Source organism: Coffea arabica, chromosome 6e, assembly GCF_036785885.1.
Source record: "Coffea arabica cultivar ET-39 chromosome 6e, Coffea Arabica ET-39 HiFi, whole genome shotgun sequence".
Taxonomy (NCBI): domain Eukaryota; kingdom Viridiplantae; phylum Streptophyta; class Magnoliopsida; order Gentianales; family Rubiaceae; genus Coffea; species Coffea arabica.
In genome coordinates, this window is record NC_092321.1 from 51,576,107 (window position 1) to 51,648,195 (window position 72,089).

Genomic DNA, 72,089 nt, shown 5'->3' on the forward strand with positions numbered 1-72,089 from the left:
TCAATTCTTGTGTTTGGATACTATCTTTTCTGTAGAATTAGAATCGAATTGCAATTCCAAATCGATCGAATTCCATGGTTCCAATTCTTTGGCTGGACCAAAGAATTCCAATTCTAATTCCACGACTGAACTCCTCAATCGGGTCAACACGCGGGTCTTGTACGGGCAAAATCTCAAAAATGGGTCAACTATAAAAGTGATGGAAAAAACTCAAACCTCTCTTCTCTTTCCATTATCAATCGCCATATCTAATGCTCTGTTGGAGCATTCCTGCCGCCGCCTCCTTCACTTGTGCTGCCTTCACCCATCACTAAAGGCTTGAACTGAGGCGATGAAGAAGAGAGAAGAGAGGAGTGGCGCAGGCCAACGTAAGACAGGACCTGAGTCAGCGACGACGTGCCTCTGATGATCTGAACGAAGATCTGGAAGAAGAAAGCCAGCCAGTTTAATAGTGCTCTCCAAACTTGTATAGTCTTCGGCGCGTAGACGTCGGCGGATTGAGCCAGCTCCGCCATCATACAAGGCTTTTGAGTTTTGGCTCACTGATTTTTGTTCTTTTATAGTTAGTATCTTAATTTTCCAGTTAAGTAGGAGTTTATGTATGGGTCTTATAAGAAGTGTGGTGAGGAGTTTTGGGAATTCAGTCCATAATTTTCAGTGGTGGCGTAGGTGCCGACGGAGTTGTGGTCAAGGTGGTGCCTCGACGAAGTGGTTGTGGTGTTGATTGAGAGAGAGAAAAGGACACAAAGAAAGGGAAAATGGGAGAGTTAATGACACGCGTTTGGGGAGGGTGTCTTGGGGGGATGAAAAAGGAAAAGGAACTTGGACGTTTCAGTTCTATACTAGTAGTAGTTGATTCATTTTACCACTACTTTTCTTGATTCTTTTAAAATTTTCTTTCTTTTCCGTTCTTCAACTGTAAATTTCGGGGCTTTGGCTGATATTTTGCCAAAAAAGAAAGTAATTTGCATTTTTCCTTTAAATTTTTAGTAAAAATTAGCTAAATGTAAGAAAAAAAAGAAATTATTATATAAAAAAAAAGAAAAAAAGAAAAATTTTATGTAAGCAAATGTTTTATGAAAACAATTCTAATTCCTAATGAATTCTTCTCTCATCCAAACAAAAAATTTGGAATTCCAAATAAATTCCGTATCAATTCTATGTATTTTCCAAACGAAAGAATTGCAAGGATTTGGATTTCTAATTCATAGAATTCAAATTCTATAGAATTTTAATTCTAATTCAATTTCAATTCTGTAGAACCAAACGTACCCTTAGTTCTGACAAAATTGTGGTTGGTTTCAGGGATGCCTTTTGTGCAGAATCAGATTAAAAAATGCAAGTAAAACTGTGCACTTGAAATGTAAACCTTATCGAAATAATTGAAAAGCATTATGTTTATCAATATTTTTCACAATATATTATTTGATAATGCAATTCAACACTTAAATTTAATATATTCAGACGCATTTGATAACAAAAAATTAAACATCTGATTTAATTAAGTACTACTGAATTTACTAGACAAAACTCGCTCCCAAAAATAAGCGATAAACTGTTCACTTACCACTGAATGTGATATACAGTAAAATGTATTTAATTTAATGCTTAACAATTCAATAACTTAATGAATTCAGACTTCCGACTTCAATTCCAAACTTTTATCAAATGCACCCTTAGTTTTTGTCGAAATCTTGCTGTTCCATATGACTTCCAATATGTATTCTAACACAAAACAATTGCACTTTCAAGACTACTGAAATACACAGCTGCTCTCCCTAGAGTCAGAAGCAAACATACTTCCACTTCCAGATCCAATATGGCAAACATAAGTAGCATCAGCTTAGCTCGTTGTGGAGAGGCCATTTTGATCATAACAGGATAAGTCCATTGAACGTGTGCTTGTAATCTTAGCGAACAAAGACGCTATAAAGGAAGAAATACATCAAGAGTCCTCCTAAGAATTCAATTTGTTCAACTTTCCACAATATTTACATCCTTTGGTACAGCAACCTAAACGACTAATTCATGAATTCGACACTAATTTACAGACAACAAACATGGTCGATAAACATTGAATTCCTTCACTCGTGCTACAATATTGAGTATACCCGTATGCATTTCTTTTCTTCGGTTTCTGGCTTCTTCTGGCTTCTGTTCGTCCCCTTCTTCAGGAACGTAACCGACATGCTGACACTATATTATTTTAAAGAATACAACAAAAATGTTTCAGATATCTGAAACATACAATTCTTTCTTTTATACAATGCAGGAACTCAGTTTCCCTGCAATTCATGGTTTAAAGCTTGAGCTTTAAAATCATGGACCAAAATAAACATTTTCTCAGCTTTTCTGAGATTCTTCCATTTCAATTCGGGACATATAGGATGACACTATGCCAGCAACCCTGCCGAACTTTGGTAAATTTGATCAACATGGGCAACAGGCACATAAACTGCATCCCGCAGTGTGCTGTGCATACGGCCGTAGAAAAGATATACAACCATTCCAATGAACAGCCATACTGATACTCGGATCCAAGTTGCAGAACTGCACGTGCAAGCATAAGCATGAGCAGCAGGATGAAAATAATACAAACAGCAGTCATTAGCTATGAAGCTGTTGACACATTTTGCTATAAAAATCAATCCCTTTTATATCTTGGTGACCAACAAATGAAGGACCAGAGACAAATTCCAAATGCTGAACTTGAGATTCCAAAGACAATAATTTCATCGAAGTAAACATATAGAGAGTCCAGTAACTGGGGAGTTATTAACGTCAGTATTGAAGATCATAAATATAAGAAAACCTGAGTAAAACTCCACTAAAAAGATATCAAGTGCTTCTTGATGGAGAATCGTGACTAGTGAAGAGCCAAAAGAATAAGAACTAGCTAAGTACTCACCCAAGATTAATCAACAAGTACGCGTTGATGAGAATGCAGGCAATTGGTAGCAGCGGGACAAATGGGCAAATGAAACCTGAGCAAGGGAAAGAAGGAGAGACTTTAGGACACTTTAACTCCCACAGACAGCTTAAGTAAGATATCAAAATCACTACAGGTCAATATTTTTGAAGAACCGAACACAAACAGAACCATGAGTTCTATTTTATGTTCAGCTCTTCAAAAACTTCTATTTTCGTTTACACAACATCACCACTAAATCATGTCCATAAATGAGCTTATTCATTTTTGGCAAATATTCAGAGAAGAACCAAGCCATACTATGGCAATAATGAAAGCATTAGATACGCAAATCATCTCTAAGTGTTGGATCCAGCTAACATATAACCAGAGCATACCTCCTGAGTGCCCGAAATTGTGTCTAGCTTCATCTTGGTCTATGAAAGTCAGAACTACCAGACCAGATAAAAGAAGAACGCCACCAATTCCACAGGTTGTATACCGAAGATAACTGGCAAAATATCAGTGGGTTATGAATTACACAATTGTATGATAAAAGCCCCTGTGCACTCAACCTTCTCCAGTATTTTTAACATTCCAATCATACTTTTCTGGCCTTTCATTGAGTAATTACATAATCAACCTTTGGATATTACAGTATCACAAAATTACCCACCTTGGGAGGCCCAAATTTGAAGCAGCATATGTAAGCACAAGCACACCAACACAAGTAAACATAATGGTCCAGCCAGCAATTTTCCTTCTGTTCTCCTCATTTACAACAACTGTGAAAAGCAGAAAACAATAATCAATATATGGAAAGTCAAATAGAAGTACAGGAATGACTTCTCTATATATCAAAGAAATAGTCTCATAAACCAAGCTTGTTAACCCAAAGGCGAGAAAATTTTGGATCTTCAGATCACTTTGTAATCTCAGTAAACTCTCTGACTAGAATTTGGAAAAAAAAAATTACATTTCTGACAAGAATGCTGAAAACTTACAGCAACATTTTGCATCTGATTTCTCTAATAGAGGATGTTCAGCGGCTCCCTGCTTGCAAACTAAAAGTGGAGTGCTTTCACAAGAGGATATGTGAACTTTAGGATTCTCCACTTCAATTATCCCATTATTACTGCTACAACCATATTGCACAGCTACTGAATCTATTGCATCCTGAAAAGATGGAGGAAATGGAACCACATCCGGTGGAACGTATCTGAGTATCAGCACAGAAATCGCCACCATTGTAAATGCAAGAAGTGTGCCAACACTGACCTGCAAGAAACTAAATCCATCAAGAAATGCAACTCCACTATACAAATTAACTCCAAAGTCTTATGAATTCAGCAAGGACTCTGTCCAGAAGAATTAGGTAAATTGGGTCTTGTGGTTCTTGTTCCGGACATTTGGCTAACCATGAGGTAATAGTAAGTTCTTGCATGAAGAAATGAGTTCAGAACAGTGACACAAGCACATTGATTCTGCATAACACACCCACCTGATCGTGCACACGAATAGAGCAATCCTGGAAAATTATTATTTCAGAGCAATAATAAGCATACCATTCCTGCCAACTGATCGACATCCATGAAGAACGCTAAAGTTCCAGAAAGCAAGCCAGTCACAACAGTGCTTTTGACAGGAACTTGCGTCCGTTTGCTAACATCAGAAAAAAATGAAGGAAGCAATCCATCACGAGCCATTGCCATAAGGATTCGAGGCTGAGAAATAAGACAAAATATTATTATGTTTTCGTGTGCAAATGGGCCTTTTTTTTATATACAGAGATAGAGAGGCATAGATAGTAGCTATACCAACGAGGCAACCAGTAAAAGATAATAATCTTCTTAACAATTTGTATCGACCGAACTAAAATGTGAACATCATAAAGGTGCAACTTTAAGAGTTGGCAAGTCAAAAATCATAGTTATACCTGAGGCAACATAGAACCCATCAATGTTGAGCAAAGAGCAGTACAAGCTCCAACAGTTATTATATATCTTAATAGAAACAAAACAGAGAAGTATTAGGTAAACTTCAACATGCAAGATTTACCTCACATGCCTAATATCTAAAAAAAAAAAAAACTGATGCTCATTGAAAATGTTACAAAATAAATTTACATACGCTGCCCAGTTGATTCCATGAGTAGCAAATGCTGAAGAGATAGGAGTGTCAGGATCCATTGAGTAATAAGGAACCAAGCCAACAATTACTGCAGAGACCAACATATACAGCATGCAACATATAGACAGTGCGAAGCCAATCCCCATTGGCAAATCTCTTTGAGGATTTTTAACCTGTTAGAAAGTTAAGAGCTCAAAATAGAATGACATGACTCAATAAATCTTGCTGAAAAAAAATACCAAGCCAAATCAAAAGTACCTCTTCAGCTGTACTAGCAACTGAATCAAATCCAATGTACGAAAAGAAGACAGTGGAAGCTCCAGCAAGCATTCCATCAACCCCAAAAGGGAAATACCTAACAATCCATAAAAGATGATGACAAAATTGATTACAGATACTTTAATGAAACTGTAACTATAAAATTTCTTACCCAAGAGGAAGTTCATAACCCGGCCATCCAGTCTTGAAACCCAAATATCCACCAACTACAATGACAAATATCATTGCACATATGTTTGCACAAGTAACAATTCCTTGTACCAGTGTACTCTGCCAAAGTATTTTGTGTAAACAAGATGAATAAAATCAATTCGAAAGAATAATCCAGGAACTACTCAGAAGATATACCTCCCTGATTCCAACACATAACAGTCCAGTGGCAACAAAAACTAGAATTGTTGCACTTGGGTCAACTACAATATTAAGCCCAGGGATGGTTTGACGGGCAAGAAAAACAGGGAGCCTATCTGCACCTCCAAAGAGCAATGCCTGTCAAGTGAAAGAATAATTAATCAACTTCCAGAAAAGAAGACAGGACCAGCATACTTCTGAATCCCCAATCATCTAAACACATGATCAATAAAGGCGATGAGACGAGTAGTGGAAGTCTATTCAAGCAATAAGGATTTCATTTTGTTACTCATTATTCAGGCCATAGGCTTTGTCCCTATAACACTAGTCCAAAGAGTCACTAAAATGATTATAAATGGAGAAGAGTAATAAGACACACCACCAGAGTATTATCCTACTGAAGGAAAGGTCAAACTGATATATGCAAGCAATTCATACTTATTTAATTATGATGTGGTTGCAAAAATGAGAAGTGAGCAGCTGACACCAAAATTAATAAAATTGATATTACTAGACTGGCTCAAAAAACCAAAATAAACCAACTAAAGCATGAAGTTTGATGAGAAAGCATAATACCAAATTAGGGGATATGCCACGAGCAACTGCAGAGCCTCCAATGGTGTATTCCAATATCAATGCCCAACCGATGAGCCAAGCAACCCTGTCAAATATTTGGTTTTGAAAATCAACAACTAAATGATCACAAACCTCAAGAGGAATGACCAGATTGATGCCATTGACATTCTGATTTTCTAAGCACCATTCCGATATGCCATTGACATTCTGATTTTCAAGAGAATATTTTGCAATTTCATAATCTAATTATGCTTATTAAAAACTTAATTGAAAAAAAAGTTACGTCCAAACTACTTTATTTGCAAAATAATGCATAATTAAACACCTACAAGCATGAAGAAATTACCCTTCCCCAACACAAATGTATGAATAATGATAGGCACTTCCAGCTGACGGACAGCGACTAGCAAGCTCAGCATAGCAGAAGGCAGAAAGGGCAGCTGCTATACCAGCTATTAAGAAGGAAAAAGTGAGGGCCGGCCCAGAATGCTCCCTGGCAACTGTACCAACAAGAATGTATACCCCAGCTCCAATGGTTGAACCAACTCCTGAAAATTGAAGAACCAAGCAACATGAACAAGTTCTAAATCATTAAAATCAATCACTTCATCAACACGTGTAACCCAATAACTAGCTGCAAAATTTAACGTTGTTTGAGTATATTACGGTAAAAATTCAATTTTGAGCATCCATGTTTGTCAATATGGTCCTTGGTAAGTATGAATCAATATAAGTCAGTACAAAAAGCTAAAACAGGATTAAATCAGCCAACAAATAAGCTCTGAACAATATGTGATCTAGAAAAGAAAAAAAAGTACAGGAAAAAAGATTCAAAACAAATTTAAACTAAAGAAAAGACGTTCAGAAGATTTTTATCAAAAACAGTTACCTATGGCAATGAGATGAGGAACGGTCAAAGCCTTGGCTAACTGATGATGATGGTGATGATGATAAGAAGGTTCACCAGAAGCAGAAGATGAAGACTTTGACTCAGCAGAATCAACCAGTTTCCTCCTTATTAGACCTTTCAACAATCCTCCTCCTCCTCCACCACTACCACCATATCCATTCTTTTGCGAATCAGAAGCAACAAAGGCCATCACTATTTGCCCAATTGGGTACCCAAAAATTCAATCTTTTCCTTTCTTTTCAACCTTCAGCCCTACAAAACATTCAATTCCCCAAATGGGTTTTCAAATTTATGGTCCTTTTCCCAAGTTCCAACCTTCAGCTCGGGGATTGCAAAATGAAAATTCAATCTTTTAACCAAAATTTTCCCCTTATGCTGCAAGAAGAAAAGGGTTGCTGGTACACGGTTAGAGAAGGAGAATTCTGCAAATCCCAGCGGCCCAGAAGAGAGATTCGGCAGAGATTCTCTGTGTGTTAGGCCCCGGGAAGCAGACGTGAAGGGGGGTGGGGGGAGGGGTTGCGGATAGATTCAGCAATGCTTACATAGAAGAATCCAGCAAAGAATCTACTTTAAGCAATGATGTATTGAATTGAATTTACAGGGGAACTAGTCATGCTATGTGGGCACGGCAATTGGGTTGTTTCTCTGTGGGAAGAGATCAATTATTAATTTACTTAGTCATGCTATGTGGGGTCTCTCTGACACGAGTTAGTTGGCAAACGTCAGCATGTTTGTGACAAAAAGGAAACCTATGGAATTATTATTAGGGTCGTCAAACATTCAATGGTTTTAGATTCAAATGGGACTGAGAGAAAAGGTCAAGAGAGATTCAAATGGGACTAAGTAAGATGTTCACCACATTGTTCAAACAAAGCAAATTCACGTGTGGTGGGCATAAACGGGTGCTTTCCTAGCAAGGGGAGCGAGGGTGAGCTTGGATTGGATGAGAGTTTTGGATTCTCGAAACGGATACTCATAAATAAGAGATGGCAAGAGTTCCTTCCCCACTCTAATTTGGTTTTGGGTGGTTTTGTTGTTGTTGTGTTGGGGAGTTGGGGGGATTTTTTCTTTTTTCGTTATAATAAAGTTTTAAAAAAATAAATACTTAGATATAATTTTAAAGATATAGACATTATAAATACACATCAATAATATGTGCACATATATATATATTATGATTTATGAATTAAAGGTATCATAATTTGTATGATAAAAAGATGATTAGACTATTTTAAGTTTATTTGAATTTTTTCATATATTGTAAGTTGTTTATAAAAAATAAAAATAAAAATAAAATGATGCTTATAAGTTCATATTTGTTACTGTATTAAATATGGAGAAATGAATTCAAAATATCAAAATAAAGTTTATACTGATTTCACGTTAAATATTTAGCTTAAAATTTAAAAGAATGATTTACAAAATTATTATTGATATTACATATGTAGATAAATAATGTCAAAATAAAAAAATAAAATTATAATTAGCCAATAGTAGCGGTAAAGGCACTAGTGGGAATGGGGGGCAAGGAGAGAGAGGGAGAGATGGGGGTAAGGGAAGTAGGGGACGAGGCGCGGGTCAAGGAGAACTTTACAACATGGGCGTTCTATTACCATTCCTACTAATAAAACCTGTTGGTAGAACCAAACAAAAAACCAATAATTCCAATTGGTCGCCCTCTTCCTACACTCTCGGGCTCAAGATTCCATTCTTTTCCATTGGCAAATTTTTACATGATTTGCTTTCAGTGCAAAAAAGATTTAGTTTAAAATTTGTGCAAATTCTGTTTATTTCTTTAGGCGTATAAATATGTGAAAATTCTTGTTGTCTTGTAAAAATATAGGATCTAATCTTATTAAAATTTTGTGAATCTTTGCAAGATTTTGGTGTTCGCATACGTTTATTAAAACATGGAATTTGTAATTTTAAAGTGACTGTAGAAATGCACAAACTAGAAATAAAATTGACAAATAAATTACTTTTTTCTATGAACTGCTCTTTGTTTTAATTTGCTTGACTTGTGTGCGAGTAGAACTGTAAACGAATTGAGTTAAGTTAGATATCTCATGTTTGAACTCTATTCATTAAACTACTCGAACAAGGTTTGTGTTCGCTCGATAATTTTCGAATTTGAAATCTCTATTTGTGTTCGCCTCATTAATTAAAATACTAGTTTGAGTTAGAGCTCGGGTTCGCTTCGTTTAACATAAATGAGCCAATCTCAAATAGGCTCAAGAAGTTCAAATTCAAGTTCTTTCTCTCAAATAATCAATAGATTCAATGCTAAACGAACCATCTAATCCTAAATTTTATGAAATGATAATTAGGCCTAAATTCGTGAACGATCGTTTAAATTCGCAAACAAGACTAGTGTTCATTCGATTACTTATCAAGCCAATATTTTTTTAAACTCGACTCATATAAAAGTTTCAACAAGTCGTTATCGAACACAAACAGCTTAAATAAGTTGAGCAATCGAACAGTTTGACTAGCATAATAGCGCTATGTGCGAGAGAGCGAGGATGGCAGTCCAATCGCATAATAGCACTGTGTACGTTTGTATGTATCATACAGATAAAAAACTGACCTAGTCTAGGCTTAATTCTGGACTAAAATATACTACAAATGGCATAAACGTACAAAACAACAAAAACTTGGATGAGCATGAATTCACAGCCTCTTCAGTTTGGTATGGAAAATTAGAGAATTAATTAATAGGATTGGAACACAAGTTAAGTTGTGCCGTGAAGAAAAATTGTGCACTGGTGTGCTGGCTAGGATCAATATTAGCTTGCAGTTTGAATTTATATGTTTGTTCTTCGATCCTCAAGATTCCTTGAAAATTTTGTTAAAAAAAATACGAATCTTATGGGTGCATTCTATATTGGAGATATAGCTTAGTATTCTTTTTCCAAAATGCCACAAACAGTTGTCCTCATTTTAACTCGGAATGCAGCATCATTTTCCCCTCTATTACTGAGAAAAAAAATATCATAGAGATGCATGACTGCGTAAGCTTAGTTATGGACTAGGCTTATTCTGCAAATGGCAAATACGTTTGAGAGCATCAAATAGCTTGTCTGAGCTTTTCTGTGTAGCTTGAGTATATCGACTGTTGCAACATTAAAGTAAAATTGGCAGATAATGAATAGGTTATCGCTGCAATCTCCTCGTGTCAATCACCAAAGTACCCGCATGAGAATTCATTCTTCGAAATTATAATTTTTTTTTCACTTTATAAGCTAAACTTTTATTCTCTACTTGTTGCACCATTGAACTCCAGAAGTTCAGGTCACAAGGTCCATACGTAATCTTCCCTGCAATTACCTAATAATGGCTTCGGAAGTATGATTGCTAGGATCTTTTAGATATTCCCAAGTTTGATTATGGACTAGAATTAGTGGAAATGTGTACATGGAAATCATGTCCAAGAATTTCACAGAAATAATTGAACAAGATTTTATGTTGTTTCCTTTTCTTTTTAATAAAAGGCATATCACAGGGCATATGGGGATGTATAATCCGGCCATCAACCATATTTGTACAATTTGAAACTAAAATTTTTGCACTCTTGGAGCCTGTATTCTAGTTCTTTTAACAGCTACAACGTCTAGAATAAGCAATTCTTGTCAGCAAATTGCTGGGTGAAAATTGGTTTCCAGACACATTTTGATGCCATCTAGAACATGGTTCAAAGACTCGACCGAGACAGAGATGACTCGACCGGGTTGTCACTGGAATGGGGCTTTTCGTTCCGATATCGAGACGAGATAACTCCGAAATAATGAATCGCCGCGAACTCGGCTGAATCACCCAGAAATCAGCCGAAACGATTTCGAGATGGATAGAAATGGTCGAATCGCCCCGAGTCATCTCGAGTCAACTCGAATTTTTATTATTTTTACTAATTTTTTAATTATTTTTGTTTATCTTTTTTTTTTTTTACAATTTTTATTATTTTTACTAATTTTTTAATTATTTTTGTTTATCATATTTTTTTACAATTTTTAGAATATTAAATGTTTCAAAAATTTGCATCTAGCTGAGACCGTGACTAATATGTCGAAACTGATGTAAAACGGTTCGGACCACAACCGCAACTTTGAACCATGATCTAGAAGGGAAATCCAAAAAGAAAATGAGCACACTGGAGGATGTTTCTGTGCAAGGGTTTAGCTGTAGACGATCTTAAGTTCTTTCTCTCAACCTAATGATTTGTTGAAAGGAATTTGAAGGAAACAACTATGAGTGGCATTTATCAAGATTGCATTCTTGAGGTCTAGGCTTATTTTTATATTTCTATTTCACTAATGTCGATACATAAGATTAATTTCATTGCTTGATTGTTTTTGGGCTGCAAACCACTACCGACTGCAAAGTCTATTGTTACCAGATTTAAAAGTTTCATTATGATTGGAAAGTTGGTACATTATTTGTATATTGTTATAGGAATCCCATCCACCTTTCTGCTACGAAATAGAACTATAGGTTTACTGGTTGATTTCCGGATTAATATCTGCCAATTCACCAGTGAAATCATCGTCTGCTGGTTCAACCTTATTCTTGGGAGCTAAGAATCCGGGTGCGTTTTTCTGTTTAAGCTGCTTTTCAAATAATTGATCTTTGCCTCGCATGACATCTCTCCATGGTACAGGTTCACTGGCCGGGTGGTCCAAGTCTGCCGATCCTCGAGAAGCATAGCCCCATGATTCACTGGCCTGCTTTTTGAACAGTTCATCGGTTCGGTGATCCAAGTCCCATGGTTCACTACCTGGCTTTTCGAATAAATCATCTCCGGCTCGAGTGACATACCCCCATGATTCAGGTTCACTGGCTGGGTGCTCCAAGTCTGCTGGTCCTGGAGGAACATAGCCCGATGATTCACTGGCCTGATCTTTGAACAATTCATCAGTTTGGTGATCCGAGTCCCATGGTTCACTAACTGGCTTTTCCACTAAATCATCTCCGTCTCGCGTGACATATCCCCATGGTTCAGGTTCACGGGCTGGCTTCTCAAGTAGTTCACTGGCTTGGTCATCATCATGTTTCCAGTCATCAACTGGTTGAATGCGGTTTTCAGTGGGGAGTGCTGATGGTGATATTCCTTCACTGGGATCTAAAAGGAGTCTACTATGAGCAGAACCAACAGATAAAAATATCAGAAGCAGCATTCCCATGCTAGCAAGATCTCGTGAAGCCATAGCGAGATCTTGCAGTTATTGCCAAACTGAATTGCAATGACATATCTGTGAATCTTTAGGCTTTATATAAAGGGCACAATCAGAGAGTTGTTCAGTGGTTAGAGGGAACTGATTGCGTGACTCGATAAAAGCACGGGCTGAAAACTGCACCAGTAGTCCTGGTATTACGGAGTCATGCAATTTGTGTGGAAAGTTATCTACAAGTACAATGGCTGATATTACTGCCCACAAGATTTGAGATTAATGCCTTCCAATGAAATTATTTCCATTGCAACAGCATCAGGAGTGTGACACTAAGAATCTAAAGAGGGAACCCTCTTGCAAGGAACCAAATTCTTGTGTCTCACAAGACATTAATTTGTTTACTCACGGGTGTTTGCATGAAAAACTACAAGTACCATCCAGCTAGTTAGTCGTTGTGGGAGAGAACATACTGGCTTACACAAGTAAGTGAAGCATGCCTTAGAGAACGCTATCCAGGACAAAAGCAATGACACTTTGTGGTCTGAGACTTCTGTACATCAACCGCATCAGATAATTTTACAAACAAGCCTTCTTCCTAAACACTAAAATAAGAATGACCCTATGTCACTACAATTTGAAGACACAAAACAAAGTAATGAATCCGAACTAGGGCAGCAACAGAACAGAGCTCATCTTTCAGAACAAGAGCTTGAATATTTCTTTCAATGTTAGCTCTATTCTAACATAAGACAATTAAGGACAGGCCAATACACATTTAGAAAGATACTCTCTGCAGTCCCCTAAACACTGAATAATTTTGTTGTATACTAAATGTTTAACACGTTTTGTAAAGCTTACAGAAATTGGTTGAAATTGACCATAAAGCACCAACCTCTACGACCCAGTCACAGTTATGTTATGCGCATGATTCAAGCATGCCAAAGCAACCAAACATCTAAAGTCTAAACCCACTATATTACTCCAAAAGAACAAGTAAATCATTTATTAAAACTAACCAATGGAAACATCCTGAAGTGCTCTTAAGCTTACAATAAAATCACGGAGAATTTGAAAAACTACAATTAGATTTCTTGACCCTTGTCTGCACCTGACCCTGCACCGCCCAAAGCTTCAGCCATCATTTTCGCCCTGTTCTGTGCTTGCCTTTCTACGGCTACCATATAGAGGCCTATACAATTGAATAATCAAGAAACACGGATGACCAGTTCAAAAGGATGGAAGCAAAAACACAATTGATAATTCGCAATAAGCAAATTTTTTTTGAGGTTCCGCACATAGCATGTGGTATATTCTTTATTGTCCAAGTACTCCCTCATGCTCATACCAATTTAATTCAAGTCTGACCTTCAAAACCAGGCTTAACCCATCAACTACAAATTTAAAAGAAGTTCTGGTATACTTCTATCATGCATACACTAACACCTTGTACTGCCAACTTCAAGACTTAAACTCATTTTTTGGCTTAACAATTATCTGTGAAACTATAACATTTAATAAGCAGTAATGCATATGGTACTATTTTGTTTTACTCTTCTGCAACCTCTAGTCCTGAGATCAGCTTACTTACAGCTCATATTCATCTCCAAAGACTACACATATGATCTTGAAAGATGATACATCAGTGCATTTCTAAAACACGTACAACTGTAAGCCATCTAACCTATAACAACTGGTTATCACATTTATATCAAATCTTAGGGATCATACATATAGTATATCATCTACTATACCACCTTAAGTAAATTGTTAGATGCAGTAGATCTTTGTTCAGAACTTCTCAAGCAAACACAATAGGATAACAGGACCAGCATACCGATTGCACTTCCAATTGCACAGACCCAAAGAATCCTTGAAGACCATTTATCACCAACAACCCCTCTATTTCCGAATCCCATGTCTCCCTGCCGAAACTCTGTGTTTTTGAAATTAACCAGCAGAAGTGACCACTGAAAAAACAGAATACAAGGGAAATGGTAAAATTATGCATGAATTAACTTGTTAGCACTCAAAAACTTTAACATTCAAAATCTACAACCCAAAGAGGTGTTATTTGAAATTGCAAGTTATCAGTAACAGCAACATTGATGAAACTAAACACAATCAAAATCAGAGAGAAATAATAGGTTCAAAGACCTCAAGAGTTATCTTTAGCAACACTTAACCCAGAAGTGTAACAATTAAAGACAGATATCTTTGCCAGGTTATATACAAATAGTAACTATTGACTATTGCATGTACTAGTTTATTATGAACTATGTTGACTAAAAACATGTATATTTTCCATCTTCTCCATCTTAGGTTGGTAGAATCACGTATACATTCCACCCTTGAAATTTGCTACGTATACAAAAGAAATTATGAGAAACTGCCACCTTGCAACATCATGTAAACTTGGAACTGCAAAAGGAAATTCGCACAAGGAGATGAATAACATCAGCAGAATCAGCAAGGTGCTAAATATAGCACATACAATATAAACACCAAGCAAAAAAGACCACATGCGGCAAACACCAGATTTGCTGAACACAGACACGGAAAGAATGAAAACCAAAAACTTAAGCAAATCAAGAGGCCTGTCAAGAAAAAAACAAGGCAATTATTCAGCATTTTCAGCCAAACTGCTGCATATGAATGCTCTCAATAAAGATCACAGAAGCCAAAAAGAAACCATTTTCCTTAAATAAAAGTCCACAATAAACAAATTAGTTTAGCATTCCTCAATTGAATCTATAATTGATCTACCAACATCTACAACCCTTGTAATAAAGCTGCTGCCATGGCAGTTAAAATAAAGTAAATTAAATATTCTTGAAAGCTATCATATCCCATTTTTCATCTATAGTAATCAAAATTGAAACTTACTTCAAGAAAGAACCAAAATAAAGTTTTAAAAAATGAGTAAGACGTTGAGTAATTCTGAGTTCTCCGGCTCATCTGCAGTCTATCCTATGCACCAACAAATGAAAAAAAAAAACCAGTTTCACAAAAAACAGAACTCTGCAGATCGTAATGAGACCAAGAGTTATTTTGAATCCCTTAAAAAAGAAGTAATAAAGCAACAAATTGAGGATACCTTAATAAAATGTTGAAATTGAAAAGGCTTGAGATATCTAGATGCTCCAGCTGTCTTTATAACCTGAATATAGTATAGAAATTTAAGTATTGGAGTGAGCAAATCAGATATGTCAAGTAAACCACAGCAAAAAAAAGGGTATAGAATTATAATATCACAACACAAGAACTTCAGAAGAAGCATCCTTCAGCATACTAAGAATCAATAAAACTCTAATCTGCCTACAAAACCTCAAAATCCATCAAAATAGAAACCTAGATAAATGAATACATCGCAACAGTTGACATTTAACAATTGAAGAATGAATCAAAGAAAAAGAAACAGAGGCAATAGTTCATGGAACATCTCCTCTTTCTTTTGCTTTTGCTTTTTTTTTTTTTTTGGTAAATGTAAAACTTCTCAAGGGATATTCATAGTGGTTGTTGTTTATGGAGGGGTTTCAAATGGCAGACCGCTCCTTTCCAAAGGAAAAAGATAAATGGGAGGGAAAGGGAAAGAATTGGGGATAGATCATTAGAGTGGTGCAACGGTGAAAGCATATGACATGTTGCACAAACAATCACTTAAATGCCTACAGATTAAACATTCATCAAACGAAAAATTAGGCTGTCATCATCCCCAATACATTGTAATAATGTCTGTCTACCATTAGCACATAATTTTCATTTAATAGCATAGGCCAAAAAAGCAGGCAAACAATCAAGGCTCACGAAAACTTTTGTACAATGTACAACACATACATGCAGCCAACAATAAGTACTAATGAAAAAACCTACGTAATCCACTCAATTCACAGGAAAACACAAACCAACCATAAAGGATAGCCTCAGTCTTTCAAAAATAACATATCACAATCTCAGCGCAGAGAACACACCATCAATCCACACAATGTTTGTAAAAAACCCAAATAACCAAGGGCTATCGACAAAATTACCATTGAAACTGGGGTCATGATTTCATAATTGACTCGAGAACACAATATACAAACCTATAACGTTCACTGTAAAACATAATAGTGATCTAAGGTCATGGAACATTTGCCTTGCTCAACCACCAAAAGCTCAGACTTTTCATCTAACCACCTAGGCCCATAAGACAGTCAATTTTTGGAAACATGTGAAAAAAAAGCCATCGCAAGTAACTTATTCATTAAGAGTAGGTGTGTCAGGAATAGAAGAGTTGGGGAAAATCAAAACATGAAAAACACAAAAAAGTAGATAATTAAACAGTGGAGACGGATCAAAAAAGGGTTACCTCAAAAATTGATCACTCTATATGAACCCTATGCAATCTTTCAATATTGAATAACCAGTTGGTCCTGAAAAGCAAAATCAAAGAGTAAGTTTAATGCAAAGGCAACTTAGTGGTACAAGAGAACCTAATTTCATAATATTTTTTCTAAAACATTCCATACATGGGAAAGATTAAAACAAATAAGCAAACATAGGCCACCCGGCACTAAATTAGAAAGCTATCTGCCAAAAGAGGCTGGAGGAGACCCCTAATACTGTAATTTCTTCTACACCGGGAAAAACTTTACATCACAAATATATACATATCTTTATAATATATAAGAAGACGTTTGGAGGTTTACTGTTCATTACAATTCATCTGCTCTCTTCAGGGGCATTTTTGTCCTTAAAGCCTTTTGGTTGTTCTTTTTCTTGGAGCTAAGACGTTTGGAGGGTTAGTGTTCATTACAATTCGTTTGCTCTCTTCAGGGCCATTTTTGTCCTCCAAGCCTTTTGGCTGTTCTTTTTCTTGGAGCTATTAGAACTGGTTGTTGCTTATTGCAAGGCTTAGCCGAATGTTAGTGGAACATTGGCTGTTCAGAAAATTCATTATATATATTAACATTGCTCATTCTTATAATTGTATGTTCAGAAAATTAATTACTAACTGTATATCGTTTTGCAACAAGAGTGTATATGAAGATGAGAACTTTGATGAGACTCACAGCCAACTAGCTATATTACTAGCCTCAAAGATTCAAAGATGCCTTTTTGTTGGAAGTTTTTCTTTTAAAGCCTACTTCTACAGACAACTCATCTCCTTGATTAATATTTTAGCATTCATTTTACCAGGTTATGTAAAATGCATTTCAAGAATAGGAAGCATAAGTTTTTTTTGCTTTCGTATGTGTTCATTATTCATAACAAACCTTTTTATTGTTGAATTTTGCCTTCTAAATTTGTTCGGTATTTCTATCTATTGCATCTATAAGAAAATAAATCATGGCTAGATAAATACTGATTTTGAAGTATAAAGTGGCACTGGTATTACATAAGTTAACTATGCATTTCTTTTTAACCATGCCATACACGTCTTACTTTATTTTCTACTATATCCTTTTATCTTAGCTAAAGCTATAGACAAACGTCCTGATCTCAAGACTAAGGCTGCTGAGTCAAATAAAGCACCAAAGATAGATCCAAGATCAAAGGCCATTGTTCAAAGGATGCTTGATAAGTATGTAAACTTCTGAAACACTAGATTATACTATAAATTTGAACTTTCTCTCATTATCTCATTTTTAAAACTCCCTCTAGGTATATAATTAACAAAAGATATCAATAAGCTGTGAGAATAGATATAAAATACCAGAGATTGGATAAGCTTCAGCAAGCCCTTATACGAAGTGACAACATTCAAGTAACCCTATACTATTGTAATCATGTCTGTCACAATCTTGTCAACGCTAGAAAATATCAGCGTGATGTGATTATATCTATCTAATTCATTCTTCTAAACCTTATTCCTAATTCTAAAAAATGTTGGTCCAAGTGTATCAGATGTCAAAATTTCAGAAATTCTAACCTCAACTACTTTAATGCATATGTCACCTGATTATTTAAGCATATGTCAGCTTCTCATGTTTTTGGATAGACCAGAGGACATTGCTGCTGTATTTGAGAAACTCTTAAGAACAAAAAGCAAGAATGATGGTTTATTGGGATTTCAAATATAGCATTTGACCTTGTAGAGAATGAACACCAAGCTTATCTTTTGAAAATGAGGGACTAACTTTCCAGTCCCAAGAAAGATATTCAGATAACAGAGGGTAATCAAAATTCTGAAGGAAACTATTTATGCTACGAAGTTATCAAAAATAAAAGGGATGCTGTCTCGAGAGACTTCCATACAGTTGACATTGCAATTCTTATATAGTTATAATAAGTAAGACATTTTTCCTATTTTCTTTTCTTTTCTTCCCAAGATGCTTTCTCAGTTTACTAGATTTCTTTGAAACATTTGACTAATTGTTAGCTTTTTGCATATTAGATTGCATTTCATAATTCTCAACACAATAAAGCAATCTGTTAAGATGAGAAATAATATTTTAGTTAGCACAAGATAAGATGTGCATAATAGTTTAAAAACATCATTAGTTAGTTCAAAATAAGATCTGAGTAATGCCTGCGTGAATCATTAGACGATCACTCAATGACATTTAGTAAATCAAATTTGATTACAATGAAAAAAACATCAAAGACAAATAGCAAATAGCAAGCATTCTCAATTTCAAATTTTGTATGCTCGGTAACTTTTTCACATGAACAAAGTTCAGTTTTCAGAATTAAATCAGAGGCTGTTTTTCCAAATCCCACATTAACTGCTTTACATTCCACATTTACAAGGGGAAAATTTTTTTATTCAAGGGGAAATTCCAAAACTTACAAGGAGGAAGAGGAATTGAGAGTCAAGTTAGTTTTCAAAACATTTGTAAAATATGGTGCTTTGTTTAAAAGTTAAAGTTTGATTTACTTTTCGAAGCATTTGTAAAATAATTTAGCACAATCATAGGAACAGATATCAAGTTTTTGATGCTCATATATTTCATTGTATGATAAACAACTATGACAATATGGTGCGTTACTGAGAATACTGATTCTATGATGGAGAGGACTCAAAACATCTTGTAGTCATTGAAAAATATTAAGTTGTTTAGTGATGCATTTTGTGTCAGTCGATGTTTCTTAGCATATAAAGTTTTTTTTGCATTCGACAATCTTGCACAAACATACACTTTTTTTTAATAGATCTAGAAGTCATGCAAGTCGACACACCACATCCATCCGTACATATAATTTTAAGTACAAATTATACTATAATATGCACTAAAATATATAATATAATACCTACCATAATATGTATGATTAGGACTATCAATAGGTCTAACTGGCATGACTTTGGCCTATTCAACTTGAGAAAAGTATAATTGAATCAGTACACATGATTAGATTGGAAAGAGTTTGGGTTGAATATAAGACTCGATTTAAACGTGAGTGGAGCCTGGGTGTCATTTGGCTCGATCCAGTTAGAATCTGATCCATTAAAGGTTACATTAAAAGTGTATGTTTTGTATGTAATAATGTGTATATTCTGTTTAATAGTGAGTTTGGGCCAATTGTGAAATAGGCCTGAAATGGGCCAATTAAAACATGCTAATAGCATTATCCATGCCGTCACAACTGTCAACACGTTACTGTGCACCTACTTTCCTCATTGTTTTATATGCTGCATAATGATAATAGTAGTTATCTCTATCTAACATTTTGTATTTGTTTAAACTGTCACAACTAGCTCACCAGAGCTACAAATTGGACTAAGTTTAGCGCAACAGCACTACAAGTTATTGACAGCGGCCATCTACAACAACGAAAATCACTAATGGCTCCTTGTCACAGAGTGAGGCTAGAAGTGGTGGCAGCCCATATTCAGAAACATAAACATTGGTATTTGTCTTATTGCATTATCTAAAGAAGTACTTATTTTTATGTTTCCACTTTTCTACCTTTTTTTAAAAATCATCTCCTACAGGTTATACACCATAGTTCCTACCTTAGTCTTGGTTTAGCAGCATTAGGAACTCCTAATGAAGATATTTTTGATGATATAAACAATGTCGGGTAAAAGCTTAATAAATTAAAAGCTACAATCTATTTCTAGAGTTAAAAACTTAATGAATTCTATAATCTATTTCTAGAATTAGAAGCACGTTATGGATAAATATATGCATTGGCATTGGCTTACAGTAAAACTGCAAACAACAAGACCATTTGACACCTGCTACATTTTGCTGCATCAGAATTAAGCAACGATGTTAGGCAAACAGCAGTTTGGCACTTAGCTAGTTTCTCTTATGTTCAGGCTTGGCACTTGCTTATGGTTTATGTTCTGGACTATAAGAATTTGACACCAAACCTTTACTTCTCCAAACAAGTTTTCATATTATGTCTTTGCTCTTAACTTTTTCTAGCCTTCTACAAGAATCAATGATAATGCACAGATTCAATAATTCATCTAATTGAGTTGCTAACCTTAAAATACACATGTTATTGCTGAAGCCTTTAACATCAGATGTAATTGATTTTATTCATGAAGAAGCTTTTATAACAATGGCCTGAGTGATTCCCCTGTTAATGCATTCAGGTAATTGGAAAAAATTATTCTTTGAAAGTGCTATGAACAAGATGCATAAATTGCTTTGAAAGACAAAACATAACAAAGTAACTGCAGTTGTTGGTCTTACTATTTTTAGCCAATCTTGGTACTAGAATCTGCTCATACACTTCCTTAGCTTATGCTCTAGCACTTCAGCTATCATGAGAAACAAAAAGACAAAGTAGAGTTAGCATCTCCAACTAGAAGAATGTATTCCATCATTTTTTATCTACTTCTGTAATCAAGATTGAAAAACACACCATTTTCATTTGACATTCAGTCACAATAGATCTATCATACGTTGAAAGTTTTTCAATTATTACAGGCATTACTCACAGATTATTATGTGATTGGCAGATCCACGGTAGTGCCTAATTTTTATTTTAAACGTTTTTATCATGACACAAACGTTATAAAGCTCACCATTAGTTTGCAAGTAATGTATCTTTCCTGTAATTAACTATTACCTTTGCTCTTCAGCTCCACTCACCCCAAAAAAAAAAGCTATTATCTTTGATTCAAGCTTCCCAGTTGAGAGTTGTAACCCACTGTTGTTAATTATTACCCCATGTTGTCTGTGGATGGTGTATTGTAATCCTTTTACTTCATCAAAAAAATAATAATAATAATCCAGCCATAATTGGCAGCTGTTGTTATTCATCTATTTCCAATCAGATTTCAATTTTCCCTATTTTCAAACCCTATTCCTTAGAAATCATCGATAAGATAACAAAATTGACCCCTCGGCCAAAGTATCGACCAAGAAATGAAAGGGATGAATTTCCCACCCCTCGGCTACCCGCCGCACAAAAAACACAGAATTTGAACAGAAAAAATTAATGAAATTAAATCAGAGTGAAAATATTACCACTGCCAAGATGCAATAAGCTGAGAGGGCGACAAGAATTCTGGAAACACGAAGCGAAGGGTACAGCGAAGCGAGAAGGAGGCCCTGCAGCAGCCGCAGACCTAAATCAGGATAGCGAAGGTTTAATCGACGACGCCATGGATAATATCCTCACCATTGTCACTCTATTCCTCTGTTCCCCGCTCACTCTCTCGTACATATGACCGAATTTCTACAGAATTTAATTTGTACAAAAAAGAAAGATAAAAGACAAATGGATATATGCAGAGCAAAGAAGCTCTGAACTCTGAAGTGAAGCGCAGTGAAACCAAGGAATTAGATAAGCAAAGGAAATTTGTCAAATTGATCCCTAATATTTTCACAAAAAACTTTTTTAGTGTCTAACATTTAAAATCAGTCAGAATAGTTCCTAACATATAAATTATGAGTTAGTTTGATCCTAATATTCGTATTTGCTCATTTCTCCGACTAAAAATAACACACCTCTCTCACGTGGGTATAGTTTCAAGAGCCAAATCGAAAAACATTCTTTAATCTATGATTTTAGACTCTGAAAAAAAGAAAATATTCTCTTCAAATTTCAAGCTCTCCAATGGCTACTTTTCCATAACTCCACCCACTCCTTCTAGAGTCAATCTTGGGTCATTTTTCCTGCACCTACTCCATCAGATGCATTCCACCATCACCACTAACCCAAAGACTGATGATCCACTGGAAATAGTAAGGGCTATGGTTTTGTTACTTTCAAGAATGTTGAATCTTTCTTGCTTACCCTAGAAGACCCCAGCAATAAAATTGATGAATTTGTCAGCAATAAAATTGGTGGAGAATGTACCAACCAACTAAGATGAGTTTTGAGACTTTGTTGAGTTATTTTAAGAAGTATGGTGAAATTGAAGAAGGGCCTTGTGGGTTTGATATGGGAATAGGGAAATCAAGAGGGTTTGCTTATCTTTTGTATAAGAATGAGGAAAGTGCAAAAGCTGTTTAGGCTGAGAAGGTGAAATTTGTTGATGGTTTCCGACTGGTTTGCAAAATGGTGTGGAGAAAAAGGGAGAAAAGTAATATGAACCCAAAAGGTTTGGTAGAGTCATTGCCTTCGCCTCTGAGAACATTTGTTTTGCCTGTAAAACCATAGATTAACGAATGTTTGCTGATTTTGTCCTTGAAATTATACCTACGTGAGAGAGATGTGCTATTTCTAGTCGGAGAAATGAGCAAATATGAGCATTAGGACCGAACTAGCTCATAATTTATATGTTATGGACTATTTAGGCTGATTTTAAATGTTAGGCACTAAAAAAGTTTTTTGTGAAAATATTAGGGACCAATTTGGAAAATTTCCCATGCGCAAATTATTTGTGGACTGAGGACCCAAGACCCAAAACCCAAGACAGAAAAGCCTGTGCTCAATTCGCAGCTGATTGGTTAAATCTTAAATTAGTTTCGCAGTCAAAGCAATTGTTCATCTACAATCATTGTACCGTGCTTATTCTGCTTATACATTATGTATTAAATATCTTTGCTTCATTTTCTCTTCCAACTTTCTTCCTTCACTCATTCCTGCATAATTGCTTGTGACTATTTCAACTCCATACGTTCTGAATTTACAATCTACCTTTTCACTGAACCATGAACAGATAAATAAAATGCCACTCACTTATCTGTCCACTTTCAATCTGCTACTATTAAACAAAAGAAATAAAAGCATAACTAATTACAACTTAGTGATTCAAAATTACATCTTCACAATAGTTCCTAACGCTAATATCATTTTATATACTTGCTAAACCTCTCCGCTCCTATTTGTCTTGTATCAACAGTATTCAAAGCTTCAAAAGCTTCAAAACTCTTATGCACTGCTTACTTCAAAAACTTGACTGCAACAAGCATTTTACAAGATATTAACCACTCTGGAAGATCATAGTACATAATCATACTGATCTACTACAGTAGACTGCAATAGCCTCACATGTAATGCTTCTGTATATTTCAACTCCAACTTTTGAACTAAAAGACATACAAAAAAAAAAAGACAAACCAATACTATGCACCCGTGAATCACATCTAATCAATTTTCACAGCAAACTACTTTCAAACAAAGCTCTTGCACATACAAATTTCGATCTATAAATACATACATAACATTATTCCCACCATATCAAACAACACAAGGCAACAACAATTGCTATTCTATAAACACTTTCTTATCCCAAACCATGAACAATCCAGACCCTCACCATTCAGCCTCTAGCCCAAACAATACAATTTCCCAGCAACTACTTGCAGATATAGAACTTAGCAACATCCAAACAAATCCAAGTGTCCTTGAATTTGTCAAGCATCTTATTTCTAAACAAAATAAACAAACACTTGAACTTTTCCGCCTGAAAAATGAAATACTAAACTTATTTGGAACATTTTACAACACACCTGCATGGACACCAACGTTTGAAGCTGCTTTACAAACATATCAACCATTACAAATGCTCTAGGAACTTGCACAGCAAGCTAAACAGAATGTTCAGAACCAACATGAAGAAGTAAGAACCGAAAATTAGTAGTTTAGAAATCCAGTTCAAGTTCTTTTGCTTTTGTACTTCTCAAAAACTTCCATGTTTATCTAGCTCATTTTATTATCGTTATTTTATTTTCTTACTTCTGCAAAACAATTTTTCCCTGCCTCTAGCTATTTCTAATCATCATAAATCTCATTCTCACATATAACTTTTATCGCAACACACATTCATTAGAAAACTCATAAAAACACTACAAAGATATCCAGAATTCACAATACAATACTTATAAATAAGATACACAAAAGTCCAATTTATCACAAAACAACATAAGCTCCTGCTATTCTTCAGTTTGAAAGATTTCTAGCAAACAGCATCTCAAAACTCCCTCTCAAACTGACGACGATAACCTAAACAATCAAAATTGTCAACTATAAGTAATTATAATCAACAAAACAATTTCAGCAATAACCAATCTATTTTAATGCTTTCTTGAAATATACGCTACCTTTCAATCACTCTGATTACCAAAACTATCAGTAGACGGTGGACTAAGAAAAAAATACTTCTCTTCCAATACTTCAAACCTCATTTTTCTAGCAACCAGTTGAAGAATCGGATAATTTCTTCCAGTTCTCAAAGCAGCTTCCAGAACTGAACTCCAGTCATCATGCCTATAAAACTCCTTGAACAAGTCACATAATTCATTTTTGAACAAAACATTTGAAACTTGAGTTCAAGCACCAGGTTCAGCAGGTCGATTACGGCATCCATGTTCCATGGGATAAGCTACTCCACGCACAGCTGCTAAGTCAATTATCTCCTCGTCTATCTCTGGATAATATGGCTGAACAATTGGAAACGTAGAATTTGCACGTGTCATCTGAAAAAACTTTGCACAAAACAACAGTCAAATGTAGATATCACTCTATGTCTCGCTCTCTATATTCCCTTATTCTTATCCTCATACATATGCTTACACACATCATATAAAACGTTCTACACAATCCTAACACCTAAAAGATAAAATATATCAAAAATTATACAACCTATCCCTCTGAACCACACAAAAAGAAGAGAAAAAACAGTCAAAACATGTGAAAGTCCTAGGAATATGTGAAAACTGATAACTACTAGAGTACAGACTATAGATTCAACATATGAAAAACCCCTTCAAACACAACTAAATTCCTTACACAACAAATATTCTCACTAATCAACTACAACTAAACTTCTTCCATCAGATAATATATCTACAAACCAAGAAATATCAACAAAGCATATGCACGCATGATTACTTCCAATTGGACTGAACTCCAATTTTATAGCTGCCACCACAACTAAATCACTTCAACTACATCATCTCTATTGTATTCTTATCGCTTTTATCTTTAACTGCATCAAAAGATGTATTCTTATCGCTTTTAACTACATCAAAGAAGTCTATCTCCCTCTCCTTTTCTCTCATCACCTGGAACACAGCATTCTACAATCAGGTATGTAAACTACAACTAAACCATTGAGTTTATACATATACTACTCAATCTTACATTACTAAACAATCTAAACTTCATACTCATAAACACCAACTTGTTTAATGACATGCGATGTTCATTGCTATCAGCCAGCTCATTTTGTCTTGTTTAATTACATTTCCTCCCTCAAAATACTCATTCAATGCACTAAATATTTTGAAAAATTTACCCTTCTCTTGTCCCTATTTTACTATTGCATGTATTCATCATCCGCATATATTTTTGTATCTCTTACAATTACATATCTTGATATTTCTTCATACTATTATTTCTCTTCTTCACTTTCCAAGCAATGCAGGAAAAGAATGGACCGCAGCTTCTTAACTTTTAGCAATCTTAAGCCAGAAACAAAAAACTGGATTGCAATCATCCAAGTGGCTGAAAAGCTAAAGAGACAAGCTTCTAAAGCAGGGAACCCATATCAAAAGATGATACTCCATGACACTATACTATTCTATTAATTACATACATAAACACTATGACATCAATATTTTGAAACAGGGAAACAGCTTAAACGCCCTCATCTATGGTTCAGACATCAACTTTTTCAAAAAATTCTTCATCCCAGGAAAAAGATACATCATCTCAAATACTAGAATTCAATATATTGATAAGCGATACTGCACCAAGGAAAACGAATGCACATGGATAATAGACAATTCATCAGTCGTCCAGGCAGTAGATGAACCAGAACCACCAACTTTCCCACCTATCTTCACATTTACCCCTTTCAACAAGCTCCACCGCCATATTGATGATAACACTGAGATAAGTAAGCATCGAAACATTACAACCACTTTTTGCTCAATTAGTATTCTTAGTATTAACGCTCACAGTAAAATTTTGAAATAAGATGTGATAGGAATCGTCATCCATGTTGAACCAAGAAACAACAAAACACCAGTTCCAACTAGAGAAATTGTACTGATTGATCACAAGTAAGACTTAACTATATACTCATTCTGTATTAATAATAACAACTATACAATTACGCATACACTACCTAACAAAACTACATACAGCTCTATGCCTATAGCGCTGACTCTATGGGGTGATTACGAAGCAGAAGAAGGACAAATATTGACTGACAAAATTCACACTCAACCAATACTTGCAGCCATCAAAATAAAAGTCACTTCTTACCACGGTAATATTCTCAATCCTTGCTATACTATGCTCCATATACAACAAATTACTATACTTACAATAGTTATACTAACAAATCAAATAAACAACTATGAACATGTCCACCAAGTTTGCAACAACATTTCTCATCAATCCACCTCTTGAAGAATGTGTGTTGCTAAACCAATGGTAACTAATTACCTTTTTGTGATTATTATTCTTTCTCTTCCATTACTCACATACAAAATCAACAGGGCAGCAAAAAATCAAGCTATCATTGCAAACCTCAAAGCACAAAGAGCCTTTCTCAATAGAGCTAAGCTGATTCCAATTCCTGATGCTGAAGATGTAACAACAATCAAAAACTTTCTGAGCTTTTCGTAACAAAAAGCATACTGGGTACAAGGAAGAACCACACTACTAGACAAAAGCCAAAAGCTGTGGTACTATGCTTGTCCCCAGTGCCACAAATCCCTTAGATTGCAACCCAACTGGCCAATTATTTGTACCGCGCATCAACGTTGTCACAAGGTTCAATATCTCTAATTCCAACACTAATTACTAAATAACAACTCACCCATTACTCAATAACAGGTGCAAGCTCACAATACAGCTTACAAACAACTCAGGGACTCTCACGTTTGACCTTTATGCACAAGATGCAGAACAACTGCTCTCCTTCAACATAACAGATCTCCAGAAAGAAAAGAATCAGGTATACACAATCCAATCCTTCCTCTACAACCATTAAAACAACCTCTATTCTGAATGCCTGCTTAACTAAACAGAATAGTATGCTCTACGACATCATTGAAGAATCAATCAACAAAACTACCATTGCTTGTTTCCTGAAGAAAACAACAACAAACTACACCACATTCAACACTGATAGATGCACTCCCACAAGATTGACCCCAAACACACTGCAATGCCACCAACCAATGGTTCCACATGAAAGTACAAAGGCACATGAAGAAATTGCTCAAACTTCTACTAAATTGCTCATAGTTGACCTTTCACCTGCAATTGCTCAAGCTTCTACTGAAGTTCCAGCAAAAGCTACATCAGACGCACTTCACAGAAGCCTCCTTGACTTCCTCAAAATTGGAGAAAGTCCCACCAAGAAACAACGTGTTACATCATCCAAAAAACAAGACTAATGCTGCAGAATATAATGCCTTGCTCTTCCTTTTCTATTTTGTGCCATATCTTTGAATCAGCTACTGCTTTTCTCTTTTGTATCTGTATATAACTGCCCTTTCCTACTAGTACTGCAGTCCATTTTTTGTATGACTACATAGCCACTCTTATCAACTAATGTATATTGTCTAATGTATATTACTTTACGTCCTAACCAAGCATCTTTTCTATCAACACTTAGCTCCTCTTATCAACTAATATATATTGCTTTTGCATGACAGAGAAGCTTACTAACAGGTCTAAAACTCCCACGCCTTGCGTGGGAAGCAACCCCTAGTTATATGATAAAATTTGACTGGTAAACCCTCCAAAAAATTCAAAAGGCTAAAGAAATCTTGATGATGAGAAAGAAAAAGAGTCTTACAAGCAAAAAAATCCAGACCATTATTGTTCTTGTTGTTGTTCTCGGTCAGAATATAAAAAAAAAACCAAAGAAAAGAAAAGAAGAAGAAGATGAGATAAATAAGAGGATGATTGAAGGGAAGATAAGGTGAAGAGTGAGACAATAATGAAGAAAGGAGAGGAAAAATGGGCATTTCTGACTCTTTGGTCTCCACCCCATCTGGTAATCACGATAAGGTTAAGGAAAAGAACAATAAAAGGGCACAAACATGGTCAAAATTACAAGAAAGCCCAACCAAACATTAATAAACGGACACACAAATTTCCAAATTTACGGGCAAAACCGGACTACCAAGGGCATTATAGAGAAAGAAAATGCAAAGTCAATATCAGAAAATTTAGGAGCCACAAATTTGACCTTTATGCGACACTGGAAAGACCAAAATACCTGATAAAGTCATCAAAATTACCATCGAAACCGACCCAAATGAGAACTGTAGCAAAGCCACTTTCCCCCTTTTATATATTGCTAGTGTTTAGGGCCACGCCTAGCATGGCCCTGCTCAGATATGGTAAAATTTTGATTTTGTTGTCTTAGTTGGAAGAATTTGTGGTTACATATCTCGTAATACTTTTTCCTTAATAAGCAATTTTCTCAGTTTTATGTTTTTATCAACAGCCACAATGTACAACTAATTGTCAATATTATAGCACCACTTAATAGAAATTTAAGAAGTCAATTTAATTTTTGAAAATAAGTACAAGCAATTAAGTTAAACCTGTTCAGAGTCAAGGCTTGTCCCTTCTTTCCATGGTCTTTCTTCCAATGCTTCAAATTTCTACAAACTTTAGGTAAATCAGATGAAAGAGAAAAAAACTACTTACATATTAAGTAGTTAATAGAAATACGCTCGCCCCTCTCTCACGCATGCCATTCAATTCCTCACTCCTCTAGCCAGCCACCTTCTCTCCTCTATGACACCATCTCACTGCTGCTATCCATATAGAGTTCCAGTAGCTTACACCATTCTGATGATTTTTCCTACCTTGAAATTTATGCATGTGTGGGCAGCCAAAAAGGCACCTTTAATTTCAGGGTATTAGGAATTTTATAAGCGTGTTTCGAGTATTAGAAGAAGTGGGATTGTTTAATCTTCATAGTTTGAGGCATCTTAAATTGATGATGGTTTCTAAAATGAATGGGCGAGAAATCCAAGAAAATTTGGTACTTGGACTACTACAATGTAATGGTAGTTTAACAATCTCTAGGGAATTAAGCCAAACATAGAGTAGGCAACAAACGCAAAGAACACATGCACAAATATGGAAACAACCACGGACATAGAACATGTACCAGGCAGAGTCTAACGACAAAGACTATCAGGAAGCATCCAAAATAAGAAAAGGAAGGGAAGAAAAATCATAGAGCATAACTGTACAACTTAATTTTGAAGTTAAAAATGCACAAAATATCAGTTTGTATTTTAAAAGCCAGTTGCAAAGGTCAGGAGTAGTTAATATCTCTTCATTCTTTTGAAAAGAATGCACTAAGAACAATAGAAAAAAGGAATGACCCAATACATGGATTGAAGTTAGAGATTCAAAGTAAAACCAGAGCATGTTCTGAAAAGTATTTGACCATGACATTCATAGATGGAGAAAGTAAGGCGCTGCTACTGTTGCGTCTTTTAGCGTTTCAGAGGTAAAAATTTTGGAATTTTGGCCAAAGAGGACAAAGAGGGGATGTAAACTTCGATTAATCAAAAGTTCAGGAGTCCAGCAGAGGGGTGTCCAATCTTTGAATGGTCAACTTCATTCTCTGTCTTCGAGATTTCTAAGAGAGTCCCAATTGGCCAATAAATGGAAAAGCAAAAATACTTGAATAAACCATTTCAAAGTAGCTCCAATAGAATAAAAGCTCAGAAATTAGCATAGAGAAATCCATAGAATTTTTTGATAATCATAAATAGGAAAAGAAATCAATTTCAACATTTTCAGAATAGTATATGACCATAAAATAAACTATGGTACCAAAACCCATATGATTAACTTGATTGTAAGATTAAAATTTCATATTAATATTTGTTACCTGGGTACCCATAAATAGGCAGCCGTCCGTCATTGGTGTAGGTTCTTCTTTGGAGAGAGTGGAGAGCGGAGAGGAAAGACCACCTCAGATAACAAAGGGAAAAATAATTATCTTTTGATTGTATCTCGTGGGGTTAATTTAAGTGTTGTTTATGAATTTCTTGTCAAAAAAAAGAGAACAAAGGGAAAAGAGAGACAACCTGGCTTGAGAGAGCAAGGAATGAGTCTAAGAGTTCAAATATAATATTATTATTACTCCTAACGAAACCAATATTAACAACGAAACCGGACCAAACATTCATCCCTGCCATAGCCAATATTTACAAGTAAACCGGACAAAAGTCACTGTTCATCAAACCCATTGACGCTTTATATGTATATGATAGATAGATGTTTTTGGCCCCTTTCGTTGGGTAAGATGATGAAGCGGAAAGCAAAGTCAGTAAAGAGCAGAGAGCAAAGAAGAGGAAAGAAAGCCATGGACCTACTTGCATTTAACACTCAAATCCATTTTCATTTTCCAATTTCTAAGGTAAAATCTCTGATTTCTTTTTCCCTATTACCCCCTTTTCTTGTTCCTGAACTTGTATATATCTGAGCGGAGTTGGGAAAATGGTGGTGTTTAACTTCTTTCAAGCTGAATTTTGCAGTTTTTTAGTTTTTCTAGTTGATCACTCTTTTTATTTTTCAATGAATTTTTTGATGATTTGTGTAGATTATTCTACCTTGGAGGCAGGGGCAATGTAGTGTGAATGACTTGGTTCTTCCATGTCAATTTTCTAAAGAAGAATGCTTCTCTTCTAACATGAGGTGGAAAGGGCAACCTGTTCATGAAAGGTATCAATTGCACTTAATTATGAGATTCGTATTTGAAGATTTACCATGGCTATTGCTGTTTTAGAGCAGCAGATCGTTGAGTGCAATTTAGTGGGATTTTGTTCAAATATTATTAGTACATGATTACATTGTTTTGCATATTACATTGTTTTATGAAGCTGTCAAATTTAATTGAAGCTCTGGCAGTTGGGGTTGGTGGGATTCATGTGATAGTGTGATGGCATGTTGGAATAATAGGATGTGCATAAACCTGAGGCATTTTTGTATTTCTGGAGTTCGAGTATTACATTATTATTAATTTCCAAGCTGAATTTAGTTTCTTTCTGGACTTATATTTTCTTGTTGCATGCCTGAGCTTGCCAACTTCTTTTGGTGATTTAAGATTCTTTTTTCCTAATCAACATCCATAACTTCAGTAGCCTAAGAATTTAGATGATGCAGATAGTAATTGCAATGCTAGGTCTAAATATTTATTGTTCCAGGACAAAAATTAAACAACTTCATGCTCTTAGAGTTACATCTTCAGGTGCAAAATCTAGCTCTTTTTTTTTCTTATAATTTCAGCTTGAAAATTCAAAGGTTGCATTCTTGGACATATGCTTCCGATTCTTTTCTCCCTGTAGGTTTGGAAGATTCTCAAGCTTCTTCTTCCCAATTTGAGGAATTTTCTGTAACACCGTGTAAAACTAACAAAGTTAATGAATTGAAGGTAAGACAGTGATTTCAAAGTATGCATGTTACACTATGGTTTAGTATAGATGTTGTTGCACCAAAAGAATGGTCTTGTATGCGAACTGTTTGCAGAGGATAAATATGGAATTCAATGGAATTACAACAACTTTGAAGTTCAAAATTGCCTAGAAGTATAGACTTTGAAAAATCTGTTGCATGCAGAGATGTGTTTTCTTTTTGTAGGAGGAATTGATACTGTAAAAATTTGTATACCCTTTTTCCAAAACAATGACCTTAATTTTGAGGAGAGTTATCAACTTATCAAGACATTGGTTGCAGATAAGCATGGTTGTAGAAGGCAAAAGAACTCAAGCAATTTTTGATGATGTGTTTTCTTCGATGGTTGCTGACGCTTAGCCAATTCCAGGGTTTCGAAAAGTCAAAGGAGGTGGGCTATTCCTGAAGTTATCTCAGCTGTATATTTTACAGAAATGTACTTTTAAGCTGTTGAAATCAATCAAATGCCTTTTCTATTACTTCTGAGCTCCTTGTTGTTCCTTCTAGTGTATTTCATGACTCAATGTCCTATAGGATATTTTTTTCCATATTTTATTACGACATGGCTCTTGATTTGTGATTTTCCTCTTTATTTGGTTGTCTGTTGCTGACAACTGGGGACCATCAGGAAAGACACCGAATGTAAGTTATGCTTCGATTAAACTTCACAACATTAATACATGGTAGAAGCATCATACATGCATGACTGTCTATGGTACCATCAGATAAAATAACTCTATAAATTTGGATTTACATGTCCAAACATTCAACTTCATTGTTAAAATCAATTTAGTTTTGGTTCATGGCCCTAGAGGTCCAGGTATGTAGTTATTAGCCAACAATGACATAGATGCAGAAATCAAGATCTCACCCTTCCCATTTCCACTGTACAGACATGTCACAGATTGATGTGAAAATAACATTCTTGTCTTCATAAATTTTGCAAATAAAGTCAGATTCCTGCATGGGCATTTAGATTTTGTTTGAGTCAGTAAATGCATCTGTTTCTGATGAAAATACCTAGGCTTGTGAATCGCATACTCTTTTCTACCCATTTGGATAAGGTTTTATCCGTATTTTTGGGGACTAAGTGTGACGACCCCACCTCTCCCTAGGGTTTATCCTAGGGTTTAGCGGACCGCCTGCCCAACTCTCGCCAGGACTCACTCACTTACGTAAAAAAAATAGGATGCAACCTCAAGAATAGAAGAAATAATAATTCCCAAGTTTGGAACGTACAAATACATTCATTTCTATCTCAAACATCCATACAATCCCAAATATATCGAAAGATTTAAGTTCTCAATACATTCAACCCTAATTGAGCGACTAGTGCGAGTACAATTACAAAATTTGTAAAAACTAGATTATGTTAGCCTGTACCAGTCGCACACCTCGCTCGTACCCCCTGTAAGGAAAACAAAACTAATAGAGTGAGTTAAAATTCAGTGAGGCTCTAAATAGCAAGTTGACCATTAATTAAAAGTATAAGTATCAACGTAGCAAAATAGCGAGCATAACAAGTTCATAAAAGTGAGCAATAACACTTCAAGTAGCAAATCTCAAAATGAGCGAGTGTAAAATTCTTTTTTCTAAAAGAAACAATAGCACTACGAATAACAATCAAAGTATAAGGATACTGATGGCTCTCAAGAGCCAAATTCCCGTTGCTTCACCATAGTTTGATCAAGTAGTAGTTGACACTCCGTCAACTTCCAAGTGAAGTAACCAGTCCAGTAGTGCTCCACTTAACGCTAATTTCCATCCACCATTCAACCCTCTTACCGGGCCCGAACGTTCAAATAAACACATGTAGTAATACTCGAGCATACCGATTAGTCGAGGAAGTATCACTCCACTCGACAAACAAGAGACCTATGGTTCGTTATCTAATCGACCAAACCCTTGCCGACTCGACTCGATTAACTAGCCAGTGGGGTTTGGGTTCCCAAATAGTTAGCATAGTCGATGACTAATCGACTTCATCAAAAGAAAAAGTATGGAGACGGGAATGAGAGGCACCTCCCACTCGGATAGAGTGTGGTACATACTGTCGCTCAGCACATACAAGTCAAGTACAAGTACAAATACAAGTACAGGTCAATGCAAATCAAGTTACTTGTACAAGCATGAATGAGATATCAAGTGTTTAGTTGAGTTACGTCAAGTGCGATAAGGTACACACTTGCCTGACCAAACCAAGCAAATCTTATCCGATCACGTTGGTAAAGGATTTAAATCAAGTATCAAGTTCAATCACATATTTGGAGCACTCACCAAGGGTCTAGTGTTTTTCAAAATCACATTCATGTCCAACTCCTTGGTTGGAGTCCAAATCTGCGATAAAATATCATTTAAGAATATAAAACTCTCTAGAGTTCGAAACATAGGAGTTTCGTTTCAAGAAAATCAAATAAATAAAACTTGTTTAAGTGGTGGTCATATGGCTTATCAAACTCTAGAAAACTCATGCTCGCTCTTTTAGTTTCGATAGAGAAGTGATTTATACTCTTGAAGTCACACTTAGTATAAAAACTCGAGAAAATCGTCTTTTTAAGGGTCGTTACTTTTACTTGTTAAAGGGTACGAGTTTCGGCAAAATTTTCAACTTATGTATCTCTTACTAAAAAAAATTCAAATACCATAAATAAGCGAAATTCGCTTCAACCTCGAGTCATCGCTCAAGTCTCAAGTTCACTCGTCTAATCGTGGAGCGAAAATTTGGGCAGCATGCCCTTTGTATTTAGCTATTTTCCAGCCACTTATGACTTCATTTTTTTCCTCAACTCAGCCCAAATTCAACACATAAGCAATCTTAACACAATATATTTTCAACTAGGTTCAATATCATCCAAATACAAGTCAATTCTAGCAATGAAACAACCAAGACCAAAGCTGGAAACTAGTATTAAAGAACAATGTCTAAGTGGCAGATTTGTCATCCTTCGATGTTTTGGTCATAATTGAAGTTAGGTCTATCAGATCGAGGTAAATTTTATGGCGTTTCGAAACTAAGAGATAGACCTACATTTTCTATGAAAACATAGACACCCAGTTCTCGCATTTTCAATGTCAAAATTTGAAATCTCAGAGAAAATAGAAAGTTGTCAGTTAAACAGGGCATTTGGGCAGTCAGGGGTATTTTAGTCATTTCATAAGTTACAGTGATCCGATTGAACTGAATTTTGTAGGTAGATAGTTAACTCAATTCCCTATAACTTTTATGTTTTGAATAAGAACTGATTTGGCCTTTATCATAGATGAATATGCAGGTCAGTTTGGTTCCAAAAATAGGGCAGAATCACTACCAAATACTGGAAATTCAACTTTTACTCTAAAAAGTCATAACCAAGCCATTAATCACTTCACCAAATCCATATTCTAGCTCAATAACATCACTTACTAGGTAAACAACAATAATCAAAACTGAAAAAATGCAAACCCTAGCTCAACTTGCCACTACTCCATCAAAACTAAACAATCAACCATAGCAAAGTAAGATTAAAAGCTTCTATACCAAACTTAGCAAGATTAAGCAAGAGGAAAGGAAATTTTAGCCTTATACCTTCCAATACTTATTGCTAAGTGAAGAACCAAAGTACCACAAGCTTCTTCCTCCAAAAACTCTCCACCAAAGTTTCTCCTCCTACTTAGAAATCAGTTTTTATGGATTGATTTTGCAAGGTTGAGGTCAAACTCAAGGATCAAGCAAAGTTGTTATGGTGGAAATGGAGTTTTCTCTCCTCTCTTTTCCTTCTCCTAATTTCGGCCAACAAGTGAAGAGAATGAAGAAGATGAGCTAAAAATGAAGGATAAGAAGGAAGGAAATTGGTTGGTCAAACAACTCTTGGATGGTTGCCATTTGTTGCTCCAAGATGCTTCCTTATTTTTTTCTTTTCTCCCTCTTATTTTGGTCAAGAATTTTGGCCACTATAAGGAGATATTTAGGGCTAATTTTTCTCAATTAATAACAAGAAAATTAAGGTAATAAAGTAGTGTTTAAGTGGTGTACTCAATCGGTAGCAAACGGTGCGCGTCGGTTCAAGCCTATGTTCCTTAACTCTCTCGTACTTGTGTTTTAACTTGTGATTCACTAACTTATTATGAGCACTTCTAATCACACACTTTCTCTTACTTAATACTTGTTCTTATCCATCAAATTTAGTACACACACCTCACCAAATGATCACACTACCAAAATGCACCAAAAACACACCAAAAATCCTAGTATGCACAAAAAATTCTAACTTATGTCATTCCTTTAGAAAAATCATAACTTAAGTTATAAATGTCAAACATTCATACAACTTTGCCTGTTAAAAACTATATTTAAAACAATAATAATCTTTAGAATATACCTCAAAAAAATTCAGCTCATAAGTTAGTTCAAATTTAGTCATAAGCTACTACAACATTCCTATGTTTACTGGTGCAGGGCAGAATTTTCAGTCAACTTTGCCAATTTTCTGGAATTTATAGAGATTGAATCAAACTCTGAATTTTCCACTGTAGGAAGCCCTATGAGTCTAGTTTCAAATGCAACAAACGGAACTCAATTCCGACTTTTCTATACGAAGTTATAGCCAATTTTCCAAAGCTGCGCAAAGCCTCCTGCGAAAATTTCTAGATTTTCTAACAACTTGAGATTATGAAACTTTTCTTAACAAAATTCACTCCCTTGGCTCACATTCAACCAAGAATCTAAGGCAAGTAAGTTCAAATAAGAGATATAAAGACAAGTAAAATTTCGAGGTCTTACACTAAACTTACCATTCTTGAGAATAAAAGTGGTTTTAGTTCTATCACAAAGAGCACAAGGACAGCTCATTTGAGAGGAAAACTCTCTCTCTCTGTTCTTGAGAAAAAAATGTAAATGCTAAATTTTTTGAAAGATAGATAAATAGCTCTTTCAGGTTATATCTTTATTGCATGAGTAAAAATATATTTACTCTCTCAGTTCTTGAGAAAGAATGTAAATGCTAAATTTTTTGAAATATAGATAAATAGCTCTTTCCGGCTATATCTTTATTGCATGAGTAAAAATATGTAAATATATTCTATTTTCAGTTATGTCATAATTTCAGGAGCAGTTTTCAGATTAATGTTTACAATTTTCTTGCAGATACCCAAAAACATTCTTTTGGAAATTCTTGGGCCATCAAAAGTTTACAAACAAGTCATTAAAAGAATAATAAGCTCTACCATCTCTGATTATGTGCAGAAGGTAGATCCAATAGGTTCCTTTCCTTCCAATCCATTCCTAACATGTTTTGCTTGGTGCTGGTGAATGCTTGTTTGATTTTTTTTTATGCTCTTATGCTAGCTTGTGCTTGGTATTCTTCTATTGTTTAGTTCCATATTGCTCTTAGTTTGCTTTGAGAGGCCGTACAATTTGCATATTGCATTAGCAAAAGCTTTCAGAGTATAATAATTGATTGTTCTACATTCAAATTTGGTTTAGATTTCTTCCCATCATATGTCTTAGGGTTATAAAAAACATAGATAACTTTGATTGAGACATTTGATACCAGCTATGTTGAAAAACTGACTTCCGACTGCTACTGTTTTAGCATAATAAAGTGATTATCTAGCATTTGGAACCCTAATTACCGTGTAAGGGATATTGGACAAGAATGAGCAATTAGCATCAATTAATGCATCCGAAGAATATAAGACTTGCTTTTCATAACTATAAAATACTGCTTCATGTAGTCTCTTTCAGTTTTATCGTTGTATTACACCTATTAATCTGGAAAGGTTTCACGACTCTTATGAGCTAAGATATTGAGTTGTTGGTTACAGTTTTACTGCATTTTAACATTTTGAAATCAGAGGGCAACTTGTCAGTCTTTGAGGTATCAAGTGTTTACCATCCTTTCCACAAATCTCTATTTTGACCAAATTCAAATTTTCTACTTGCCTCTTCTGCCAAGGGAGTCGCCACCTCTTGTTAATCCCTTTTTCATTAGGATTATTCTTGAATCTATAAGATGCCACGATGTTAGTTAGATACTTATATCCTTTCTAGAAGCATATCCAAGTGGTCTCTCTTACACCTGAAGACCGAGAATTTGTCTTCGTCTGGTAAGCTGGCTTACAGCCAAAAAGTGGTTGCATGACAAAGATATTTTGTATGTGCTTTTCCATAACATAATTCAGATTTACCCTAAACATGTATTAGGTGGAGCCTTTTACCATTTTCTTTCGCTCAATATTTACAATCTTGCAATCATCATAACCTTTTCTTTGAGAATAGATATAGCAGTATTTATGGCGAGGCATTCACTAATTTCATCCTTTCGATTTATCCTCTTTATCTGTTCATCTTTAAGTGACTAGAATATGAGCTAAAATTGTGTCATCCATCAATGCGTATATATATTGCAGGAGGGTTTGTCAGTTGGTAAAGATTTACGAGTGCAACCAAGTTTTGAAGATCTTGAAGCAACGTTTGAACCTGGTGATCAGTTCAAATTTGAGGCCATCCTTCAGTGTCAAGATTGAAGTTTTACAAATAAAGCTTTTGGTATTTTATTGTTGTTTAGAACTTCGCTTAGCTTAGTTATGGCATAGTGTTTTGTAAAGCATGATGTTAAAATTCTTTGCTTCCCAGTTCTATTTGGAAGTATGATTGTGGGAGATATAGCTCATATATGATTCAACTTCTAATTGTGCCTTATCCCATGGGGTTTGCCCAACTAAAATTTGTCATTCCAAAGCTTCAAGAGAATGCTAGATTAGAACTCAAGTTCATTGGGGTGAGACATATTTCTGATATCTGTAATCCAGCCATAATTTTGCTTCAACCATTTGTACACAATGCCAAGGTGAGAAAATTTTCCATTAATTGTTATGGCAGTTTCATAAAGCGTGCGAGAACTTAAAAGAGTCCTATAATGAGAAAAGTAGTAGAAGAAAAAGATTAGTGTAAATGTGCCACAACCATGACAAGAGAATTATACATTCCAACAAGCATAAAATTCCATGTTTTCCTCTTCCAACCACTCACCTGACAAACTTTATGACTGAAAAATTGTTAGTCAATTAATACCTGAGATTTTTTTTCTTCTTGAGCAGAATTATTGAATGAAGCATTCGAAAGCATTAAAAAAAAACAAACAAAATCAAACAGAGGTTATCAGTAGTGCCGAAATTTAAACAACTTTATGGCAATTCTATAGCAATGCAACAGCATAAATGACATTGAGTATAACATCCTAAAAACAAAGGAGTAGACCATTCTTTCTTTAGAATAGGATCAAATTGGGACAAATTGTAACAACTTGTTTCCAATTAGAATATGATCAATCTCAACGTAAGAAATTTGGTGACTCTTCTTGGACCAATGGCAATTGGGATAGCTGCTCTTTTGACATAACAAAATGACTCAAACTCAAACATTTTGCTCAAGAGTTCGACAAGCACAAGCTTGAACTTGAGTGGATACATTCAAGTCGAGCTTGAGCTTGAGATTGAGCTTGAAAATGTTAATATTCAAGTTTTAACTTGGTTGGATTACACTAGTATACACAATTTCCTTCCTTTGAGAATTTCAAGCAAAAGCTGAAAAAGGGTGTGTTTACTTTCCTTTATTCCTGCCAAAGTGGAACAATTGATGTAAATAGTGCGGATAAAGCCCTGGTGACAAAAAAAGGGCACCTTAACCATTACAAAGTTAGCATTTCCCCTCCTGTGCTCAAAATTAGAATGCATTTCAAGTAGGGCGAATCATCCTTGTCTTCTCAATACTAGACATGGAGTACCAGGCTTCCTTACTTAAGCGGGATGTGATTGATAATTATATACCATGTGATGTACCTTGACCATATAATACTGTTCTGTCCCCAGTGTTTTAAGGCGGCTAAAATTTCTTTAAAATTTCGTTTATGTGTATTTAGTAAGCAACTAGACATTCAAAAATCAAGCATGTACTAATAAACCCATTCCATTTTATATTATTGTTTCAAAATAAAATCAAATCTTTCAGAAAAATATTGATAAATGAACTCATATGATGGTAAGACTCTAATCTTGACGGACCACCAGGTTTAAACTGGACATAGATGCAAGGGCGGCCTTAAAGAATACAAGAAAATGTGATGCAATGTTTCTTGTGAGAAGGTGGGGAGCAGTCTATTTGCGTCGTCGTCATTTAATCGAAAAAAGAAGAATAAATAGATAACACAATGGATAGAGAAGAACAGTGACTACTTCAATGAAAGAATTCGACCACATCGGAGGTTTTCTCTCCAAGGCTATTGGCTAGATGTTTCGACTATCAATATTTCAAGCTCTAGTGTAGCACTAAATCCAAATTCTTTTCCAGGAACAAACGATGATCTGAGTTCTCCAGCTGTCTGTATAGTGTTAATCTTGTTGCCTTTCACTGTTAGATTTTCCTGCAGGATTAACAAGAGTAGGAAGTTCATAGGAAAATTTCAATCAGTAACTGAATGAATTTCTAGAATTTACTTGCCTTCTTTGTGTAGTCAGCCAAGGTTGAGCTAACAATTTCCTGTATGACAAAGTTGGAAACACGTTCTTCACCGAGCATTTGAAGTAGAAAATCTTTTGGGACCTGCAAGTATTCCCCATAAAACAAAGAGGAAAAGTAGACAAGTAAAATGTGATGGAGATTATAATCTATTTTAAGTTTGTCTAAGCTACATGGTTAGTTCAACATAGAAGAGCAAAAAGACAAAGGATGGTCAGGTATGAGGACCTACAAAAACCATTAGGTGCTAATAATGAGACTCGATTAAATTATATAAATGATTTCCCAATAAATAGCAGTGTTTGAGAAAAAAAGTTCACATACGTATGGGAAAAGAAAAAAGTAATCCACTTTTACCATAAAATTAGGCACACACATTTGTATCATTTTGAATTTCGACATTATTAAGTTTGTAACTGGATGCAACAATAGAGCTCCAAGGAATTACAAAGACTCGCTATACACCAAACAATTTAACAAGATTTATATGAACCGAAACTAATAGACATCCAAAATGCATTGAGCACCCTGATCCTGAGTAAAGTTTGCTAGATCATGAGATTCTCATATAACCATATGAAAAGCATTTAGTTACAACATATATTAATCTGCATAGGAAGTACTTTCGAGTTTAGACTCATAAATTCCTCTCTTCACTATGTCCTCAAATATAGTAAAGATAGTATTTTCATTTTTTTTTATTTTCTCTAAACAACTGAAAAGCTCTCTGTTATTTGAAAAAGCTTTTATTTTTGATAATGGTATATCCCTGAATAACCCTTCTATTTCACTGTTAACTGAGGTTACTAACAAATTGATTCAATAAGAACTTTACACCCATGAATAGAATCAGCAAACACAAATTGTTGATGGCTTGTTGCCTAACTCAGGTCATAGCATATCTCCAACTCCAAGAAACTGGTATTAGCTTTCCTTAAATAAAAATCTACAATAAACAAATTAGTTTAGCATTCCTCAATTGAATCTATAATTGATCTACCAACATCTACAACCCTTGTAGTAAAGCTGCTGCCATGGCAGTTAATAAAGTAAATTAAATATTCTTGAAAGCTATCATATCCCAATTTTCATCTATAGTAATCAAAATTGAAACTTACTTCAAGAAAGAACCAAAATAAGGTTTAAAAAAATGAGTAAGACGTTGAGTAATTCCGAGTTCTTCGGCTCATCTGCAGTCTATCTTATGCACCAACAAAATCCAAAGGTCCACAAATATATAACAATGCTATCAAGTACAAAAGAACAACAAAACAAAGCCCGGATGAAAAAATATCAAGGAGAATATGGTAGAAGTCAGAGATTTCAGAAATTTTATCTTAAGTAAACTCACCGGAAATGGTGGAAGAAGACCGTCACTAAAAATTCCGGTCGATTTCTGGTGAACTGTAGCCGCCGGTGAACACTGGGAACTTATGGGTACATGTGACTGCGGTGTAAGTTGGACTTTTACACTAGACCCCTTTTTCGTGTCATATCTTTTCGCTGAAGTCCATCCCCAATGACCTATCTCCATGTTTCGGCCAAGTGCATTTGACTTCTTGGCTATGGCCCAATTAAATGAGCTCTATAGCATGCCATTGAAGCTCATTGACTCGTAAAACTAGAGATGTTCCATTTTGATCCCAACATACACACACACACTATATGCTTCTTCTTTTTTAACCCTAAGTAAACTATTAAATGTTTTTTTGACCATAATAATGTTTCTAAATTTTTCTTTAACATGCATCTTCACTTTTCCTCTAGATTATAAAGAATGCCATAGGGTCAAAACATTGTTAAGAAAGAAAAATGTGAATATGAATCCTTTTTAGGGTTTTCTATTGTGAAAGAATAAATGAAATAGGGAAAAGAGGAATATCATTTTCTTTCCTATTATTACATTTTAACGGAGTCGAGTCGAAGTCAAGCACCTGATAATCGAATACGACTCTAACTATTAATTGAGTTCGCTCGATTAGTAGTTCGAGTTTCAAAAATTATTCGAGATCGACTTGTCAAACTCGGTTTTAAGCTCAAACTCGAGTTCCAAAATCGAGCCGAGCTTAATAAGCTCAAGACTCAAGCTCGAACACCTGGAAATGTCTTACCTATTAACAAATTTTTCAATTAAATTCACAACTAAATTTGCAGTTGAAATAGATGTAGAAATCATAAATTCACAATACAACTTTTCTACATTCAAAGTAGTTATTCTAAATACATTCAAGTAGTTCACAATTCAAGTAGTCTAAATAATTAAATGTCAGCTATCAAGTAGTTCTAAATAATTCTAAAATGTCCAATATCAACCAACATATTTAAGTCCAACTATCCAAGAGTTAAAAATAGCTTTCTTGAACGAAAACAACTTGTGAATGATGTAGCTTTTGAATGAAATCAGCTTGTGGAATCAACATGTGAACGAATTCAGCTTGCACCAGTCAGCACCAGTAGCCACCAAATCAGGTTGTGAATGATTTGGGAAGTTCAACTTCCTCAAATGTGATTGATTCAGTCACATCAATGATTCCTACAAAACAAAACTAAGAAAGTTATAAAGTTCTTGAAAATCAGATATAATGAAACTCTAACAACAGCAAAAACATCCAATCACTTACTTACACAAGACTTGTTCTTTAGGCCATGAAGACTGCAAATCCAATCATTGCCACAAAACAACCTTTGCACCGTCTCAACTGACATAGAAGCTTGTCGATCATCAATTACTCTACCTCCAATGCTGAAGGTAGATTCTGAAGCCACAGTTGTAATAGGGTCGGAAAGTATATCCACAACCATTCTCGACAAGATAGGAAATCTCAATCTTTCCCTTTTCCATCAAGCCAAAACGCATTTGCATCACAAGCATATCTACCTTCTTCTAAATAAACATCTAAATCTGATTTTTCTGATGGAGCCTTGTCAATTTCACTCACATGCATGTGAAACTTTTCTTTACTAGTTAAAATGATGGGTCCAATCATTTTACTAGTTTTTTGACTAGAAGAATTAGAACCTTCATTTTGTCTCCTTTTTCCAGCCTACCTCTATTTTTGTTCGGAATGGAAAAAAATGTGACAATCAACATATTCATTGTAAAGCTCATAAAGAATATCTTTAATCTTAGTTACAAATTTAGGAGCTGCATACTCACCATAAATCACAAGAAAAGTATGATTAACAAGAACCATTTTGTATCTCAGATCCAAAATTGCATCCAAAGATAACAACACATTACTTTCCCCCCAATACTTATCAAATTTAGCAGACACACTTATAGCCATAGCCCTCAAGAACTTTTTCATTTAAAAGCTTTTTAATCCTACACAGCTCCACAAGAAAAATGTTAACTGTTGGATACTCGGATCCAGAAATCATGTTAGTGATTTCATGAAAGATTCCTAGAAATTTGCACACTTCTTCCACTTTCATTCACTCTCAAAATCAATAGGAACATAGTGAATTCCAGGGTCAATGTCTGCATATCGTGAAAAGACATCCTTGAACTCTAAAGCTGAAGTCAACATAAAATAGGTGCTATTCCACCTTGTCGGACAGTTCAAAATTAGCTTTCTAGAGGGCAACTAGTGCTGTTTTTTAATTTTGTCAAATTCAAGAAGCTTAGATTCAGAATTGTTCAAATACTCTATCCCCTCTCTAACAACATAAATCGCATCACCAAGTTGACCGAGACCATCTTGCACTAAGAAATTAAGTATATGTGCACAATACCTAATATGAAAATTTTTTTCTCCAATACTTAATCTCTTTCTTAGAGAAAAATCCTCTCTAAGTCTTCTAATGCACATGTCATTATATGAAGAATTGTCTACAATTATGCTAGAAATCTTATTCTCAATCTCCCAATCAATAAAGCACTTAGAGCATTAGATATAATAACTCCAGTATGAGGAGAGGGAACATTGTAAAAATTCAACACACGCTTTTGTAACACCCATTCAGAATCAACAAAATAAGTAGTCACAATAGATTTCCAAAAATCTGTGGTAATACTAATCCTACAAGCACCTTTCAACAATGATTTTAGTTTCTTTTTTTTTTCAATTGTATAAGTACCAATGTAATGTTCCTTAACAGCCTGTCGATTAATCTTTTTATAAAATAAAGATATTGCTTTCATGAATTTGTTGAAAACTACATGATCTATCATAAAAAGGGGGTACTCATGTGCAAGAACCATGTGTGATCCAAGCTCTCTTACCTTGGCATGATCATATGAGAAATTAGTGATGGAAGTGATACCATCGCTCGAACCTTCAGTGAATGATAGCACCTGCTGCTTCTGTTTACTTTGCTCCCCAGTGGCTAGCTTCCTTTGTAGGCAAGAATTCAGATGCCTCTTATGCTAAGATTTAGCTCCGCCTATACTCTTGGCAAAATGTTCCTTGCAATGGTTGCACTTCACTTTGACTGTTCTATTATCCAACAAAATTGTTGTCATTTCATCACATAGACTAGATTTCTTCATTCTTTGCTTTTTCTCAAAAGATCCAGCTCCATCATCTCCATCTATTTTCTATCCTCCTTCATTGTTCTCACCTTCCATCATTTCCAGTTCTTCTTCACTCATCTCATCAGTTCTTTCTTTGGTGTAGTTCAATTGTTCCACATCTTCGTTATTTTGCTCCATCACAGGAATTGATGATGAACCTTGGGATGAATTGAATAGAGAGCTGTGCATACCTTAATCAAAACACATGCAATAACCAATACAACTTCTGATTAGCCAAAACAGAAATTCATATTAACATTTCCAGGAAATAAGGTTTAAAATAGATTCCAAGAAATAATATTCTTTCAAGCTAGTTTTAACAATTCTTTAACTTGTTTCTATCTCAAGCTTAAATTCAGATTATTGAAACAACAAAGAAACATCTAAAGCCTACGATTAAAACTTTCAACTATTTCCTTGCATATATCTGAACCTTTTCAGGCTTGGTTTTTGAAATTTTTTTCTTTATCAACAAACTAATCATTAATTTAATCAACAACATAGCAAAGCAATTGTAATTAAATTTTTCCCTAATCAATCACCAAATTTTTGATATAAGGTTTAAAATAATTTCAATGGAATGCAAACAAACATACGGGATTTCAATTTCCAATTACATTAGTATTTTAGCAAAATAATATAAATAATTAAACTAAAAAAGACAAAAAATTAAGCAAAACCTAGATAGCCTCTTAAAGCCAAAAATGAATTGCAAATTCAAGGAGTGGTACCAGATTATGTAGCCAGTAGGTGATGTAGTAGTAGCCCCTGACTCTTCCAAGGTGGCTTCATGGCGGACTCATGGCAAACTGCTTACGGACTCACGACAACAAGTGGCGGAGCGTCCTTAAACCCTGATGATAGCAATATCCTAATGAATCAATGGTGGTAACTAGTGAGGTGGTGGATGGATTGAGTGAGTTGGTGGGGGTAGGAAGCCAGGAAAGTAATGGTTGTAGTCCTGCGGAAGAGGGGAAGAGGAAACAAAATTAGGGCAACGCTGCAATGGGAGGTCGAAACTAAGGGACCAACGGCCAATATCCTTCCTGATTGGTGATGGTGGTGAGATGGTTGATGGATTGGTGATGTTGGTGAGAAGGTGCAGCTGTGGGCTGTGGAAAAGGGAAGATGAAAGAAAAATTAGGGTTAGGAACAAGAATGAATTAGGGTATAATTATTAGATACGCAAATGAAATGATACTAATGCCCTATATCTCGAGCCTTTTACTGAGAAAAACTAGCCGATTCAAGCTCTTAACGAGTCGGGTCTCGACTCGACTCACGAGCTACCTGGTTCGATTAATAGCATTATGGTTACTTATATATAACTTAAATGATATCTTAATAACTGATACTAATACACGCAAGGTTGAAAGATTTTAGGTGTATTTTGATTCAATTTTCAGAAAAGCACCAAGCCTTCCTAGGTTACACAATTATCATCTCATGAACACAAAATTTTTTTGGCTACTATCGTAAATATGTACTTCAAGCCAACCTCTCCACTGTGAATTATAAAAGCAACAATCATATACGTCATGCTATTCAACTATCAGATGCTACCATAGATGTCTTTTTTAAATTAAAGGATATGAAATAACAACTGAATATAAATTAATTTAGTGATAGTAATTCGACTTGTTTTTACATTTTTTATGACACTTAAGACTGGAGAGACCAGAAAAGAATATGGAAATTCACAATGTGGATTCAAAACGTAGAAATAGAGAAATTGAAAAAGATAGCTCTAAACCAATAAAGGAGGGGTGGTGACAAGGAAATACAAAAGAATAATTATTCCACATTTAAATTGCATTCAAAGGGGCAAAAAAGTGTAAATGCAAGAGAGTATATTATTTCCCCGATCCCTACTTAGGAGAAATTTTATGTCCTTTCAGAGCAACAACTCTTAGATACCAAGTAGTTAGTTCAATACTAGTGGAAAAGTTTCATGTGGATATATAAAAATCCCACTTACTGATTCATATGCTAAGTGGGTATTATCTTTTTATGCACTGATGGTGTAGTGATTTTTTTATATTAGTAGTCTTGGATGTATGCCACATCTGCATAATTTGAATTTCAAATTTGAATTTATGTTATGTGGCATAATCTAAACCTGCTTATGTAAAAAATTGTTACATTCACAGTTTATAAAAAGTTATCCCATATAAATACCAATTTTTTGTTTCTTTTTTTCTTGTTTGAGAAAAACCAAAAATATTGTTATGGAATAGTTCAAATAAGAAATCCAAAAAATTCATATGCTAAGTGGATATACAAACACCAATTTTTTGGTTTCTCTTTTCTTTTTTTTTTTTTGAGAAAAATCAAGAACATTGTTATGGAATAATTCAAATAAGAAATCCAAAAAGAGAGAGTTGGATTGGATAATAAAATAAGAAGGATTGTACGTACAAGATATTGAATTCAAAATCTCCTACCAAGATTTGGAGCCCCCAATCCATTATCCTATAAACTTAAATGTAGATTTTATATAATTTTGGGAGACCACGACCTAGGGCTCGAGAGGTGCTTGGGCCCTTGCTAGGCACATGTGACGACCCCACCTTCCCCTAGGGTGTACCCCAAGATTTAGCGGACTGTCTGTCCAACTCTCGCCAGGACTCACTCACTCATTTCAAATAAAATAGGTTACAATCTCAAGAGTAAAGGAAATAATAGTTCCCAATAATAGTTACTCTCGCCAGGACGAAGGCACTAACTCAAACTTATTCCGTACCTCTTCCGGGATCCCTTCGTATTTCTTTTTCAGTTCTATATTCTTGTGCAGCAGCTCAATTTTCTCCGAATACTCCTGTTTCCATCGCCCTTCCCAGTGCTCAACTAATCTCTTTGGAAACTCTACTTCCTTTTGAAGAATCTCTATTTCGTTATCTATATCAGTCAAATGTACCATCTCACCGATTCACTTGAACTCAAGTAATAGCCTGCCAGACAAATTAATAGATCAACATAAGTAACTAAGTACACTTGGGATTCTAACCATATAACTGTTAATCTTAACACAAGGGAGTATTCTTATCACAAAACAACCTCAACTCAATTACATACATACCAAGCCAATAACTCACTAAATCAAGCATATAACCATCACCTGCTCGAGCTAGAAAAGGAAACTCTAACCAGACTATTACTAGATTAATCCATGATAACTCTCTTAAATCCAATTTTTCCCGGTCAGTCCAATTACTAGGTCCAAATGGTAGAATCTTCCGTGCCTTGGCCTTTGCCATCAAAACTCACCTCAAGTGCAATCAAGAGACAGACCCTTATTCTATAAGATAATTTAGAACTCGAGCCGGCCGGTCCCAAGAGTTAATCATCCATATTAAAAATTCCTACCCAATATACGTATCTATCTTCCTCAAGTACCATGATAAAGGATTTACACTTATAACATGCACGATTCATAATTTACGGCCAAGAAGAGCACTTAATCCTTTACACTTATTCACATGATCGGGACCATAACACTATTTGACCCAAACTCACTCCATGCAGAGACCACACAAAGCGGTTCTGATACCATCTATGATGACCCCACCTTCCCCTAGGGCGTACCCCAGGGTTTAGCGGACTGCCTGCCCAGCTCTCGCCAGGACTCACTCACTCATTTCAAATAAAATAGGTTACAATCTCAAGAGTAAAGGAAATAATAGTTCCCAAAAATTGGAACGTACAAATATAATTATTTTTATCTCAAACATCCATACAATCCTAAATATATCAAAAGATTTAACTTTCAGATACATTTAGCACTAGTTGAGCACTAGCGCGAGTACAATCGCAAAATTTTAAAAAAACTAGACTATGCTAGCCTGTACCAGTCTCACGCCCTCGCTCGTACCCCCTGTAAGAAAAACAAATGGCGTGGAATAAACTAAAAATCCAGTGAGGTTTCAAATAGCAAGTTGACCATTATTCAAAAGTACAAGTATCAACATAGCAAAAATAGCGAGCATAACAAGTTCATAAAAGTGAGCAATAACACTTCAAATAACAAATCTTAAAATAAGCGAGTATAAAGTTTTTCAAAAGAAACAATAACCCGATAAGTAATAATCATGTCAAAGTATAAGGATACGGATGGCTCTCAAGAGCCAAGTTCCCGTTACTTCACCAGAACTTGATCAGGTAGTAGTTGACACTCCGTCAACTTTCACGTAAAGTAACTAGTCCAGTAGAGCACCACTTAGCTACAATCTCCGTCCATCAACCAAACCCCCTACTGGGCCCGAAATCCTCAATAAATACTGGTGGTAATACTCGAGCATACCGATTAGTCGAGGAGGTAACACTCCATTCGATAACATTAGATACCCATGGTTCGTTATCTAATCGACCAAGCCCTTGTCGGCTCGACTCGATTAACTAACTAGTGGGATTTGGGTCCCCAAGAATTCGATGAGATAACATCTCCAATCGAATGAATCAAGATAAAAGTACGGAGACGGGAATGAGAGGCACCTCCCACTCGGATTGAGTGTGGTACATACTGCCGCTCAGCACTTACAAGTCAAGTACAAGTATATCAAGTCAATTGCAACAATAAACGAGTACATATCACATTAGGACAAGTGCGATAAAGTACACCCTTACCCGACCATACCAATCACATATCATTCGATCACATTGGTCAAGTATTGAAAACAAGTGTCAAGTTCAATCAGGTATTTGGAAGCACTCACCAAAGGTTTAGTGCTTTTCAAAATCACGTTCAGGTGTAACTCCTTGGTCGGAGTCCAGATCTGCGATACAATATCATTTAAAAACTTGAAATCAACTAGGGTTCGAAACTTAAGAGTTTCGCTTTAAACAGATCAAGTAAATGAAACTCGTCTAGATAGGATTTATGTTACGTATCAAATTCTAGAATATTCATACTCGCTCTTTCGGTGTTGATAAAGAAGCAACTAAAACTTTGGAATTTGCATTTGGGTCTAAAAGACGAGGAAAACATATTTCGAGTGATCACTACTTTCATTTTTCCAAAGGTACGAGTCTTGGCCAAATTCTAGCTTATATACCTCTACGTAAGAGGATTCGAATAACCTAGACAATTCAAGTTCAATTCAACCTCAACTCTTCGCTCGAACCACAATTACATACGTCAAGTCCTCGAGTGAAAATTTAGGCGGCATGCCCTTCGTATTTAGCTATTTTGCAACCATTTATGGCTTCATTGTTTTCCTCAATTTATTCCAAAGTCACACATCAGTAATGTTAACATAATAGCCCTTCAACTAGGCTCAATGTCATTCAATTACAAGACAAGTCTAACAATGCGACCGAAAACCAATTTTAAAGGCAAATAGCTAAACAGCAGATTTGATGTCTTATAGCATTTTGGTCACAACTGAAGTTACACTTATCGGATTGGTGTACAATTTATAACGTTTCGAAACTAAGACAAATGGTTACAACTTTCATGAAGACAACTCAACCCAATTCACAGTTGATCCAGGTCGAATTTGCAGATTACAGAACCAGAATTTCATTGTCAGTCTGGTTGTCAGCACTGGATTTAAATGGCAATAACTCAGGCTACAAAAGTCCGATTGAGGCGTTTTCAGATGCGTTGGAAAACTAAACATAGAAATATAATTTTCATGTTTTGGCTAAATACTGATTTGATACGGATCTAAGTGCAAAACGAAGCCAGCTTTTTGTGAAATCTCAAAACTGCCCGCGAAATAGGGCATTTGACAGTCAGGGGTATTTTAGTCATATCACACGCTACGATACTCGAATTGAGCTGAAATTTTACAGGCAACTATATAACTCCATTCCCTACAACTTTCATGTTTTGATTTAGACCTGATTCGGCCTCTAACATGGACGAATGAAACAGGTCAGAACAGAACAGATTCCTCTTTAATTCCTTTACTTTCCACCCTACAATCCATCACCAATCTCAACTCAAAGCAACCACAATGGCACACACAACATATAAGTTATAAAACACACCTAATGAGGGCCATAATACCCTTCAATTTGAGCCAATTGATAGCTCCAAAACCAACCACAATAAAGCCTCAAATTGAAACCCTAAAGCTGAAATTTAACCACATAAGCTGGAATTTTCTATACCTACCACTAAAATCATGAAATCTACCTAAACAAGCCATAACTTTCACTTGTAAACCAATCAATAACATAAACATGAACTAATACCAATCTTACCTAGAATTGGAGAAGCACAACAGCCCCTAGGAAGCTTGAACCACCAAAACACTCCACTCCAAGATAGCAATCCACCTTTCTAAGCAATTTCTATGGATTATTTGATAAATCTATCGGTTAGTTTGCAAGATTGAACAAGAAATCAAGAACCTAAAGTCGAAACTTTTCTCTTGAACCTCACAAGATGCTCTCGGCCCTCTCTCTCTTTTTCCTCTTAGTTTTGGCTTTGTTTTTTTTTTTTTTTGATTTACTAACTTAGAAGATATTTAAGCCAATGGTCAAAGTATACTTTTTTCCACCAATCAAAATTGAGCTTAGGAAAAACCTAGAAGCTCTTAGATTACTAGTACACTTACTTTGCTAATCCTCACACTATGGCCCCAACAACTTCTAATCTTTGCAATTAACACCATAGATCACCAACTTAATGTAATCCACAAGCTTAATTATACCTCACTAATCTACTAACCACCCAACCGTTATAATTACCTATTCTCTTACTTACCAATGATTAATTACCTAGATAGCCTCTCATTGTCTTCTAGTACCTTGTAAAATAATATCCCTTAACACAGAATTCCAACTAGTTGCCAAAAATTATCGCACGTACCGCACTAGTGGGTCCCACGTCCAATATACGCTACTCATGTCACATGAATTAACTTATACCGGAAAAATGTCTTGAAAACTTAATTCCTTTATAAAAATAGCTAGAAAATTAATATAATAAAGGAAAGTATAGAAAATGTATGCACGGAATTAAAATAATGGCTAGAAAATAAGAAAATTTTCGGGTTCTCACAGCACATACCATCTAACCCCACTTGAATAGCTTGATTACAGGTCCATATTGCTTAGCCTAGTGATGACCAAGTCTAATTCTAAGTAAACATTAAGTAAGTTGTTAACTCTTCTTCAATAAACGATATGAGATTACATTTCTATTCTATGTCTCCATCCATTAGAGAAACAATGATTTCTTAGCATAAATAGAAAACCGTACTTTGGCATCAATAGAAAACAATCCTTTCCTTTTACTAGTAAAAAAAATTATACAGACAAAAAATGACCTAGTCTAAGCTTAATTCTAGACTAATATATACTGTAAATGGCGTAAACGTACAAAAACAACAAAAACAAGCCTTTCCTTTCGAATGTTGGATGTTGGGATCAAACAAATATGACTTATATGTCATATATTTCTCTTCCAAAGATGGCTCGAGGTGTTACTAAAATGGATAGACTAGGTTTTCCTTCTTTTAGGAAATATTGCAAGAAATAATTTGTGACATAATAGTACTCTTTTTTTTTAGAAACCCCATATATGAGGGTGGATGCCACCCCAAAATTTATTAAAACATAAATAAAATGGAGGAACACCTAAATCTTACATCCCAAAAGTACATATGAAAATTTGAAAGATAAATAAGGAGTAATACTTCCTTACATAAAATCTGATCACATGTGACTGATTTGAAAAATGAAGTTACGGGAGTCCAAGTCTATCAACTTAGATCTCTCTCCTTGCATGCCATGGTAGAGCAACTTCTGAAGTGTAAATGGAATTCTTCCTCTTGTGGCTTCCTAGAGTAGACAAAATATCCTCTACTTGATTTGCTTGTCTTCAACAATGTGAGACATGGCCAACTAAGTTGGACAAAGAGGAAATTTGCTCAATACCAACTTAAATAGACCACTGGCAATTGAAAAACTTTTGCAAAACTTTCACCTAAAGTAAGGAATCACATACAATATGAATACCATCGCAACTATGATCAATGCACAATTTAATCCCAAACAACAATGCCCTTGCCTCACCATGACACTCGTTATGTGACCCAAATAACAAGAAAATGCAAGGACCAAATGATTAATTTTATCACGAAGGGCACCACCACCTCCACTATCATCGAGGTTGTGTGAGGACTCGAAAATCTATTATTTTTAAATCCCTAATCTTGGCTTAATTAATTATTTATTTGAATTTTTTTCACGAATAATATTTTATAGCCTTATTAGACCTAACTGTAGACACCAAATTTTTGATTTTTTAACTTTATTTGTTTAATTAATTTAATAGGTTTACTTGCTTCAATTCTAGGATTTTTATTTTTATTTTATTTTATTTTATTTTGTTCTGGTTTATTTTATTTTTTTATTTATTTTTGTCTTCATACTAAATTTCAGAAAAAAACAAAAGAAAAAGGGGAAAAAAGAGAAAAAGGAAAAAAGAGTGAAAATGACAAGTATGGAGGCATGCATTTGGACAAGTGTCCCTTTTATGTTTTAAACAACTAAGCACCTAAGGGGTGAGGTGTTAGGGACACTTGGTAAGTTTAAGGAATTTTTGGGGGAAAGAAAATGGAAAAAAAAGGATTAGCGAGGAGGTAGAGGAAGGAGCTCGAACGGAGAGGAGAAGAAAAAGCTTGGTCTGAGAGCTTGAGAAACAGGGGAGGCTTTTGGGGGACGGCTTGTTGAGTGAAGAAATGAGAAAAGAAACGAGAGAGGGGAGTTTAGGGGTGGCTGGGCTGAAAAAAAAAAGAAAAAACAGAGAGCCGAAAAAGGGCAAGAAAGAAGCTTCATGGGAGCGACTAGGTTTGGTGGAAGAGAAACACAGAAAAAGAGCAAGGGGAGTTGGAGAGAGCAAGGGGAACAAGAAATGGGAAACAAGCGACGGAGAGAGGTTTTGGGGTTGAGCTAAATAGAGGAAAGAAAAGGGCAGCGGACAACAAAAAGAAAGGAAAGCCTGTGAATTTGGGGGACAAAACGAGAGAGACAGAGACGATGAGGCTTGCGGCTGGAGAGGAAAACAGAGCTAAAGAAAAACATAGGGCAAGGAAATAGGGGCGGCGGACGGAGTAAAAGGTCTAGGAAGAAAACGAAAAATCATACAGAGGGTAAGAAAAGAGTGGAAGGGGACGTCGGCGAAAAAGCAAGGGAAATTTCTAGCAGATTGAGAGTGAGGCAAGCAAGGAAAAGAAGGAAATTAGCTACGGAAAAACAGAACAGCCGGAACTGCCGCACTCGTGAAGAGCCACCACCACCATCCCGTCGGAATCCGCTACTGTCATCCACGAACCTTCACCGTGAGAGACCACTGTAAGTTAATCTTCTCCTTTACATTTCAGTCTTCATTCGAACATAAGCTTTGAAAGATTTCAGAGCATGTTTGCTGATGAACGTCCATGTCTGCTGTTAGCATGTTGTTTCAAATTTTACGTCGATTGTTCATGGCCTTTTCTGTATGTTGATTAAACTGTATTCTTTTGGGTTTGCTGTAAATTGTAGGGCTGAATATAGCTTTAATTGAGTAGAAGATTAGTAAAATTTTTGATGCCCCTAACCTGTTCGACAAAATGCCTGACTGAAAATCCTTATTGAAAGAAGATTCGTTTGCATTTTTTTTTCCCTTTCATGTTAAAGAACCGGCTAAGTCAGCAGGTTCATTTCCTCGCACCTGAGAAATTTTGATGTATTGCAGTCTTGCATTTATTTATTTATTTTTTTATTTTTGTTTCTTTATGCTTCCCATCATATGAATTCGAATTGAAATGGTATGAGAAAGAGCTTGTGTGATTGTCGTTTTGATTGGGGAGTGGCCAGACCTGAGTTTTCTGATTGCCGTCTGCAAAGAAAGATGGCAGCAAACGTTTGGGCCGCTTGGGGAAGATGATTACTTCTTTTAGTTTATGATTCCAGTCCTTCGATTTCCCCTTCCATTGTGATATAACCCCAGAGGTTTTAGAACTTCATAATTTGCCCCCCGAAACTGTTGTAATATTTTCAATCAGGTTCCTAATTTGAGTGCATTTAACCCTTTAGTTTGTATATAATACTACTGTGGCTCAAAATCTGGAAAAATCGAACTAATTTCGCCCTTTCAAGTTTAATCCTCTGTTTGCATATTTTATGTGACTTTTTTTTGATAGATTAATTCTGGAATTTAATGCATAATCAGAGCTTGGTAATTTTTAGTTGGGTTTTTATCATGTTGGGTTTTCATGAAATAAGATGAGGTTTGGTTTGGAATTGTTGGTTGGGTTTGACAAATGGATTAGTGACTTGTTTTTCTGGGTTGTTGGCATAGGTTTAAGAGATAAAGCCCATATGTTTTAGTTGAGTTTTGCTTGGACGTAAGATAGGCTAGCCTGCTTGTCCTCTTAGGGCTTTCGGTTGGGCTGGGGAGGGTTTCAGCCCAAGGAATAAATAAAATGGCCCAATGGCCAGTTTGATTAAGAATCCGGTAACTGGTTTTGCAAATCAGTCCCAGGATTTTTTTTTCCTTAATTATATTATGGCCCTAAAAACATTTGATCTCTTTAAATTGGGCCCCAGGTTTAATTGCAAATAGGCCCCTAAACTTTATTTTTCTTATAATTTGACCCCAAAGCTTTATTAATTTTTGTAATCAAGTCCTTCATTGATTTAATTTCTTGAATATAGGTTGTTTACATGATTTTAATTGATTCAACTTCACGATTATTTGTTAATTAAAGTGATGCCTTGACCCTTTCTTTGTTTTTGGAGGGTAAATAAGTGATTGCATTTCATTAGAGCTCCAACTTCAAGGGAGGTAATCTCTATCTCCTTGATTTTATTTTTCAACGTGCTCCTATGTGCTTTTTTCGTGAATTTTGCATGTTTTATTGCGTGCTTGTTTATTTTATTTTTATTGGTTGTTCTTTAACTCCATTTTTTTTCCTAATGTAATTATTTGGAGGCATTTGAATGCCAAATTTGTAATAGTTAGGTATTTATTCCTTTTCCCCCTCTTAGATTGTAGTAGGGCCTCCCCAATGTAATAGATAGGGTTTCATTTGTTTGTTTGTTTCATTTTGCTTGCATGTTTGTCTACCTATGTGTTTAATTTTTTAGGGTCTTGCATCTAGATATCATGCCTATGTGCTATGTGCTTTATGTGCTTTATGTGTTTATTTACTTTATTATGATTTATCTGATTTACTAGACTATAATAAATGCATGTTATCACACTAGTCCAATGCTAGCTGTGATTCCTTTCCCGTCACCACACTAGTCCAACGCTAGATGTGGCTTTTTGTTCCGATTGCCCACTAGTCCAATGCTAGTGAGGATCCATAGACATGGGCTAGTCCAATGCTAGACCCTTAGGGACCTCCCTCGCTAGATCATGTTTGTATGATTACATTACACTTCATGCATATTTTTTCATTTTTAGGATCTTTATCATTTTCACATAATATTTCCTCTAATAAAATATCTCTTATCCCTATGTATATATAACATTTAGATTTGCATCTCATTTAAGAAATTAGAGGATAGATTAGTGCATTTTGCCTGATTAGACTAGAGATTACCCCTTGAGTATGGGATATGGTCGAGTTTGGCCCTCTGGTCTTAGCACGCTCGTATTCCCTCTGTTAAAGGGAAAATTGAGTCACGAACATTAGTTCCCCGTACCCGACATGATGCATTTCTTTAGGTCACGTATATTTGTATAATTATTATTATTTTTATTTTTTCCTTTCCTTTTTTTAGAATTTCATATTTTTACATTATTCGTGACCACTCCAAAGAATCCGCATTGGGCATCACAATTAATGTGATTGGCACCAATTGAGTTTTGAAGAGAAATTTTGACCCCCCGATACCCTCCTAGGTCTAGGGTTTGCATTCATATAGTACATCCAAATGTGATAAATTCTTTGGTTAAAACAAGATAATTTTTGACTAAATCACGCAACTAGCCTTGGCTAGGTCGAAGGGGTGCCTTGGATTTTTTTTCCTTGCCTTCCCCTTCGTCAAATGTGACTCCCGAACCTTTCCTTTGATTTTCGTAGACTAGGAGTCGTTTAAAAAGGGTTTTCTACTTTTTCCTTTAAAATTCATTTTTATGTGACTTGGTACACCTCAACTCGATACCAAGTGGCGACTCCATTTTTCATTAAAAAAAATCCTTTTTAAACTATATTTTGGGTCAAATCGTCGCATTTTCAAGTCTCATTTAGACCCATGTTTTTCATTTTCTTCTAAACCAAAAATTCATTTTTCAATCAAAAATTGAATCAAAAGCCATTTTTCTAAACTTGTTATTTATAAAAAATGGGCCGCGACTGCTAGCGACTCCACTGGGGACTTAGAGAGTCCGAGCAAACTTGATTTAGTCAATCATTTTTCTTCTTTTAACCTTTTCATATATCGCATTTGGATGTTTAGGGTAGCATTTTTCCTTTTTTAGGATTTTACATTTCACGCGTATCAATTCACTCCCTCACACATTTGCGTACGATTGATTTGATGGATGGATGGTTTATTTATGTGATTCCGCGCTTTGCATTGCATTTGGGTGGGGGATACTACCCTAGAGTCTCGCGTTGGTTCTCGATCCCTCCTCTCCAAACGAGCACTAGCATACGTGCATACGCTTTAATTTTTTTACCCCTCATTTATTTTTCTTTTAGTGGCTTGTCACGCCACTTCACCCTATTAGGATTTTAGGTGACTCACTTGAACTTGTGATCGCGACACGATGTGTGCGTAGCATGATCCGAGAGGTCACTCAATCTTCCATTTTAAGTTTTGGGCTCATAGCCTTTAGCTTTTAGTTGAAGGTTGAGGATTTTCGATAGATTCACTTATGACATGTAGCCGTGACACGATGTGTGCGTAGCAATATTTGGGAAATCGCTCGAGCCACCGACAAAGAACCTTGGGATTGATGACCCTTGGTTTCCAAGTCTGAAAGCTCAGGGACCTAAAACCTATCGAGTCTAGATGCATTAGTGAGCCCCAGCCTCATGCATTCACGATAGTTTACCTAGGGTAGAGTCTGCCTTACCCTATTAGGGACACTATTCACGAGGGGAGGGATCCAACCCCTCTATTCCTGTTATTGCTTCATCTCTTTGTATTGCTTTGCTACAATGTGTTATGTGTATTTATCTGATTGAACTAACTTTTATTGGTTTTTGTCTCCATTGCACTCATAAGCCCTAGGAAATAAGAGTCCTGGCATGGTACTCTCTAGGAGCCTACCTTATTTGATATGACACGTTTAAATTCAATACTTCGTATTGACACCATAAATACATTCCATTCTAGGCTCACCCCGGCATACAAAAAGGGTCCCTTTAGGTCACGTTTTGTGTACTGCATATTTATTTACTTTGATAAATTGGCATCATGCATGAGCCATAGAGGGAATGCCATTTAGGGGATCCCACGTTAGGAATAAACCGTCATGTGTTTCGGATACTTAATCCAAGGAGACTTGCACGTTTATATTTTTTGTACCATCCAAAGGGGTAGTGTACAAGGTAAGGTAGGATCCGATCAGTTTCATAGAGCGATTTTTGAAATATGAGCGTCTAATAATCACTTTTTGGCCATTTTTACATATTTGGTAAAATTCCCTTGCTTAGAGGACATTAACTTGAAGAAATTCACCAATATTTCCTCACTGTTGAGACGATAAATAAATTGAGGCCAAAATTTGATATTAGAAGGCTCATAGACCAATACATCGCAATAAATTTTTGAAACTACCAATGGATAGGTTGATTTTTAAATAAGCTGTCAATTCCATTCAATCCATTAGACCGTTTTATTCATCAATTTCATCCAATCCATTTTATCAATTTGTTCATTTAGGGCAACCTAGTCGATTTTGAATTTATTTGACCAGTTTACCCTTTTTAAGGTAATCTAATCGATTTTGAATAAATCATCAATTTCATCCTATTCATTTGACCCGCTTATTCCCTTCAGGGTTTGAATCTAAGGTTCACTGAATAAATTAGTCGAGACATTGCAATCATTTCAAGAGTAGACTCTTTTACACATCATTTTGTGTGTTGATCAAAGCAGGTCATCCATTCGGATTTTGTCCTCATTTTTAGGACAAATATCTCTTCTTACTCCAATTGACCAAATTTGTTAAAATTATTTTTTCACTCAATAAGTTGGTCGGATTCATCAGGTATTGTATAGTGCCTACCCCCAGAGGATTGCATTTTCATGCTAGGCCTACCCTTGGCATAAAAGGGCTCCCCCATAGGACATGCATACCGATTTTACAATTTTGCTTACTAACTCTAGGTATTTTTCTTTTATTTTTTCCCCTCCCCCCTGCATTCATAAAAATATTTCAATAAAGTGAAAATATTTTTCTATGTCTGAAAATTACAAGTATTACTTGATTCTTTGGCGGACCCTGCAATGAAAACATGAAGGATCTATTTGGAAACGCTAAGCTAAAGCCTCTAAGAGACTTCATCATTATTTTTCAAAGAAAAGAAAAATTCTGTTCCAAAAGAAAATGAGTCACAAAGTGTGTATATGTGGAGCTCTGTAGGAGTTTTTCTCGTCTCATTTGTATTATAATTTTGTCTTAAACTTTTTCAGCAATAAAGTTTTTATTTAGACAATTATTGTTTGTATATAATCATGTATATTTCATTGGCTATTTTGAGGGATTTCATGATGAGTTTTAAGAAATAAGACCAAATTGAGATTTTTCAACCTCCTGTCTGAAAAATCACAAGTGTATGTTTTTTAAATTCTCTGCATACACTAGATTGATGATTCAAACTGTACAATAAGAGTGCTCAAAATTAAAAGGGGTTACTCAAAAGGCCCAATGAGATACCTTTTTCTTCTTCACTATACAATTCCTATTTTTGCCCACCTCTATGTGCCCAAAAATCAGTCACATTGATTGATAAATTGCAAATTGGGGCAATCTTTGCTTGAAAATGTCCACTGTATCTAACCGATTCAATCCACATCTAAGTGAAAGCAAAAATGTGCATTATTCTTATTTGTTTGGAAAATTTGGAATGATACTTCAAGCGTTCATTTCTCTATCTATACATATTATTATCATTTTCTCCCCCACTTGAGCCTGAAAAGAATAATTTTGTTTCAAATAAGAGCCTTGATGATCACTACCCTATATTGGAAGATTTCAAATATCAAAAGGGAATAGGTTCTCAATGAGTATTTTGTTACTTTGGTTGTCATGAAGTGTAAGAATGATGCTTTGACCATCGCTTCTACAACCTAAACACTATTCGTCCCTTGCTCCCTCGTTTGAGCTAAAATGGGTGATTCCTTTCAAAAGCACCTCTGATCGTACCCCATACCGGGGAGGGAGATTGGTGAATTTTTTCAAAAGAAAAGAAAAGGAAAGAAAGGGGGGCAAAAGATGATAAAATTAAAGAGAAGGGACCACAAATTAGGAGAATTTGATTCTACCTGGGTTTCAATTATGAAAAAAGAGAAGAAAAGAAAAAAAGAAGAAAGAGAAAAAGAAAAAAGGAAGAGTTTTGTCCGACAAACCACTTATGGATGAGCAAGAGTCTTTCTCAGTCAATTAATTCAGATACATGCAAGAAATTTCGCATTAATGAAAGTTTCCTTTCAGGGTCAATGTGAGAAATGGAGCGAAAGTCAGGCCGTCTTCCTTTCCAATCAAACGTCCTATTCCTAGTTATCCCTTTTGAACCTTCAGAATAAACTATTTCGTTTGGCAAACCCTGAGAATCGCAAACCCCACATTGGGGTAAATTGAGTTTTGGAAAAGAAAGAACAAGAAAAACCCCAAATTGGGGCAAATTTAATTTTTTAAGGCAGGCCGAAAGAAAAGAAAACCTCGGTGAATGAAATGACTGAAGGCCAGGAAAAGAAAAAGGCCAAAAAGGAAAAGAGACAAAAAAATTAAAATGAAAGAGAAAAGAGCCTCAGTTGAGAATAAATTGGGGCAAATTATGATTTAGCCCTAAAAAAGGGTTGATATAATAATGCGATCTCAGATCATTTAAACTACTTTTGAAAATCCGCTTTCAAATCTTAACTTTTCTAAGCACCCCAGCAGACCCCATTACAAAAGTCGAAAGTCCTGACTTCCATTCTTTGCAATATCTCTATTAAGAAACTTTCTAATTAATTGGCAAGTGATGCGAATATACCGATGCTAGGAAATTGTTTAGATGTATTTTTGAATTGATTAGCTGTGAAGTTGACATTACTCATCATCTGAAAATCCGCCAGGGGGCCTTTGAAAAGAAAAGAAAAGGGAAAGGCAAAATAAATGCAAATGAAATGAAAAATAGGTGATGATGAAAGTCACCAAATCTAAGATCTTTGAGTTCAAAATAGGGGCAATTTTGGAAAAATGTGATTTTCGGTGCAATGTCCTTGAAAGTTTTATTCTTTAACTATCGTTTTCAAGCCACATTACAAGCTCATAAAGTCCATCGCTGACTTATCTTTCATGACAACCCAAAGTGAGGATTATGCTCATAAGAAATCCATCCATCATTTGTGATCATAAGGGTATAACCAGTTTTCACATGTTTTGCTATCGTTTCTACCCATATGTTGCAAGCTTATAAAGCTTATATGTTGACTAAGTTTTCTTAAGAAATAAGGGTGACAAACTCTTTGCTTTCACTAAGATGTAATGTTGAATGGATTACATACAATTTTGGGCACAAAAATAAGATAAATCTTGACCTCCCATTTCCCTTAGCCATTTCCAAATCAGAAATAACGCCCACTTGATTGGTCCTGAAAGATGAGCCAACAAGAAGTGCTGACCCATTAGTTTAAGCACAGATGCTAAAAGTGAGGAAGAAATCATTTGTAATTTGGTATTATTTTGAGAAATTCATCATGAAATTTTGTGTTAGGAAACATAGTTTCCTAGTTTGTTCAAATAAATTGAGAGTCATCCAAACAAATTTTTTGCAATTAAATGGGTCCACACTGGGGCAAATTTTCATTTGAGAGATTTTGCAAAATAGACCCACACTGGGGCAAATTTTTATTGTGAGATTTCACAAAATAAGCCCACACTGGGGTAAAATTTTTAATACAGTTGGGAATTTCGTCCAAGAGTCAAATAATATACTTTCGAATCAATCACGCTACTTTTTCCATGAGTGGTAAGAGCATCAATTTAAGTGCATGTTTTATTTTGGTAAGCCCCCCTGTGCAGGTATTCATGGCTCAAAACGATGGAGAAACATCAATTGAGGTGGAAGGCCGTTGCCGGAAAAGAAAAGGAAGAAGAAAGAAGAAGGGCCCACGCTGGGGATTGGGTCTTATCCCACTGACATTAACAAAAATCCCGTTTGGCCTGGACCTTGCGCCACAAAAATCATGTTGGGTCTGGACTTTGTACCGCCAATATCACGTTGGGCTTGGATTTCGTGCCACCAACATCACAAAAATCACGTTAGGCCTGGACTTTGTGCTGCCAACATCACGTTGGGCTTGGATTTCGTGGCGCCAACATCACAAACATCACGTTGGGCCTGAATTTTGTGCCGCCAACATCACAAAGATCACGTTGGACTTGGATTTCGTGCCACCAACATCACAAAACATCACGTTGGGCCTGAAATTTATGCCGCCAACATCACGTTGGGTTTGGATTTTGTACCACCAACTAAGGCAAGCTCGGGTTTAATCCCACTGACCAATTCTCAAGGCAGTCTCGGGTTCTATCCCACTGACCGATTATCAAGGCAGGCTCGAGTTTAATCCTACTGACCAATTATTACGGCAGGCTCGGGTTCTATCCCACTGACCGATTCTCAAGGCAGGCTCGGGTTTAATCCCACTGACCGATTGTCAATGCATTTCTTTTACACCGCCACTAGCCGTTGGGTCAGTCCCACTAGTGAGCATTTTATTTGCACCGCCACTAGTCGTTGGGTCAGTCCCACTAGTGAGTATTTCTTTTACACTGTCACTAGCCGTTGGGTCAGTCCCACTGAACATGGGTTAGTCCCACCAGTGTACATTTTATTTTCATTGCCGCTCTATTTTTTTTTATAGAAAATTGAAAATGGATCGATTTTTGAGTGTATTTCGATTATTCCAAACTTTTATTACTTATTTATTTGTTTGCTGTACAAAAAAACTTTTTGAATTCCCAATAGAAAGAGATTTTCCTAAGGAAAAAGCTTTTAAGGCTGTCCAATATCCCTTCTTTTTCCAAATATTTTTACGAATACGCTTTTTTGATGTAGAAGAACATGGGTCAGTCCCACTAGCGTGCATTTCATTTTCACCGCCACTGAACATGGGTTAGTCCCACCAGTGTGCATTTCATTTTCATTGCCGCTAAACATGGGTCAGTCCCACTAGCGTGCATTTCATTTACCCCACCACTGAACAGGGGTTAGTCCCGCCAGTGTGCATTTCATTTTCACCGCCGCTGAACATGGGTTAGTCCACCAGTGTGCACTTCATTTACATTGCCACTAAACATGGGTCAGTCCCACTAGTGTGCACTTCATTTACATTTCCATTAAACATGGGTTAGTCCCACTAATGTGCATTACATCTTATCGTTAGACATGGGTCAGTCCCACTAACACTTCATTTCACTTCACTTCATCCTTTTAAATTCTTGTTGGGGTCAGTCCCCTTTTAAATATTGGGATCAATCCCCTTCTGGTCAGTCCCGATTTAAATTCCTGTTGGGGTCAGTCCTCTTTTAAATGTTGGGGTCAGTCCCCTTCGGGTCAATCCCGATTTAAATTTTTTGTTGGGGTCAGTCCCGATTTAAATTCCATGTTGGGGTCAGTCCCCTTCGGGTCAGTCCCCTTTTAAATTTCCTGTTCGGGTCAGTCCCATGATTTAAATTTTGTTCAGGTCAGTCTCATGATTTTAAATTTTGTTTAGGTCAGTCCCATGATTAAATTTCCCGTTCGGATCATTCCCATTTTAAATTTCTTGTTCGGATCAGTTCTGTTTTAAATTCTTCGTCTGGGTCAGTCCCATTTTTGTTAAAAGAGGTCAGTCCTCATTTTCAAAGACGGCAGTCATTCGAATAGTGGCAACCGAATGACACATGTAAGTATTTGGTGTCTACTTCTTTGTCTCAAGTTTTTTCAAAACTCAGACAAAGAGGGGCAAACTGTAGACACCAAATTTTTGATTTTTTAACTTTATTTGTTTAATTAATTTAATAGGTTTACTTGCTTCAATTTTAGGATTTTTTATTTTATTTTATTTTGTTCTGGTTTATTTTATTTTATTTTTTATTTTTGTCTTCATACTAAATTTCAGAAAAAAACAAAAGAAAAAGGAAAAAAGAGTGAAAATGACAAGTGGGGAGGCATACTTTTGGACAAGTGTCCCTTTTATATTTTAGACAACTAAGCACCTAAGGGGTGAGGTGTTAGGGATACTTGGTAAGTTTAAGGAATTTTTGGGGGAAAGAAAATGGAAAAAAAAAAAGATTAGTGAGGAGGTAGAGGAAGGAGCTCGAACGGAGAGGAGAAGAAAAACTTGGTCTGAGAGCTTGAGAAACAGGGGAGGCTTTTGGGTGACGGCTTGTTGAGTGAAGAAATTAGAAAAGAAACGAGAGAGGGGAGTTTAGGGACGGCTGGGCTGAAAAAAAAAAGAAAAAACAGAGGGCCGAAAAAGGGCAAGAAAGAAGCTTCATGGGAGCGACTAGGTTTGGTGGAAGAGAAACACAGAAAAAGAGCAAGGGGAGTTGGAGAGAGCTACGGGGAACAAGAAATGGGAAACAAGCGACGGAGAGAGGTTTTGGGGTTGAGCTAAATAGAGGAAAGAAAAGGGCAGCGGACAACAAAAAGAAAGGAAAGCTTGTGAATTTGGGGGACAAAACGAGAGAGACAGAGACGATGAGGCTTGCGGCTAGAGAGGAAAACAGAGCTAAAGAAAAACATAGGGCAAGGAAATAGAGGCGGCGGACGGAGTAAAAGGTCTAGGAAGAAAAAGAAAAATCGTACAGAGGGTAAGAAAAGAGGGGAAGGGGATGTCGGCGAAAAAGCAAGGGAAATTTCTAGCAGATTGAGAGTGAGGCAAGCAAGGAAAAGAAGGAAATTAGCTACGGAAAAACAGAGCAGTCGGAACTGCCGCACTCGTCAAAAGCCGCCACCACCATCCCGTCGGAATCCGCTACTGTCATCCACGAACCTTCACCGTGAGAGACCACTGTAAGTTAATCTTCTCCTTTACATTTCAGTCTTCATTCGAACATAAGCTTTGAAAGATTTCAGAGCATGTTTGCTGATGAACGTCCATGTCTGCCGTTAGCATGTTGTTTCAAATTTTACGTCGATTGTTCATGGCCTTTTCTGTATGTTGATTGAACTGTATTCTTTTGGGTTTGCTGTAAATTGTAGGGCTGAATATAGCTTTAATTGAGTAGAAGATTAGTGAAATTTTTGATGCCCCTAACCTGTTCGACAAAATGCCTGACTGAAATCCTTATTGAAAGAAGATTCGTTTGCATTTTTTTTTCCCTTTCATGTTAAAGAACCGGCTAAGTCAGCAGGTTCATTTCCTCGCACCTGAGAAATTTTGATGTATTGCAGTCTTGCATTTATTTATTTATTTTTGTTTCTTTATGCTTCCCATCATATGAATTCGAATTGAAATGGTATGAGAAAGAGCTTGTGTGATTGGGGAGTGGCCAGACCTGAGTTTTCTGATTGCCGTCTGCAAAGAAAGATGGCAGCAAACGTTTGGGCCGCTTGGGGAAGATGATTACTTCTTTTAGTTTATGATTCCAGTCCTTCGATTTCCGCTTCCATTGTGATATAACCCCAGAGGTTTTAGAACTTCATAATTTGCCCCCCGAAACTGTTGTAATATTTTCAATCAGGTTCCTAATTTGAGTGCATTTAACCCTTTAGTTTGTATATAATATTACTGTGGCTCAAAATCTGGAAAAATCGAACTAATTTCGCCCTTTCAAGTTTAATCCTCTGTTTGCATATTTTATGTGACTTTTTTTTGATAGATTAATTCTGGAATTTAATGCATAATCAGAGCTTGGTAATTTTTAGTTGGGTTTTTATCATGTTGGGTTTTCATGAAATAAGATGAGGTTTGGTTTGGAATTGTTGGTTGGGTTTGACAAATGGATTAGTGACTTGTTTTTCTAGGTTGTTGGCATAGGTTTAAGAGATAAAGCCCATATGTTTTAGTTGAGTTTTGCTTGGACGTAAGATAGGCTAGCCTGCTTGTCCTCTTAGGGCTTTCGGTTGGGCTGGGGAGGGTTTCAGCCCAAGGAATAAATAAAATGGCCCAATGGCCTGTTTGATTAAGAATCCGGTAACTGGTTTTGCAAATCAGTCCCTGGATTTTTTTTCCTTAATTATATTATGGCCCTAAAAACATTTGATCTCTTTAAATTGGGCCCCAGGTTTAATTGCAAATAGGCCCCTAAACTTTATTTTTCTTATAATTTGACCCCAAAGCTTTATTAATTTTTGTAATCAAGTCCTTCATTGATTTAATTTCTTGAATATAGGTTGTTTACATGATTTTAATTGATTCAACTTCACGATTATTTGTTAATTAAAGTGGTGCCTTGACCTTTTCTTTGTTTTTGGAGGGTAAATAAGTGATTGCATTTCATTAGAGCTTCAACTTCAAGGGAGGTAATCTCTATCTCCTTGATTTTATTTTCCAACGTGCTCCTATGTGCTTTTTTTGTGAATTTTGCATGTTTTATTGCGTGCTTGTTTATTTTATTTTTATTGGTTGTTCTTTAACTCCATTTTTTTTCCTAATGTAATTATTTGGAGGCATTTGAATGCCAAATTTGTAATAGTTAGGTATTTATTCCTTTTCCCCCTCTTAGATTGTAGTAGGGCCTCCCCAATGTAATAGATAGGGCTTCATTTGTTTGTTTGTTTCATTTTGCTTGCATGTTTGTCTACCTATGTTTTTAATCGCTTTCTTAGGGTCTTGCATCTAGATATCATGCCTATGTGCTATATATTTTATGTGATTTATGTGTTTATTTGCTTTATTATGATTTATCTGATTTACTAGACTATAATAAATGCATGTTATCACACTAGTCCAATGCTAACTGTGATTCCTTTCCCATCACCACACTAGTCCAACGCTAGCTGTGGCTTTTGTTCCGATTTCCCACTAGTTCAATGCTAGTGAGGATCCATAGACATGGGCTAGTCCAATACTAGATCCTTAGGGACCTCCCTCGCTAGATCATGTTTGTATGATTACGTTACACTTCATGCATATTTTTTCATTTTTAGGATTTTTATCATTTTCACATAATATTTCCTCTAATAAAATATCCCTTACCCCTATGTATATATAACATTTAGATTTGCATCTCATTTAGGAAATTAGGGGGTAGATTAGTGCATTTTGCCTGATTAGACTAGAGATTACCCCTTGAGTATGTGATATGGACGAGTTTGGCCCTCTGGCCTTAACCCGCTCGTATTCCCTCTGTTAAAGGGAAAATTGAGTCACGAACATTAGTCCCCCGTACCCGATATGATGCATTTCTTTAGGTCACGTATATTTGTATAATTATTATTATTTTTATTTTTTCCTTGCCTTTTTTTAGAATCCCATATTTTTACATTATTCGTGACCTCTCCAAAGAGTCCGCATTGGACATCACAATTAATGTGATTGGCACCAATTGAGTTTTGAAGAGAAATTTTGACCCCCCGATACCCTCCTAGGTCTAGGGTTTGCATTCATATAGTACATCCAAATGTGATAAATTCTTTGGTTAAAATAAGAAAATCTTTGACTAAATCACACAACTAGCCTTGGCTAGGTCGAAGGGGTGTCTTGGATTTTTTTTCCTTGCCTTTCCCTTCGTCAAATGTGACTCCCGAACCATTCCTTTGATTTTCGTAGACTAGGAGTCGTTTAAAAAGGATTTTCTACTTTTTCCTTTAAAAATCATTTTTAGGTGACTTGGTACATCTCAACTCGATACCAAGTGGCGACTCCATTTTTCATTTTAAAAAAACCCTTTTTAAACTATATTTTGGGTCAAATCGTCGCATTTTCAAGTCCCATTTAGACCCATGTTTTTCATTTTCTTCTAAACCAAAAATTTATTTTTCAATCAAAAATTGAATCAAAAGCCATTTTTCTAAACTCGTTATTTATAAAAAATGGGGCGCGACACTAAGTACATGGTATTATAGTTTCGTTATATTTTTAAAGTGTCTCGTTTCAAAAATTATTTTCTTAGAAGCTTGTCTAGTGAAAAAGTGAAAATACGTTTGGAAAATTTAACCAATTGGGAGTACATTAAGTCCGAAAAATTGGAGACATGTACAATGGTCTTAAAATAGGTAAATTTAGGTTTAAGTACTCAAGTGATAGTTAGTGGTACGATCGTTATAAGAATTTCTCGAAGGTTTCACTTTATTGCGCCTAAATTGGAAATACGCGTTTTCACGCGCGCGATTAATTGAGGGACTTTAGACCATTATTTTGGGACAATTAAGAGTGAATAATATTTATATGAATATAAGTGCATCAGAGGTTTAGTGCATTATTGAAATAAACTCGAAAGGAATCGAGCCCAAAATGCGAGCGTAAACGCGCAAGAGAGAGTTGACTTTCGGCGAATTGTGGCCACACATTTAAGCTTACTTTAGAAGCTTTATTTCAGCATGTCATACGCCTCTTTCTTTCTCATTTGGCCGAAACATCAGCTGCAACAAAACAACTTCAAGTTTTGCAAATTCCATCTCCAAATCTTACACAAATCTTCATCCAATTCACACCCAACTTAAACCACACGTGGCTTAACACTTAAGGATCATTTGAGCTGCAAAGGGGAGCTGAAAATCACGGTTTTGCTGGAGTAAAGGGGGGGCCGAAATTCTGGTTGAACATCAAACCAAAGTAGGTAATAATCCAACACTCTAAACTTGGTTTATAGAGGTTGTTTAACACCTTTAAATTTGGATATTCATATGGGTGGTTGTTATTGTTGGAAATTTGGAAGGTGGGCTCTATGAACTCCCACCCTTTGTCTTGATGGCTGATGCGATGATTGATGATGAATTTGATGTTGGTTTAGTGCTCAAAATGGTAGATTAATGGTGTATTAGTAGTATGAACTTCAAGAAATGCATGAGAGGAAAAGTTCCAATTCTGCCCCTGCTTTGAACGTATCTATTTCTGCGAAATTTTGGGGTTGTAATGACTTATATATGATGTTTATATGTTGTATAGATGGTGTATAAAATTTCATTAAAAAATATTTAGGTTTGGTGGGTCAAATGAATTGATTTCACAAAGCTAGTAAATCTGGAACTGTTCCCGTAATGCTCTGACCAGCTTTCGTGTTTCAGCCATAATTTTGTACTCCGACGTCGAAATTGAGTGCCGTCAATGGCATTTGAAACTAGACATTCCAACCTTTCCGACGGTATAAAATGCACGTTCTGGTTCCATGTATGTGAGCCGAACCAACCATTTAAAGTCGGCTGTTCTGTTTCTCTGTTTTACTGGAACGAAATGCTGAGGCTGCAAATTGTGGCTCGAATTCGAGCTAGTTGTGTGCCAAATTTCAAAATGATTTCTTCTGTGAAATTATAGCTCTATGAATGTGTTTTCCAACTCCATAAACCATGCCCAATTCTGAGTTAATTTGGGTGATTTGTGATCAAAATACGGAACCTGCCCTGCTCTTGAAAACCCTGACTTTTGAACAGATTTGATGCAAGGCTTGGTATAGACTGGCTAACTGAATATTTTGGTGCTAAACACTTACCAAATGTACCATGAATATTCCTTAGGCTTTGCCTACACTAATGAGCCATGTTTGAGGAATTTTTCCTTGACCAAATGTTTGAAATGGAAAACAAAAGGTTCAAGGCAGTTTTGTTTTAGTATTTTCGAAACTTAGGGTGTTTGATTGACTACCTTCCCGAAGGTATTTTTCCATGAAATTTGATAGAGGGATACTCTTTATATAGGAGTATTATACTGCCAAATTTTGTACCAATCCAAGTCCATTTCAATACCTAACTAAAGTCCCAAAGTTGGAAGATCAAATCTGGAAATTTGTTCACCAGTTTTGAATTTTTCCCAAACTTCGAGCTACCGTATCTCGGTGCTCGAAACTCCAATCCTTGATCTGCTTTTTCTGTTATAAACCTTACTTGCAAATCTAATTGAGTTACAAATTTCAGAGGCTAGCTCGCAATGTGTGAATTTTTCCGAATTTCCAAAGTTAGCGAAAAACCAACCCCGGCTCAATTCTGAGTGTTCTGGAACAGCAACTTTAAACCCATTTTTGAATATCTTCCACTTAGATTCAAGGAAAAGTGTCTTCTAAGAACTTTTAGTACTTTCAAAGAGGTTTTCAATGGTACCAAGTTTTCCAATTTTTGACATGTAGAATATGAGATACGATTTTTCAAAATATCGTATCAAAACTGAAAATTTTCCGAATTCCAAAGGAAGGGAGTTTTCAAGCACTCCTTATTCCTTCGATATTACTTGAACATGTTATACCTGATTTTCCAAAATAAAAACTTGATCGCTCTTGTACTTTAAGAAACTCTAATTGAACCTCGATTTACGAGTAATTGAGGTTCGATTTTATGAAATTTCCTTAGATTGTACTAGTGTACAATCTTCCTTGACAATTGGGATATATGAGTGATGCTTCACTATTATTTGTTCAGGCGCACATGAGGACCCACAAAAGGATCCCACGGTGGACGCTTAAACTTCGAGTGGCCTTTTCTTCTCGTTTTACTTGGTGAGTGTCAAGTGTGTGTTACTTGAACTCCTGTGAATTCGATACGTGATTACTTGTTATTAATACTTGAGATTTTGGGAAATGGAGTCGAGTGTGTACTTTATCGCACTCGTTCTCATTCGAAATGATTTAACTCATGCTCAAATTGCTTGAATATATCGATTGCTTGGATACATCGATTGCTTGTACATATCAATGCTTGATACATGATATGGTATGCTATGGCTGCATACGTCGTTGGAGTGAATCTCCTCGACACACAATTGCACATGGGGACGCCCACATCTCATTGGCCGACCTTGGACCTGAGCCGGCATGGGCTTGGTCGGGAATCTTGGCGAGCCATGAGATATATAAGTTTGACCTAATGAGAGGTCTTGCTTGGCATACTCGAGTAGTATCGCCACAAACAAATGACAGGCAAGCCCGATACAGGGGTATGTAAGGTGAAAGGGGACAGGTTAAGTGGAGTTCTACGGACAAAACCTACCCGATTGACGGAATGTTAATTCGTGGAGGTTATTGATCGTGCAAGTGGAATATAGCTCCTGAGAGCTCCTATATCCTTGAATTGTTTCCGTTTACTTTCCAGTAAATTGTTAATTATTGAAACATATTATTGCTTAGCTTGTAATTGGGATTGTTACTTGAACTATGTGCTTGCATGTGTGTCCTTGGCCTCACGAGCGTTTTGCTCACCCTGTAGATTTGTTTTCCTTAACAGGAATGGAAATGGAGTTAATGCGGAGAAATCTCTTTTTGGATATATTTTGTTTTAGGGTTTCAAGTGTATTTTGGCTTGACCCCTTTATGATTGTACTTTTGGAAGTTTAATGTATCATTCGGATATATGTGATGTATATTTTGGAATTTAAGTTGTATTATGAACGCCCGACGTGCGGGTTGGATAATGGATGGATATTGTTAAGCATGAACGCTTCCGTACTATATGTATTTGTACTAATTTGATTGTGGTATCTAGTATCGCTTTAAGCTTGAACGTTTATTGCTTGAATCCTGGCGAGAGCTAGGCAGGCGTTCCGCGAATACCCTTTGGTGCGCCTTAGGGAGAAGTGGGGGCGTCACAGGTTGCCCCTTGAACATCCATCTCTATTGAGCTTCAAAATGCCAAAGAAGGTTTCAACCACCGAACCTAGGTTCAAGAATGCCACCTACGTAAATTAGATACTTGACTATAAAAGCCACGCCAATGAGAAGGAATGTTATGAAACCGAAACTA

General features: G+C 35.9%; 2 protein-coding genes and 2 long non-coding RNA genes across 4 annotated transcripts; 2 read left to right on the forward strand and 2 right to left on the reverse strand.

The window, feature by feature from the left end:
* Nucleotides 1-1,886: 1,886 nt before the first annotated feature.
* Nucleotides 1,887-7,716, reverse strand: LOC113692774 (cationic amino acid transporter 2, vacuolar). Its single transcript, XM_027211324.2, has 14 exons — nucleotides 7,134-7,716; nucleotides 6,591-6,792; nucleotides 6,245-6,329; nucleotides 5,666-5,806; nucleotides 5,469-5,587; nucleotides 5,297-5,393; nucleotides 5,039-5,211; nucleotides 4,845-4,911; nucleotides 4,474-4,632; nucleotides 3,913-4,186; nucleotides 3,585-3,693; nucleotides 3,307-3,419; nucleotides 2,909-2,984; nucleotides 1,887-2,550 (listed from the first exon to the last, which is right to left on the reverse strand). Exons 1-14 carry the CDS (start codon nucleotides 7,342-7,344, stop codon nucleotides 2,394-2,396), a joined length of 1,983 nt encoding a protein of 660 aa, XP_027067125.1. The 5' UTR covers nucleotides 7,345-7,716; the 3' UTR covers nucleotides 1,887-2,393.
* Nucleotides 7,717-13,120: 5,404 nt separating this feature from the next.
* On the reverse strand, nucleotides 13,121-22,725 carry LOC113691388 (uncharacterized). The gene is made up of 6 exons (XM_027209507.2): nucleotides 21,727-22,725; nucleotides 20,947-21,014; nucleotides 16,668-16,731; nucleotides 15,414-15,476; nucleotides 14,154-14,286; nucleotides 13,121-13,508 (listed from the first exon to the last, which is right to left on the reverse strand). The coding sequence occupies exons 5-6, from the start codon at nucleotides 14,233-14,235 to the stop codon at nucleotides 13,402-13,404; spliced, it is 189 nt and encodes a 62-aa protein (XP_027065308.1). The 5' UTR covers nucleotides 14,236-14,286; nucleotides 15,414-15,476; nucleotides 16,668-16,731; nucleotides 20,947-21,014; nucleotides 21,727-22,725; the 3' UTR covers nucleotides 13,121-13,401.
* An 8,220-nt stretch (nucleotides 22,726-30,945) lies between these two features.
* LOC140009711 (uncharacterized) lies at nucleotides 30,946-31,897 on the forward strand. Its single transcript, XR_011817250.1, has 3 exons — nucleotides 30,946-31,064; nucleotides 31,248-31,369; nucleotides 31,852-31,897. It is a non-coding gene; the product is annotated as an uncharacterized lncRNA (long non-coding RNA).
* Nucleotides 31,898-68,611: 36,714 nt separating this feature from the next.
* On the forward strand, nucleotides 68,612-71,826 carry LOC113694239 (uncharacterized). The gene is made up of 3 exons (XR_003449292.2): nucleotides 68,612-68,983; nucleotides 70,773-70,849; nucleotides 71,574-71,826. It is a non-coding gene; the product is annotated as an uncharacterized lncRNA (long non-coding RNA).
* Nucleotides 71,827-72,089: the final 263 nt, after the last annotated feature.

Coding starts and splice junctions, on each gene's coding strand:
- LOC113692774 (XM_027211324.2), bottom strand. CDS start 7,344: ATGGCCTTTGTTGCTTCTGATTCGCAAAAGAATGGATATGGTGGTAGT. Junction 6,330..6,590: donor TACATTTGTGTTGGGGAAGG/GTAATTTCTTCA, acceptor AATATTTGACAG/GGTTGCTTGGCTCATCGGTT. Junction 2,985..3,306: donor CAATTTCGGGCACTCAGGAG/GTATGCTCTGGT, acceptor TCCCTTGCTCAG/GTTTCATTTGCCCATTTGTC.
- LOC113691388 (XM_027209507.2), bottom strand. CDS start 14,235: ATGGGATTCGGAAATAGAGGGGTTGTTGGTGATAAATGGTCTTCAAGG. Junction 13,509..14,153: donor TGCAATTGGAAGTGCAATCG/GTATGCTGGTCC, acceptor TCAATTGTATAG/GCCTCTATATGGTAGCCGTA.